The sequence below is a fragment of the Muscardinus avellanarius genome (assembly GCF_963383645.1).
Source record: "Muscardinus avellanarius genome assembly, chromosome: 6".
Taxonomy (NCBI): Eukaryota; Metazoa; Chordata; class Mammalia; order Rodentia; family Gliridae; genus Muscardinus; species Muscardinus avellanarius.
The window spans coordinates 4,488,439-4,560,527 of NC_137791.1; positions in this window are offsets into that span (position 1 = coordinate 4,488,439).

The window sequence follows — 72,089 nt, forward strand, 5'->3', positions numbered from 1 at the left end:
CTCTCTCCTCTCTTCTTCTCCTCTCTCCTATCACTCTCTCTCTCTCTCTTTCTCTCCCTCCCTCTCTCTCTCTCTCTCTCAAGAAAAGCCTTTCCTGACTGCATGTAGCCCAAGCTCTGGACCCTGGCCTACACTGAACTCATATAATCAAATACTAATCGAATATGCAATCATTTAGGTACCCTTGAAATTTTAAAGTTACTTCTCTCAAATATTTAAATCCAGTAGGAGATGGGACGTTAAATAACTATCACTAAATATACAAAAGCAATGTGTGATGTAAATGTGATGAAAGACATTTTAAAATTTGAATGACAAAAAATAACAAAAGCAAAGATGAAGAATGATATGCTAAAAACAAAAGCAAAATAAAAATAATTGAGGCAGGGAGATTCAAGGCATCCATATTGATAATTCTGTTGGGCTGGAATCGTGTATGAGGGAAAAAGTCACCGTAGCACTCTGGTTTTTAGATCGTAAAAGGCCTTGGGTGAAGAATGTAGACCTCCTTCTAGAAGAAAAGGTAGGTAAAAGATTCTGAGCAAGAAATGGGCAAAATAACATATATGATTTAAGTATGATTCTAGAAAAACAATGGCAATTGAGCCAGGAGTCATGGCACACAAGTGTAATCCCAGTACTTGGGAGGCTAAAGCAGGAGGATTGTAGCTTCCAGATTAGCCTCAGCAACTTAGTGAGACTCTGTTTCCAAACAACAAAAAGTAAAATAGGGCTGAGGGTGGAGGTCAGAAGTAGAAAGCTCATGGTTTCAGTCTCCGGTACTGCAAACACACAAAAATAGGAATGGACTTCGGTGAGTAAATACAAGATAATAGTATTAAAATATTTTATAATTTTGATAACATGGCGGATGAGGGTGAAGGCTACGTTCCAGGAGATTGGGAGTAATTCAAGTGATGAGTGAGGGGAAATTCCAAACCCAAATCCTAATACAGCAGAACACGCACGTGTTTAACGCATTTTCCATGCTCCCGACCTGCCTGTGGGCTCCCAGGAGGCAGGCTGTGTGCCTGGTTCCTGCTGATTTCACACTGCCTACAGTGTACTTGGAAAACAGTGGGTCAGCAATAGAAAGCAATTCAGTTAATTAATATAACTTATCTTGGGTCATCTTCCAGTGAAATATACCTAGGCCTCTATTCTCAAAATTGTATTAACTATGACCCAATTTTTTAGTTCTCAGTGAAATGATTCAGATTAATTAATCAATGTCAAAAACTGCTCTTTAATGTGCGCACAAGGCACTATTTTTCTATTTTAGGTACAATAGCATAAGGATATAGGTTTTGTCTTTTTTTTAATGGTTATTGGTTAGCCTGTCAGAAATGTACCATCTATTAGGTAAGGCAGATATCTATATTTAAGGTATTTTTTAAAGCCAAAATTTTAAAGATGAACTGTGTTAGTAAGAATTGGTAGGAGCACAGGGTTCTGTGAGGGTCTCCATGTCAGTTCTGCATAGCAAGTGTCCTCCACATTTTCCATAATACACTTCTAGAACACTGACCAAAGTTCAAATCTCCTCCCAAACTAAGCCTAAGAAGACCCAGATCTTCTGAACTGTTTTATTTTTTAAGTATCTTTTATTAAATCCTTTACAGCTAACCTTGAAATTTAAGGGGAGTTATAAAGATATTTCAGGGGAGTTATTAAGATATTTCAAAACTTAACCTTTTCAGCTGGATCTTTTACTCTTTGGTATGTCAACAAAAGATTGTAGCACATCTTGCCATCTTTTAGTCTCGACATCAAAAGTTGGCACTAGTTTTGCCCATGCAAGGACTTCTTTATGAAGTCTGGACTGTTTCTGTCCATTGTAACAGGACAGGGCGACTTCTAAGACCTCCCTAGATGTACGACTTCCCACCGTGCCCATGAACCTGCGATTCCAGGACTTATTCCTACCTCCATTCTTCATGTGTCAGTAGTGTGTCTCGATGCATCCGGCTCTGGGTATAGAGCTAGATGAATCGGAATCCCTGCCTCCAAGAAGCTTAGTGTTCCGGACATGCCAGTACTCCAGACATTTTTCCATGCAACTGTACAATCTGAAGAAAACACTGATATTCACCGCATCAACATGATATCAGTATTTCTCAAAACTAATCCGATTACACAAAAAACCAACTTCTTTGGAGATCCGTCCATTCTAAATAGATTTCCTGATGGCATGCAGCTCGGATAAGCTGTCTAAGAAGTTCTACTACTTTCTGGAACTACAATAAAGTGGTATTTTAACCACAAGAAAAAAATGGAACAAATAGCAAAGAGGAACTGGATGAAGATCATCTGTAATCCCTTTACTCTAATTCAAGAATTCAAGTGGCATGTAGTTGGTCACATAGAATTAAGGAAAAAGTAGGCATAGCTTAGGAGGTACGCAGAGTATGAGCAGATTCCAAGTTTCATGTTTGTTTGTTTTTGTGGTGCCATGGATGTAACCCAGGGGCATTCTACCTCCGAGCTGTATCCCCCGCCCTATTTTTTATCCTTTATTTTGAAATGGGGTCTCATCAAGTTGAAAAGGGCTTCACCAAGTAGCTAAGGTTGGCCTTGAACAGCAATCCTCCTGTTTCATCCTCCCAAATGCTGAGATTACAAGTATGTGCCACCACCCCTGGCTCCCAAGCTTCATCTTAAATATAAGCTGTATTAAAGGGGAGGGTGAGACAAGAAGATCACAGTTCACAGACAGCCTTGGCTACTGAGTGAGGCCCTTTGCAACTCAGTGAGACCCTGATACAAAATAAGGAATAAAAAATAAGGTTGGTGATGTTGCTTGGAGGTAGAATACCCGAGTTCCTGCCCTAGTAGCACCAAAAAGAAAAGTGACAAATAGAAAATTTATAAATTTTCTGCTGTATATGATACTGAATAATCTCAATAAAAGTCACTAGCTAAAAAATTATATACATTACCAGAATACACACACACACACACACACACACACACACACACACACACACATTCACACACTACCTGGGCTTTCAGAAAGAAAGAGACATAGAGTATGTGTCATAGTTCTGCATATATCTAACCTGTATTTTCCATAAGTAAATTGTGGGCAGAATTTCCCTGACAGTCCGCTTTACAATGTTACTGGACTTTTTCAAAAGAAACTTAGCAAGACGCTCCATACGGTGGACACACAGTGAAGCCATCTCATAGATTTTTATTTGTTGCTGTTTCCAAGATACAAATGGACCAGGGGTCTTACTAGAGAAGATTCTGAGTACATCTCTAGGGAACTATCTTCAGTTGTGCATGCATATCTGTGCCTTAGAAAATCCTTTCAAGGGGTTCAGCACTTGATAAGTCTAGAAATACAACCAGGCAAAAGCTCATTTCACTGAGACCTAAAACCTATTTCAAAATAGGTTTCGAAATAGAATGTGTGTGAATTCTGACTGCTCTCCAGTCATTTTAAACACATCCTCACAATCTAATCTGTAAATGACAACCTTTGAGATTTTGACAATTACATCCTTCTGTCATTACATATTTTGTCTTGGTTCACTCAAAGAGATGCTTGGATTCACGTTTGATTTCATTGGAAAGCATCCCGGGACTCTTAGATTATTTGCTAATATCTGGCAAAAGCCTGCAGTACTTCTACTTTTCCACTATTACAAGACATGTGACTGCCTCCACCCTCTATTCCTTATTCTATGGCCACAAGTTTGATTTCTGGTGCCTTACCATGTACAACACCAGCTACCGACAATCTGGTTTCCATTTTTCCTTTGAGTTTCTCTTAGACTTTGGTACTTTGTTTGCTTGATAACTATGGGAAGAAGAGTTTCTATATGGTAACTGAGATGCTAACGCTTCTGCTCAGGAAGAAAAGGTAAATTCAAAAGTGAGGACTGACAGAAATGGAGCACAGCATTCTTTTTTTTTTTTTTTTTTTTTAGTACTGGGCATGGAAGCCAGGGGCATTCTACCATTCTACCTCCAGGGTACACCCTCAGCCCTATTTTTAATCCCTTATTTTGAAACACGGTTTCACTAAGTTGTGGAGGGCTCACTAAGTAGCTGAGGCTACTACAAACCTGCAGTCCTTCAGACTCAGCCTCCTGACTCCTGGGATTACATGTATGTGCCACCACGCCGGGCTCCAACATTTTTGATGGTATATTCTCTTCTGACCAGGAGAATCTATAGCCAGGACTTAAATGATTGTGGAAGGAAGGAAGGAAGGAAGGAAGGAGTTGGGACATGAGACTACTGGTTTTAAGTCATTGCTATGTATAACTGCTATTTTATAATAGAAACATTCCTGGGTGAATTAAAATTAAATAATAATTCAAACCCAAAACTTTAAGAAAATTTACTATTACTATTAGTGAAAGAAAATGGCATCACTATTATCTCTCTAGTCTCTTTTGTAATCACTGAATCCTTTCTGTAGTCTAGAATTCAACTAAATGGATCCTGAAATGACAACTCTCTAAAAATTAAGCTATATAGTACAGTATTGACTTAGTTCTTGTTTTCTTTTACAAGGGCTTTTTGAATACATTAATGAACCAGTTCACAGAGTATTGTGGTACAAAATATGTAGATTATAAAATCTGAGAAAGTATTGTAGATGAATGCTGAAACTGTAAATAAACATCACACGGGGGGGGGGGTGAAAAAATATAGAATGAGAGAAAACGGAAAGTGTCATCAAAATCATATTTGAAGGCTTGCCTGGACCTGGGTTCAATCCCCAGCCCCCCCCCACACACACACATATACCAAAACTCATCCTTGACTATATTCATATTGAACATGCTTTGATGAATTCTAAGAGTCTTAGCTACAGAATAAAGATAAAATAAATTGACTTAACAAAAAGGATACATGAAGGAAAATGATCAAGAATTGATATATAAATAGTGCTCAATTATTTTTACTTTTATAAACAGCGCTTGCTCACATTTTGAAACAGGTGAAGTTTGTGTCATATAAAGAAATCTCTGCCCAACCTTATCCTGAGCACCCATAGTCATTACCTTATTTAATACAACTCCATAGAGTAATTTACTTTGTGTTTCTTCAAAGGAGTAAACTGATAAAAGTATGCCAAACTACAAATGTAGTAGCTTTTATTTTTTAAAGAAGTTTAATCTGGTGGCTTTCTTGATTAAGATATTAACATATGGTCATAAAGTAAATTTTAAAAGCCAAATACAGAATATAAACCTCTAAATTAAAAAAAATCACTTTCAAACAGTATATAACTTTAAAAAATACAGGGAGAATATCCCAGGGCATCTAATCTTATAAAGTTATAATAAATTAAATAATGTAAGTTTATTTTAAGAGCTAATACACTGTACAAGAAAGATTATAAAGACAGGAAATTAATATTAGCAAAAGTAAAAGGCATCTAGCAGCTGAATTAAAAATTTAGAGAAGAGAGTTTCCTAAACAAATACTATTGAGGAAATTGTGTATTTTAAAAAAATCATATTTGAAGTCAGACTGTTAAAAATTTATAACAAAATGACAGAAGAAATAGCCCCTAAACACTCTGTCCAGAATTCTTTTTCAAGTGTTCTTTTCCAAGAAAATATTTGAAGAGGATAGTAAAAACATTGTGATTTTTAACAGACTCTAAAATGTCATTTTCTTCTATGATTGCATTACATTTTTTTTCAAATCATTGATTTGCTGTAAAATTTTAGAAGGTAGCTTTCAAATTTGTTATTTTCCTATTTCTGGGACAAATAATGAAAGGACTTTATAGAAAGATAAATAAGGGTTTTAATTTATAATTTAGATTCATTTTAAATTTCTATAACTATAGTTAGTCATTATTTACCTTTAATATGAGGGCTCATTGGCTTTGCCCCTAAAACCCTGGAGCAGGCACTGCTATTACTGAACTGTGTTATCATTTCTAAAATTGCACTCAATTTTCTCTGCTTCTTTCTATCTCTGTATCTCTCACTTTTAATTCCTTTATTCATAAGTAATAATTGAAACCAATTTGAAAAGAATTATATCATATTATGTGACATAAAATATGTACCTCTTAAATTACCAAATTTAAAAATCAGAAGGAATCATATTTATAATTCACAGAGCAAATTGTACTTATATAATTTATATATGTATAATTATATAGATATAATTTAATTCAACCTCTTTGTTATACAGATAGGAAGACTGAGGCTCAAATAATTAAATCCATGGCTTAGTAATGCCCTTAGTGTTTATCATCTAAGTAAAAGATTTTTTTTACTCTTCCAACTACGTTTTCTCATGTTATACTCTTTAGGCAGTATATATGTGCTGTGAACATCTAAATTGATTACAGAAGAAAGAGCTTCATTAATTCTTCTGCCCTTTGCTTTATAACTCAATTGACTCAGATCTAAATAATGACCTAATACGAGTGTTCCTATGAAGATTTAATGAGTAGGTGAGAACGCCCTGCAGAGCCTAGACTCCTCAGGGACAAACATTTATGTCAGCTCTTTTTGCCTTAGGCCAAAGAGGTCCTGTAGAGTCCCTCAGGGGATAAGATGAGCAAATCAGAATGATCCTTTCAACAAAGGATTTTAAACCTACAGACCTATTCAAGATGCTTTTTGAAGTACAACTATGCACGTTTGATTCTTTGCATTTGGAGAAGATGGGAGGTGCCAAAACGAAGGAGGTAGATATTACTTCCAACTGACTCACACAGACGATAGCACGAGGCTGATGGCTTCACAGACCAGAACCTCCTTAGGAAAACTGAACGTCAGATGTCTGTACGTAACAATGGATCCCTACTGGACAGGAGAATCAAGATCTGAGTTCTTTAAAAAAAATGAAGAGATAGGAATGGTGATACCTGCTTGTAATTCCAGTAATTGGGAGGCTAGGACAGGAGGATGGCAGGTTCACAGCCAGCCTCAGCTATTTAATGAGGCTCCCCACAACTGAGTGAAACCCTGTTTCAAAAATAAAGAATAAAAAATATGGCTGGGGGCATATTTTGGAGGTAGAATGCCCCTGGGTTCAATCCTCAGTACTGCAGAAAAGAAAAAGAAATGAATAATTGTTAAAAAAAAAAAGGTCTAGATATTAAACTAGACACCAACAAACTGCTGTGTTTGTGAATCCTCTAGCCAGGATTCTCCTATAGATGTTCTATCCTGTAATACATAAGAATTCTGTGAGTATTAAGACTATCATTTAGATTAAGATTAAGATTATCATTTAAAGAGCTATTTTATCACACATACACCTTTAATCCTAGTGCTTGGGAGGCTGAGACGAGAAAATTACAGGTTCAAGGCCAGCCTCAGCAACTTAGCAAGACCCTATTTCAAAAATAAAAGATAAATTAGGGCTGGGGGTATAGCTCAGAGATGGAATGCCCTTGGGTTCATTTCCCATTAGCAAAAAAAAAAAAAAAAAGGTGGCTTAACTGTTTTTGCTTAGGAGAAGCTGGCCACATGCAGTTTCATGTCAAGAACATGATGTCCTGTGTTAGCTGTAATTCACTATACAAATGCCTGAGTTATTTAACTTATAAAGAGAAAACGTTTCTTTGGAAACAAAGTTTTAAAAGTTCTAGTCCATGACCAAGTTGACTAATTGTGTTTAGGCTGCTGGTAGGGAATGGAGAGGACAATGGCAGGGAACAGATGGTGGAGAAAAAACAGTCACCTCCTGCCCAGGGACAAGAGAGAGGAAGAGAAGGAGTCTGGGGTCTCACTATCCCCCAAAGGGTGCACCCCCAAAGATCTTATGGCCTCCCATTGGGTCCTACCCTTGAAGGTCCCACCATCCCCGGATGACACTAAGCTGGGATTGAGCCTTCAACGCATGCTCTTTGGGGGATGGTCCAGAAACCAGGGATGGCATCCCATCTTCTCCTCGCCTTTAGTCTAATTCCTTTGCTAATAATACAAGGTCTTGTCATTTGATCAAACTGGCAGGACAGTTCAGCCGATATCTTGTTAAATACCACCAGCTGCACCTTTCTTTATAAGGCTCTTTAGTGGAACAACTTATACTAAACACGGAGGCTTGGGACAAAATCCGTGGTGAGTTAACCCATGAAGATCCAATTTGTATGATTTTCCATGGAAACTTTTGCTTTAGGCACTGTACTGATTCATGACTTATCCTTTGTCATAAACCTCAAAAACTAGAAAGACACATGAGGTAACAGAGTCCATGTATTTAACAACAAAATAGAGCTTTGCTTTAGAAAAAAGGCAAATGAATCCAAATCCTATGATCTTCAGCATTTTTTTCTGGAGGTATTTTCTGGATAATAACAGGAGAAAGAACTTAAAAAGCACATGGGGTCTGATTGCATGTGCAAGGTAGAAATCAAAATTCAGAAAGTCAAGGTGACCAGAAAAAGTGAGACATAAAGAACGTAAGACTGGAGCAGAAAGGCGGACATGAGAACAGAGGTGCGGGGTCTGCAAAGGTCACTGCTAGCTCCTGCCTGAGGAAGAACCTGTTCCCTGTCCAGCCTGAGACAACCCAGGCAAGGAAAGTCCTCTGGGGATGTGTAAACAGAAGAGACAAGCAGACGTTCCAGTCCCCAACATCTGGTGTGTGGAAACTGTGTCAGACACACGGATGGCGCTGTCAACCAAGTCTAAAGCGTGGCACTTCAGAGTAGGCGTAAGCTTGCCCAAGAAAGACCACAGGTGCCCTGACACAGCTTAAAAGGGAGCCTCCCAAGAGTCAAGCTCATGGGAAAGTGCCATGAGCTTGCCAAACCAAATTCAAAAGTCTTCAAAGGAGGATCACAATCCCAGCTGTTTAACAAAGTACAGTCACAAAGTCCAATATGTATTAAAAAATAATAACTCAGTGTGAAGTGTCAGAAATAATCTACTATAAAAAGAACCAGGAAATAAATGAATAAAATGACAGTTGATTAATTATCAAAGACTTTTAAAAGCCATTATAATTAGGCTAGAAGATTCAGAAGAAATAATGAACATAAAAAAGTTAAAATGAAAGATTATACAGTAAAAAATTAAGTGAACCTTACAGATATGAATAAGACAATAGCTAAATAATTTGACTAGATGGAATAAACAGAAGATTTGATCGTTCAAAATAAAACATTATTCAATTTAAAGACATAGCAGTAGAAAATATTAAACCAAGAGTGAGGGAGAACAGAGGCTTATAAATGTTAAACACAAAAAGCATTGATAGGGGAGAAATTACAGAGTTTAGTACAAGTTACTAGATTCTAGGAAGGAGATTAGCAATAAATATAGAAAGGAACAGATGCTAACTTAGTTTCCAAACATAATGAGAATTCTAACCCAAAAGACAAATCACAAGAAAAACAAATACAAAGAAACCCACACTGACCATTATCATCTAATTTCTGAAAAAGAATTATAAAGAAAACTTTGAGAAAATTAAAGTAGATATACGATAGCTAGACAATGACTACTGAGAACCAAAAGGTATATGCACTGATTTCTCATGAAAGTGATGTAAGCCAAAAGATAAATGGAAAACCATATTTATAGGGCAAGAGAAAACTAAGTAAATTAATAAATAAGAATAAAAATAAAATGAACAAGGTTCACAAGCCTATAATTCTAAACACACTGAAAATGTGTTTCAAGACAGGATGGAATAACTTGCACATAATAGAGGCTGTGACTGTTCATTCCTATGGTGCCTTCAGAAAGTCACCGAAGAAAGTTATGCAGGTAGAAAGACACAAGCAAAGAAAAGAACCTAGGAGAGTGCCAGGTTGCTAAATGAAACTAGGTACAAACATTTCTCCTATTTTTAAAATCCCCTTTACTCAAGGTAAAGATAATAATAATGCACTGTGGGTTTCATAAAATAATTAAAAATAAAAGGCATGGTATATTATAATTTCTTATAATGAACCTACAGTGGTATGTTATTTGAAAGTTTTCTGTGAAAAGTTACAAATAAATAATATGAAGCAATAGTGAAAACGAAGAGGCCTAATTTAAGGGTATAAAGGGAATTCTGATTTGAAAAACTCAGTGTCAAAGAATGCAAATTAACATTAAAAACCAAAAGTGAGAGTGAAAATTTATAGGAAGATGATAAATACCAGAGTTTATATATATGGTAAATGTGCCTCCAAAAAAAGACAGACAATGGACTAAAACAATGGCTCAGGAAAATGTATAACACTTGCAAAAAATATTCTTAATGTCAAAATACACAGATGGCTTAAATGGAGAGGATGGAAAAAGAAAAATATAATTTGTATAATATATCTATATATATCTATCTATCTATATATATATATATATATATATATATATATAGTAAAACTATATGGACTGTTGATAGTAACTGGCCAAATATAATGAAAAATATTTTTTGTTTTTAATCAAAGAATGAAACATTCAAAAATATATATTTAGTTAAAGCACAAGATTCCAAAATACAGAAAGAAAAACTGAAAGAACTTAGAAACAGTCAAAAACACAGTTGTAGTTAAATCTTTGAACAATCAAGAGAGTAAATAGAAAGAATATTGAAAAAGAAAGAATAGAAACAACAATCACCCAATTTAGCCTATTAGAAAAGTGTAGAATACCTTTAAAAATTTGACAAATCATCCATCTCCTTTTAAAAACCATGAAGCATTAAATTTTGATTATAATTTGGCCTATAAAACAATTCTTAATATATTTTACCAGGACTGAAATTCAATATGGCAGTACTCTGACCACAGTGGAATTAAATTAGGAAACACTAGCACAAAAATGCCTGGAAAAATCCCCACATTCTGGAAAATAAACAACATTCTTACAAACAAACTCATGGGTCAAAGAAAAACTACAGGGAACATAGGAAATAACTTGAATTATGTGAAAATTAAGCATATACTGCCAAAATTTGTGGAAATCAGTTAAAGCCAAACTGAGACAGAATTTAATACCATTAAATGATTGTTTTACCATTCATCAATATAAATTGAACATTGAAGAAATATGGGCCCATTTTAAAAGAGCTAACATAAGAACAATTGGCATAGGAAAAAAAAAAAAGAATAGAAGGGGAAACGAAAGGGATCACAACCTTTCAAAGAAGTACTATCAGAAAAATTTCCAAACAAGAGGTCAGTACACAGGTATAGGAAACTTATAGAACCCCCTTTAGAAAAGATCAGAGAAAAGGTTCACCAAACCACTATAATAGTCAAACTGACCAATAAAGAAGTCAAGGAGAGAATCTTAAAGGAAACATAAACAAAAGACCAAATGACATTCAAAGGCAAACCAATTAGAATCACTCCAGACTTCCCAAACAAGGTCATGAGAGCCAGAAACACCTAGAGTAGCATATTCAAACTCTGAAAGAAAACAACTTGCAGCCCCAAAATTTCCTACCCAGCAAAACTATCTCTTAAATGAGATGGGAAATAAAAATTTTCCATGACAAACAGAAGCTGAAGGAATTTATGTCTTCCAAACCAGCATTAGAGAAAATACTAAATGAGATTAACTGCAAAGAAAAGAGTAATACACTCCAGAACCAAAGAAACAAGAATTTCCATCTAGCAAACAACTAGGCCAAGAAGAATACTACCTCAAACAGAAGTTAAATCTCAGTATGTTAGGAATTAAAAATAATCTCTCAATATTTACAATGAAAATAAATGGCCTCAACTTAGCTAAAAAAAAGGCATTAAGTGGAAAAATGAATTACAAAACAGAATCCATCTACCTGTTCCCTGCAAGAAACACACTTTATAAGTAAAGATAGTCACAAACCTAAGGTAAAAAGCTGGATGGAGCAAGGTAATCCACGCCAACAGAATTTGAAGACAAGCTAATTTTTTCTATTTTAAATACATTCTAACTTCCTGAAAATGCAAACTAGTGTAAAATTTTGAAGCACGAGTAAATAATATGTAAAAGTATTAGAATATCAGATTAATAAAACACAATCAATAAGCACATCTATAATGTCAATAATACACTTTTACTAAAGCATTTTCCAGAATTCTCTATATTACTTGAAAACAATATAAACTTCATATGGTTGCAAGGCTGGTCTCAGAGAAATTGATATCATGAAAAAATCCTGATGCTTGAGTGAAACTCAAAAAATATGTATCAACAGATTGGTGATTTATTCTATGACATAATATCTTTTGCTTTCATAAGAAAAATTAGTCATATTCGAGCAGTGTTTAATCCATTTAATTTTAACGAACGGATTGTTCAATGCACTGAAATTTAATTAGAACTTTGATGTTTAATAGCTGACTCTGGCTTATTAAGTACAAGGAGAAAGCTCACACAAGGCTTCCTAGTCATGATTTTAACTGTTCACTAGGTTGTGCTATGCAAAGGCACTCAATGGTTATCATTTTTATACTCCACTTCCTACATGAGAATTTGCAAAACACTTGTATCTTCCATAGACACCTGTCAGATTCACTACTATGTTTGTACTTACCTGCTGTGAACTAGTATATCCCAGACCAAGGGCACTCAAACAACATTCTGGAAACAGTCAAATAGCACAAAGCAAAAAGAAAATATTTGGGTATAATCTCCCCACCCCAACAAAGGAAGAATATTAGAAGATGCTTCTATGTAGGTTCCAAGAAATAGCAAAGGATGATTTACTCGGGAAAATTTCATGTTATGCAAGACATTGGTTTATTTTTAGAGCATAGAGTTTTAATTTAACTGTCATTACTGCACCCAGTAGCACTCCTCCATACAATTAATTTTAGATATGTACAAATTCTCATATTTTAGCTTTAAAGATACAACGATTTAAAACTTTCTGACCATAAATGAGTAATGATTTCCTTCCAAGTGAAGCTTGCCTTTTATAATATCAGGTCCAATTTAAAATAATATATCTAGCCGGGTGTGGTGGTACACGCCTGTAATCCGAGCATTCAGGAGGCTGAGACAGGAGGATCGTGGTTTGCAGACAGCCTCAGCTACTTAGTGAGGCCCTCTGCAACTCAGTGAGACCCAGTTTCAAAATAAAGAATAAAAAATAGGGCTGGGGGTGTAGCTCGGAGGTGAAATGCCTCTGGGTTCCATCCCCAGACCCCAAAATAAAAAATAAAATAATATATCCTAGAAACAAAATGTTTTATTTTTATGTAACAGAGATTCAGAGCATGCTGGAAGGTGTAATTCAACAACCATTCATGAACCATTCATAGTTCAACAATCCTGTTTGAGGCTACAAGTGGAAACTGAACTGCGATATCAGTGGGAGACTAACTGGGGAACAGTACTTTTAGTTTAGGTTAGAACTTTTTGACCCTTTTATAGTGCCAAGAATGCTTCAGTTACTTCAATATGCATCAAATTATAGAAAATTGTGCATTAGATCCAGCTATTTAAAAGAATAACATTTTGACTGATTTTTCTCAGGTTGCAATATATATCAAGCTGTGGTGTTCTTTCTTTAATCTCTATGCTATATCTTTGTGAAATATTTACCATCCCACTATAAATAGCCCGTGCTCATGTAACCATGTACATAGCTATGTGTCAAAACTTTTCTACAAACTTTATAAAAATCTATTTAATACAATTACATTTCAAATTTTCTTACATTGAAGAAGTTTAAGAATACGTGACTTATTCAAGTATACAGAGAAATATAAAAATTGCTAAAATAACTGAATACTAGCTAATTGAATAAATATTAAGAAAACAGCATAGCAATTGATGTAGTATTAAATGCTATAAGTTGATTAAAGTTTTAGAATTTACATTTGTGATTTTCTTTCTCTTCACTAACTGAAATGGATTATTTATTATTATTATTATTATTATTATTATTATTATCATTTTGGTGGTACTGGGGTTCCTGGAAACCCTTCTACCTCCAGGCTACACTCCCAGACCTATTTTATATTTTATTTGGAAACAGGGTCTCTTAAGCCAGCGAGGCTGGCTTCGAACCTGTGTGATCCTCCTGTCTCCGCCTCCCAAGCACGGGGATTACAAGCATGCGCCAACACATGGGGCTTTGAAAAGGATTATAATGGATTATTGAACATCTCCTATGTGTCGAGAACTTCTGAGTCTCTGAAGAAACTATAATCAATAAAAGAAAATAGTGCAGAGAAATTGTAAAAACATTGATAAGATCAGGCACGTGGCACAGGCCTCTAATCCCAATACTTGAAAGGCTGAGAAAAATTCAAGGCCAATCTCAACAATTTAGTGAGACCCTGTTTCAAAAGAAAGAAAAGAGCCGGGCGTGGTGGCGCACGCTTGTAATCCCCGCGCTCGGGAGGCGGAGACAGGAGGATCGCGCAGGTTCGAAGCCAGCGCGCTGGTTTAAGAGACCCTGTTTCCAAATAAAAATATTATAAAATAGGTGTCTGGGAGTGTAGCCCGGAGGTAGAAGGGCTTCCAGGAACCCCAGGACCACCAAAAAAAAAAAAAAAAAAAGAAAGAAAGAAAAGAAAGGAAAGGAAGGAAGAAATGGAGAGATGGAGAAAGAAAGAAAGAAAGAAAGAAAGAAAGAAAGAAAGAAAGAAAGAAAGAAAGAAAGAAAGAGAAATCGAGAAAGGCAGGCAGGCTGGCTGGCTGGGGGTGTAGCTCAGAAGTAGAATGGTCCTGAGGTCAATCCCCAGTAACAGAACACAAAACAAAAGATCAAAGCACAGAGGATGGGGATTTTCCATGGTGAGATATATAGATAGATAGATAGATAGATAGATAGATAGATAGATAGATATACATATATATACACATATATATTTACAAATCTAAACATTGATGCATCTATTGAATTTGCTAAGGATACAGGGTACCATGTGGGCTAGTGAAAACCAATCACACATTCACTAAGTGAAAGTGTCCATCAGTGTACACAGGTGGACTTGTTCTGCAGCCACCTTAACCTAGAAAAGCCCAACTTAACCTAGGAAAGGCTGTTGAAGAGGCTCAGACAGAACATATCTCATATCCCAAACTGAGAAAACAAGGCCAACACTGAGTACAGAAGAAATCATGGACATCAAGTTATAGATTTTTGGTTAGAGTTAGGAAAATTTTTGTTTGGTAGAATGTACTTACTTAGCATATAGAGAAATAATTTCTTTTTTTTTTTAGTTCATAGCAATTTATTTTTTTTCTCATTTTTTTATTTATTGGTGCACTGTATTCATACATCATAGTAGGATACATACTTTTGTAGACATACATGCACACTTTTCCCAGTCAGCCCCCACCCAATCCCCACCCCATTCTCTCCCTATCCCTCCCTCCCATGCTTGGCTTACTGGTTGACATCTAGTATTATGGCAATTTATCTAAAATTAAAAATGATAATCTCACATAACAGTTTCATTTGTCTGATACCAAGCTTTAGATGACTTAAAGATAACATTTCAATATTTCTTTTTGCTTTCTTTCTTACCAGAGAATATTTTTTTTCTATTTTTTAGGTGAAACTATCATATATTTATATATTTATTTTTCAGAAAAAAATCTATCCTAATATGGAATATGGAGTTTAGGTACCCAAAACGATTTTGAAAAAGAACAAAGCTAGAAGATATATATTTTCTGATTTCAAACCATATAAAGCTACAATAATTGAAACAGTGTAGTACTATTCTAAAGGCAGATATATAAACCATTGGAGTTAAATAAAAGCCTAGAGCTAAATTCTTCCCTAAATTGTCAAGTTATTTTTGACAAGGTTTCCACGAACATTTGGTGGTAGAAATGATAATCTTTTAACTAAATATTGTTAAAAAATAATAATTACATGGAAAAGAATAAAATTGGACCCTTACCTAATCCCATATACAAATATTAACTCAAAATAGATAATAGACCTAAATATAAATCTTAAGACTATAAACTTTTAGGAGAAAATCTGGGTCATAAAACCTCACAACATTGAAATTGGCAGTGATTTCTTGGTTATGATTTCAATGGCACAGGAAACAGAGGAGTATACAGACTCCCTAAAAAATAAAAAATATAAAATTGTATATCCAAAGACAATGTAAACAGAGTTAACAGTTACTAATAGAATGGGATAAAATATTTCCAATTGCTATATCTGAAGGTATATTAATATTCCAACTAGAAATCCTAAAAATTAACAACAATAAAGGCAAACAATACCATTTAGAGATAGGTAAAAGACTAACATAAATAATGAATCTCCACAGATAACCAATCTTAATTGTCTGTTGGATGGAAACTCTTGTTTCTCTGGTTCTGGTGTGTGTTACCTATTTCTTCTTTGTAGTTAATCTCTTTGAGTATTTTCTCTAGTGCTGGTTTTGAAGACATAAATTCCTTCAGTTTCTGTTTGTCATGGAAGCTTCTTATTTTTCCATCTAATTTGATAGAAAGTTTTGCTGGGTAGGAAATTTTTGGCTGGAAGTTGTTTTCTTTCAGAGTTTGGAATATGTTACTCCAAGCCCTTCTGGCTCTCATGACTTGGTTTGGGAAGTCTGGAGTGATTCTAATTGGTTTGCCTCTGAATGTCACTTGGCCCTTTGTTTTTGTTGCCTTTAAGATTCTCTGCTTGGCTTCCACATTGGTCATTTTGACAATTATGTGGCGTGGGGATCCTCTTCTCCGATCCTGTCTAAAGGGAGTTCTATAAGTTTCCTGGACCTTTGTATCAACCTCTTGCTCTATGTTTGGAAAATTTTCTGCTATTACTTCTTTGAAGAGATTGTTGAACCCTTTGGTTTCACTTTCTTTTCCCTCCTCTATTCCAATTATTCTTAGGTTAGCTCTCTTAAAATGGGCCCATATTTCTTCAATATCAGATTCCTGCTGTCGGATATTTTTTTCTAGATTAGAAACTATGAGTTCATTTTTGGATTGCTCATCTTCTAAGAGCGAGATTCTGTTCTCCATGTGGTCTAATCGGTTGTTTGTGCTTTGAATTGAGGCCTTTACTTCATTAATTGCATCCTTTATCTCTTTTTGGCTCTCTCTGAGTTCTTTTCGAAGCACCTCTATTATTTCTACAGTTATTTTCCTGATTTGATCTTCTAGAAATCTCTGATTTTGTGTTTTATCAGGTTCTGATGTTGTGGGGTTGTGGGCATTAATTGCTCCAGTATTATTCCTCTTTCCCATGATTTCCGATGTTTGTGCCTTCTCTGGGTTCTTCCCTTGGGTCACTATGACTTCCCTTAAGGTGTTCTGGATCTCGAGTCAGTAGTATCTCGGACCCCACTACTCCTTTACTGGGTTTTATCACAGAGTCTCTGACCCAGAGAGTCGATAGAGGCTGCTTTAGACTGTGGGGGGTGCCAGGTTGCACTTTCTCCTATGTTGTGATATCTCTGCCACCGCCCCTCCCCCACTGGGTCAAGTCCCAGGGAGTACAGTACTGGGATTTCTCCTCTGTGGCCCGCAATTTGACTCACTGTTCTTGAGTACGCAGATGTAGCTGTACTGGCCTCGCTGAATTCGCTGCTGCTGCCGCCGGTGGCAATATGGCGCCGCTGTTACGCCCTCGGCTATGGGGCTGGTGTTTTTCTTCTTGATTTTGATTTCTACTCTGAATCCCTGCAGCGTGTGCTGAGCTCGGCCACTGGGAGCTTTAGATGCTCTCTGCGCAGAGAAATCCCGCCTAGCTGTTCCGCAGTGGCTCACCTCGGCTTGCTGTAGCCGTCCCATGAATTCGCCGGTGCCTCTGGCAGTATGGCGCTGCTGCCGCGTCTGCCGCGTCCTCGGGCGTGAGGCCGGTTATCTCCTCTGTGGCTCTGTTCTCAGTCCGCTTTCTCTCTGGAGCCTGGTGATTTTTTGTTTCACTGGTGATGGTGTTTTCTGGCTATGAAAGGTGCTGATTTTGTGGTAATGGAGATTTGTTGTTAGCGGGGCTCTTAAGCCCCGCTTTTCTCGGTCGCCATCTTCCCGGAAGTCAGAGAAATAATTTCTAAGAAATTCAGTAAATATTTCAGAAATCTAGGAACCATTGTATATTGATTAAACATGTTTAATACTTTCTAAACGCAAAATGTAATTGAACTGTATATGTTTAATGTATATTTCAAGTCATTTAAAAATTGGGAGCTACCATTTTATGTTAAGACTAGGAAAATAAACCTACATTGATTAAATGCTTAACTAAGTTTGGACCAAGCTTGACGAAAACTCTCCAAACATTCATGAAAGATTTTACAATCTTCCATACATGTGGGACTGGTAGTAAAATATGACGGCAGATTTTTCAAATCGATTTCAAAAAAATAAAATCTGTTGGTATTCCATTTGAATCATTGACAATATGTGGTTCCTTTCTGTATTTCCAACGTCTTCTTCATAGACATGTGGCTACTCCATTACCCCCTACTGCTAAATGCATGCCCACCCCAATGTCCCTATCTCCCTCTCAATAAATACTTAGCATTTCTGGGAAATGAATTTAAGGAAGCTGAAGTTAGTTTCAGACACTTTTTTATCTCTCCCTTTTTCTTTGCCTTTTGTTAGTATCACCCTTTGTTAACACACAGATACTGGAACCTAAAGAACACTACATTCAGAATCAGAAACCCTACAGGATCCGACTATAGATAATTTTGTGACTCAAAGAAGTCACATTAGAGTCCCAGGGTTTCCATACTGTGTTTCATAAACAGGAAGATCTAAACTAGAAAGCAGGAAGGGCAAATCCTGAGTAGCAACTTCAATCATCAGGAAGTAGATATTTGGGAAAGATCTGAAAGAAATATGGCAGACCCGGGGCGATGTCACAGGCCCAAAATAGAGGTGCCAGAGACATGGGCTCAGGGGAGGTAGAGCAATGTGGTCATGAGTTATTCCCGTCCAGGAAAATTTTCTACGTTATTTCCAGTTCTATAGGCTTACGATTCACCTACTCTTCTCCTAAATTACTTCTATCATCAGAGGAAATAAATCAATTCTTATTCTCACAGCTGGGCACATTACTATCAAAGTATATTTTGAATGTTATAAGGGTAACTCTTGTATCCCTTCTTAAGTGGACTTTTAGTGATAATGTTTATATTTAAGTAGAAGAATACATTGCTCATAAAAATAAAATAACAGAGGAATAAAAGACTTGGACAAACTCTGTGTTCAAATGTTGCTTTCAATTTCCATAATAAACAGTTTCTTCCACACAACAGTTCAAACATGACATGACAAATCCTAAGTACTTTCAGTTTAAATAGTGGGTAGCTTTGATAAATAATACAAGTCAAATAGTGATACTGAAAATAACTCATTATGAGACATATTCCATATTTCACTAAATTCTTCATATTGCCTTGTTTCTATATAAGTATTAAGAGAAAATTATTTGGTAAGTTCAATAAATAAAGTCCTATGGTGTGGTGGCACATACTTGTAATTCTAGTACTGCAGAGGCTGAGACAGGAGAATTGTAGGTTTGCAGCTAGTCTCAGCAACTTAGTATGACTCTCAGCAACTTAGTGAGACCCTGTTTCTAAATTAAGAAAATAAAATAGGACTGGGGGTGTATCCCAGAGGTAGAAGGCCCCTGGGTTTTATCACTGGAAACAAACAAACAAAAACAAAGATTAACTCCATAAAAATAATACAAATAATAACATTATAAATGATTTAATATAAAAGTGGTGGGGCACTAGTGGTAGCTAATATTTATCTTTTGCTTTGTGCCATTATGTCAGAGATGTAACTATGAATCCATTTAGTCCTCAAAATAGTTATATCTGATTATAATTTGAGTTGAAGAGGGAGTAATTTGTCTATGTCTGTTCACTCGCTCACGGGTGAGTCCTGATTTAGACGCTGGCCTCTGAGCCAGGCTGGATGGTACACACCTGTAATCCCAGCTACTCAGAAGAATGATGAAGGAGGATCACAAGTGTGAGGCGGGCCCAGCCATCTTAGGAAGACCTTTTCTCAAAGTGAGAAGTAAAACGGGCTAAGGATGTACAGTGCCCCTGGCTTCAATGCCCAGTACCACAAAATAAATAATAAACAAACAAGCAAGCATAGGTATTCTGTCCTTATGATATCTTTAACTGGAAATTGTCATAGCAAAGCAAAAAAAAATTTCTATTCACAATTGATAAAAATATTTATTGGATTTCCAATGGAATAAACTGCAACACTGAGGAACTTGTGGATCTTAATCTATTCCTTTATCTAACAATATCTTCTGGGCACCTACAAGCACTAGGCACAAATACAGGTGCAACAAATGCGGTAATGAAGACAGGTACAAAGTTTCTCACTGCTCAGAATCTACAGTCCAGTCTGGTTATGGACACTGACTCAAACCAACACCTGTGCTATGCAGACAAGGTAGTCATCAGAAGAGCGCAGAGCCCAAGGGAGTCATCTGACTCAGAGCGAAGTACATGTCGTTATCCTTCAATCACACAAAAATTGCAGTATAAAAGCTGAGTATTAATGGATAGAGGAATGCACACATTCTAATGAAAAGCTTTCTCTTCGCAGCTGGTTAACACTTTCCATTTGCTACGCACATCAACATTCTAGACAAAAGCCACTGGGAGTTCGCTTAGCAAGGTATAAAGGAGAGGAAACCCGGAAAGAGAAATGGCAGATTAACGGTCGACACTGTTTTCTTTCTTTCTTTTTTTTCCCTTGGTGGTACTGGGGTTCCTGGAAGCCCTTCTACCTCTGGGCTACACTCCCAGACCTATTTTTACATTTTTATTTTAGGGTCTCCTAAGCCAGCGCGTGCGGCTGGCTTCGAACCTGCGCGATCCTCCTGTCTCTGCCTCCCAAGCGCGGGGATTATAAGCGTGCGCCACCATGCCCAGTGTGCACTGTTTTTAATTGTCTGCCCTCATTCACTATCTAACACAAGTGATAGTATCTTTATAAGGGTAAAGTTCTTACAGAGATGCTGAGTTCTTACCCTTTTATTCCCTTGAATTGTGTCAAAAATATGAATAAAATTGTCTTGTTGTACCATTGGATATACATGACTTCTCTGAACCATCTTTGGGTAGGACGATTTCTGTAAACACACACACCATCAAACAAGTTTCTGCTACTGTACTTAAGTAACATGGTTTAGAGAGTATTGGCCAGATAGTTCAATATTAAGAGTTTGGCAAACTTAGCCGGGTGTGGTGGCACACGCTTGCAATCCCTGCGCTTGGGAGGCAGAGACAGGAGGATTGCGCAGGTTCGAAGCCAGCCACGCGTGCTGGCTTAGGAGACCCTGTTTCCAAATAAAAAAAATGTAAAAATAGGTCTGGGAGTGTAGCCCGGAGGTAGAAGGGCTTCCAGGAACCCCAGTACCACCAAAAAAAAAAAAAAAAGAGTTTGGCAAACTTAGTTGTAATATTGTGGAACTTCTAAACCCTTACAAATATTGACTTAGCAACATCACATCACTCATAGTGCTGTAGAACACTCATGTGATCTCCAAAAAAATCGAAGTCCTCAAAATTTTCATTAATGAATACATTTACACAGTATAGACCCTAAAAATGTTGGTAAATAAAGTATGTTTTATGTATGATAGTTATAATATTTGAGTTATAAAAAGTACATAGAATGTATTAGACAATTTTGAACACATACTGCTTGGACCATTAATTCATTTTCTTTAACACCCTTTCATAATCACTCATGATGTGTCCTTCACTGGCATGGTGCTAATTTGCCATTTTAAGTGAGCCCAAACTAACCATCCTATCTATTTATTATTATTGTTATTATTATTATTATTGCTGCTATTTATTATTATTATTATTATTATTATTATTATTATTATTATTATTATTATTATTATTGCCTTTGGAAAAGTTGGAGATTACCTGAACATCTGCTTTTGTATAAAAGGTTTAGAATTCCACTGGCTGAATCTACTTACTGAGTCTACATCACAAAACAAAGGAAATTGCATGCTAGTTTACCAAGGCTCTTAGAGCCACAGAAAAAATATCTGGCCAGAGAGCGCACCAGCCCCAGGATTCTAAAGCACCCTCTCATTGCAGATGGGTCCACCAAATGCCTTGCTTTCTTTTACCTCACCAAGCCTGAGATCACCCTTGATGAGAGTCCCAGCTGCACAGAGGTACCCTGAGAGCTGACAGAGACCGACTGCAAATCTCCACTGAGCCTCCCAAGGTGGAACCATGCTTCTGCCAGGTCTCAGGATCCCAAGCTGATGGAGAAAACGCATACCGAAAGGAATTGAAGCGCCTTCATTCTAATTTCTTCCCTTTTTACTTCTTATTCCCTCATGTGGATTAAATTGTTACTATTGGAAGAGAAAATTCTTCTCCAGAAACATCCTCTCCTAAAAAGTTCAAGTCCCATTTCTCTTTCGTTTATCCACAAGGTTTTCACTCAATATCCACCACGGTCTCTGCCTGTGGGTTCAGCAAGCTGCTCCACTTGGCTGAGTTTGGATTCAGGATCACCAGGGGCTCCGTCCCCTGTACACTCAGCACCATGGAAAGCCCACCACACTGCTTCATCCTCAACATGTTGGCTTATTTATTTCAAGGGCACTATATTCCCTGGGAAGTTGTTCTTTCCAAAGTCAGTTTTAAGGTTAAGCAAATATTAGTGCATCAAGCCATATGTCCCAGGTAAAAGTCCTTTGTTGACTTCTTTCACGTGGGATACTCATACAACAATGTCATGAATCCTTAAGAAAAGTCACTCTGCACTTATAACAAGTTAATTCCCTTCGATGTGTCATTTGTCCATGTGCCAAAGAGAATGGAAGTCAAATATGCATTCCAAAAATGGTAATGGATGACAGCCAAACCTCAGATTGCTTATGCCCTTTGAAAATACTAACATGAGGACTGCAATCTCTGAATTTCTTACTTTCTGTTATACACACACAGAGACACAGACACACGCATCCATACACACAATGGTTTTTAAGCATTCATTCATGAAAACAGACAAGTTTCTGTCCATTATTAACTCCATTTGAAACTCTGTGGGACTTAATCACATATAACATGGAGTTAAGACTCTAATAAAAGTTTCTGAAGCTCTGAAACACCCATGAAGCAGTACTTTATTTGTACGTTTGTAGCTAAAACTGTTAGCTTGATTGTATTTCATATGAAGGAACAAAATATAGTTATTAATACAAGCAAATAAGTGAAGATCTTGAAAGAAAATGAGCCAAAACCTGATAAAAGGCTTATTGATCCACTGATTCAGGTAAATTCTTTTCTTATTAAATCTAGTCGAACAGATGACTTCAAAGTCTTAAGAGGCTTTTTATTGAATAAGTAATGTATTAATCCTTTTTTACTGTTGAGTTTTAGTCTCCCCCCAAAATGCACAACAGCCAGCAAGCAAACCCTGGGGAGCAGAGCTGCTTACCTGACTTATTACTCAAGGAGCCTAGGGTACAAATCTACACTAACCCTGGGTTATGCAATAGTGAACCCATGAGAATACAACAGGTGCTAGATAGGAGGTTAGTTCAGCTGAATCTTTCTACGATGTATACATAGATCAAAACATTGCCAACATTGCCTTGTGCCCCAGAAATATGTAGTATGATTTGTCGTTTAAAACTAAAACAAATTCCTCTGCTACCGGCATCAACCTTTCCTTTTATGTTTCTCTGACATCCCTTAGGCTAGGCCATGTTCCCACAACTTTGTCTTCCAGTAAGCAATGCTATATTGTGCCTAACAAAAATGAGAATCAAATTGATGAATCTGTTGACCTGCAAGTTTTCTCCCCAGTCAACCATGCAATTCTGTCCTATGCAGAAGGCATTAATCAATTATGGTTCCCACTAACTATACTTCTACTGTGTCACAACAACAACCAGAAAATAGTATTTATGTGCTCACATGAGTGCTGGATTATTTTGAGATTTTATATGGCCCTAAATGGGAGAATTCACATTTATGGCTAACTTTGCAAGTAGGAGCTGATTGTATTGAAACAACTCATGTACACCTTTGCAGCTTTTCTGTAGAAAGAGGCTGCAGACTCACATATTTTAGACTTTGGAAAATTTCAGAATCATTCCTTGTGCTCAAATGGTAGCCAGTACTTTTGTTTGTTTTACTCATCATCATCAAGAAAACATTGCTTTGCTTTCCAAAATACTTGGAATATGAGCTGCTGCAGAACTAAGGTTAAGGTTGAGGGCCACCTATTGGCACTAGGTCATTCTAACTGGGCTGGATGCTTAGAGTGTTAACCTGGACCTGTCCTTACCGGAGGAAATCTCTAAAACAGAGTCAACGCGAGGGGCCTTCTTCTGTGGAACTGCTACTCACTTGAGTTCTCATCATGGACTTACAGCTGCCCAAGGTGTCTACCCTCTGGAAATCTGTGATGAGATACGCAGGAAAAAAAAATATGCTGTTTTTCAGATTCCTCCCTTCTTCTCCAAATCTGTTCATTGTCTTTGGAGTTTGGACCCCAGGCAGGAATCCATTTCAGCACGTCCTATTGTTGAAGCTGATTGCTGCCTTTAAAGCTAACTGGATCCACAGTTGTTAAGGGCTGGTTTTCCAGGAAGGCCTCCCGTTTCCTCAGCCTGAACTGCAGACAATGGCCAGCAACCTCCTGTCTTAGAGTAAGCCCAGGTAGAGGAGGTCCTTGTGAAGCATGGATGCCTTTCCCGCCACTTCCCTTTCTCCTCTAAAGCCCAGACTTGTCTTCTCCCTTTAGCACACTACCCTATCAAGACACATTTTCACCGAAAGATCTGGTTAGCTCATCAAACGCTGATTTACAAAGCTCCGTGTATTGTCATTCCCGGGTGCATTTGAACGTTAACCCCAGACAAGGAGCCTTAAATCAAAACAATGGGTCTGTAATTAACTTTAGTAATTTACGGTCCCTGTGAGCAGGAGAGGGATGAACTTGGGAAGTATGTGGGTGAGCTCTTCTTTTCCCCTGAAACCGTATTTTATAGTCACTCCAGTGCTACCAGAAGAAGGACCGTTTTACACATCAAATTATCCACACCAATTTTGAACTCTGTTAGAGCTGAACAAGGCACTTGCTCAGGATCCTATAAGATGTAGTGAGAGACGTTGCAGAGTATTATATAACAGTCAAATCAGAGGGAATAGGGCCAGCTTTCCAACCTGGGTATCTGCTTGAAGCTTCGGGCTAAAAATTCACCCACTCCGCCTCTGCAAACCCTGGACAATTGTGCTTTTTGTTCAACAATTTCTCCCACTACTAAGAAACAGGAAGACTTTAAAAAGGTGACAGGTGGTAGCCGTTCCTAGGATGCTGCTGGCTGAAGAATCATAGATGGGCCCCTTCATACTGGTTGTGATGGAGAGGAACAGAGTCCAGCTGTGAACTGTGGGTGCGTCAATGAGTTTGTCTCTGGGATAGCTAGAAGAAGCCGCCACCCTGGCTGCCCTACAATCTGAAGACTGTAGTGTTCCTGTCTGCTAATCTCCTGTGACTGCGGTTGCTTCTGTAGGAGTCACAGTAAGCGACATTATTGTCTGTGGCAAAAAGTCACAGGGTGCCATATGTTAGGCAGAGATCTTGCAGAGTTTACTTTAAAAAAGTCAGCTTAACTACTCCATGTTTGAAGGTGTTCTTAATATTATCCCACAAAGCAATTTTATGGCTAAATTCTAAATATCTACAATAAGATGCCTTTAAGAATTTAGCTTTCTGAACATAGAAAGGGCTTTTTTATGTGAAAAGGTCTACATGCTCAGCTTTCTCCACTATATGATAGGGATATTGGTGATTTCACTAAACATATAGGGCGATTTAAAGATTAAATGACAAAATATAGCCAGGCGTGGTGGCGCACACCTGTAATCCCAGTACTTGGAAGGCTGAAACAGGAGGGTCTCAGGTTGGAGGACAGACTCAAATGTAAATCTGTGTCATTGGTTGAAGAAACTGCTCCAAATTTTCTCATGTTGAATGTTGAAACCATCCTGGACTTTGCATCTGGCACCATCATTTAATATGTCCATGTGACCCCCAAGTGCCGTCAGGCACACACTGTGTGTTATTTTATGATGTTTCACTTGGAATCACACTTTTTGGGTGCACATATTTTGCATGTGTTTTCTTTAGATTCTGTGAAAAGCTGGAGGAACCTGTTTCCAATTTCAAGACTGCTTATCACTAATCTAAAATGACTGTGGCGTTACCTATAGACCTACAGACAAGAATCGCCAAGCATTGGACCCACTGAATATGTGTCCGGAGCCTTTGTTCAGGCAGCTCTGTGCTCACACATTCCTGCGAGAAAGAGGGAAAAGGGCTATACCTATCTACAGCATGGAATAAAAAATTTAATGCAAACAAAGGTAAAAAATTAATGATGCTGGTGCTTTCAGCCAATTTGTGATCACTGAAAACACTGTTTCTTTAAACTTATAATTTTCTTTTTAGGATTATCTTTACCTGGAGTTTTCATTCAGGAGCAAATTTAATAGAAAGCCAAGCCATGCTTTTCCATTTGGGATAGTTCTCTTAATCGGGCATAAAGCATACTTTTCCTGGAAAACCTTCAAAGGGGTTTGAAAATAGTGCAGCTGTGAAGTAATTAAGGTATTTGGGAGTTTTCAATTCATGTGAATATAATCACAAATGTCATCAAGTTAGGGTACGTTTATGCTCAAAAGCAGCTTTGGGTATTCGGAAAGATTCCTCCCCAAATATAAATGAGGAGGATCTGTAACAATAATGGGAACTTTATTTCAATATGTTAATTCATCTAACCCTCCACAAAAAAATTATATAAATCTGTATAAATGAAGTTATACCTAAAGCAATTTATTATTTGGGTTAGTTTAATGTAATTGTCTCATGATTAAAGGTAATGTAAATTAATATTATTTTATAAAGCAATTTTATCTTTAAACTCACAAGGTCTAGAGTAAGATATCATTAACGTTTTGGCTTTCTACATGTAAAGAATGATTTGTAATAAAGATGTTCATAATATCATTATATAAGCTGCCTTATTTGAAAAAAAAATTTTAGAAAATAATTGTAGTCATCCAGGCCTTTTGGCATCTGCCTGTGACCCAGAACTTGGAAGGCAGAACAGGAGATTTGTGCTTTGAGGCCAATCTCAGAAACTTAGAGCTTGTTGAATGCCACAGATATGGGTTAAAGGTAGAATTCCCTAGGTTCAATCCCTAGCACCAAATAAAAAAGGAGTTGAAAATGTTACAGAGTATATACATTCACTAGAAACTAGAGTTGACAGAGTAATATACAATAGAAAGAAATAAGTTTGTCACATAAGAAAAACTGGAAACATGGTTTACAAACTTCACTTGAAATGATAAATACTTGTATTAATAATTCAGAAGTGACACACTCAAGTTCTATTTTTGCAATAAAACTATACTTTTGACAAAATAATTCCCCTCCCAAAATTCTTCCATAGCATTCTATTTCCCTTCAAAAAGCATTCTACAGCACCAGCTATTTTTCCTCATTCCTTGATCTTTCATCACATTAATTTCCTTTCAAAAGCCCCTTCATGCTTCAAGAATTCTTTCCTAGCTCTTTCTTCTGCTTGGAATATTTTCTCCACTTGAGCTGACTCCAATATCATTAAAGAACTACATTCTACTAAGTCAAATATTATTTAATATGTCTTTCCCCTGGAAGAACTAACTCAAAGAGGATAAGTTTACTCTAGTACAGATTTTTTGCACATGTCCTTAAAATTTACTTTTATATCTCTTTTGACAATTGCAATTAGCTATTTAGGTAAGTTATTCAATTTACTTCCACAATAGTAGAATACATGCACATGCACGCACGCATACATGTACACATATACACATACACACACATATACATGTGTGTGTATGTATATATCCTATGAGATAAACGAATATATTTATACTACCACATAGCATAGCAAAGATCTATCATACGGTAGGCACTCAATCATTGTTTCATTTGAATAAAAGTTATACCTGTGATAATGGTAATTTATATCACACAAACCCTCCCACAGGAAAAAAAAATGAGCAGTGGAAAAAATATACATATCACATGAATACACATACACACACACACACACACACACACACACGTGCACAAAGGCCAATGAGAAGAGAGAAACTATGGAGTATCACACAGGCTGGCAGAGGAGTGCCACATCTGTCTGCTTTCCAATGCTTACAACTATTCCCTTGAGGGAGGTTACAATCTCTACTTGAAAAGCTGAATCCTTGATAGGAGCCTGATCTACAGACTTAAGAAATCAATGGATTCATGAATTACATATAGAAAAGTTAAGAAGCACAGTAAACAATTCAATTTACAATAACCTCTTAAGCAAAGAATTTTTTAGGAATTAATCTTACAAAGAAAGTAAAAGATCTCCACAATGATAATCAGAAAACACTAAAGAAACAAATTGAAGATCTTAGAATATGGAAAGATCTCCCTTGCCCTTGGATTGGGTGAATAAATATTATCAAAATGGCCATTCTACCAAAAGTTACCAACCAGTGTCAACACAATTCCTATCAAACTACCAATGGTATTCTCCATAGACCTAGATAAATTAGTCCTAAATTTTATATGGAGAAACCAAAGACACAGAATAGCCAAAGCATTCCTCAGCAATAAAAGCCATGCAGGAGGCACCACAATTCCTGACTTCAAATTTTACTACATAGCCCTGGTTATTTAAACAGCATGGTACTGAGACAAAACAGATACATCGACTAATGTAACAGAATAGAAAATACAAAAACAAATCCACACGCTTATACCCAGTTTGTAGTGAGAAAGGAAGAAGTGAGACATGAGGGGGACCAGGAGCACCCACTTACTGTTCAGCATGGAAAGTTAGAGTAGACAAAGCAACAATGGAGCCTAAGAGTTTGGAAGTGACAGGGTGGAAAACTCAGAAGACTTGGGCACCACCATAGCAAGTGGATGAGCACCAGGTTTCTTGAAGGAAGAATGAGAGATGGTGAAGTAGATAGTTGAATTAGCCCACCTGGAGATGATAAACAGAGCCTTTAAAAAATTAATCTTATTATTTATTTATTTATTTATTTTGGTAATAGAGGTGGAACCCAAAGGTATTCTAGCTGCAAACATATCCTCATCCTTATTTTTTTTTATTTAAAAAAATGTCTCACTAAATTGCTGAGGCTAGCCTAGAACCTGTGATTCTCCTATCACAGCCTTCCAAGTACAAGGGTAACAGATGTGTGACCCATGCCTGGCATAGCCTTTATAAGATGTATATGTGTGTGTGCATTCTTCTTAAATAAAAATTTTAAGTAATATATACAACAAGAATTATATATAATCACGGAAACCATGTAATGTTTCGATAGATGCATACTTCGGGCAATGTTTAAATCAGGTAAATAGACCTACCTCTTGAAGCATTTTTCATTTCTTTATGATGAAAATGTTCAAAATTCTTTCTCTGGACTTTAGAAATATGCAATATGTCTTTGTTACCTACAGTCACACTGCAGTGAACACCAGAATTCCTGACTCCTACCTACTTACCTACTTACAACTTGGTATCTCTCATCAATCTCTCAAATAACTGGAGACATCAATGAAAGAGTTTATGCATAATGAACAAAAACTGAACCTGTTGTGATGAGTGATGGACTCTGATAGTCTATCACATTTTAAAAAAAATGTATATTGGCATGTATTTATATATACTTTTTTAAAATGGGATTATCTCAATCATATTTAAACGCAGTCTGAATCCATCCCAAAATCATTTCATGGGACTCACAAGAAAAACAGTACAGCGTGGACATTCTTGAATAGGAGTGGCAGCCAGTTGGATTACCACGTAATCATTTAATGATTTAATGATCATAACACTTATAAACCAGCACATTTCTATTTATATACAATTTTCAAACGATGAATGAAGCATATCAGTTGAGTACCCTAAAGGAGCCCATAAAATAAGATTTAAATGTATGAATAATTCTATTTAAAAATTTTTAATAAAAGAGAACCAGAATGTTACTAGAAAAAAAGGACTGATGGAGAAAAAAATAAAATAACAGCAAGAATATAACTCAATTTGACGTAATTAACAGTGAAAACGATCAAGGTTTCAGGGATTTTTCACAATGCCTTCAAAATGGATATTTATAGAAGATCACCTTGATGCTCAAAACCACAGACTCCTGACTAAGCACCAACAGCTCTAGTCCTCAGAAGCAACACGGAGGCAAATTCCTTAACATGCTCAGCTCTCCACTGGTTTACTGTTCCTAACATGGTGATGGTTCTAGTCTGCATCCCAGGTAAATTCCTGACCAGAGGGTTAAATTGATCACCATATGCCTGGCTTTGGGCCTCGGCACTACCATCTACTTTTTGTAGAACCAAAGGTGTCTATGAGACTCCATGCCTACGTTCTGTTCTTCCAGCTGTGAAATGAGGACAGTAACAATACGAATGTCGTGAGGGTTACACAAATATCCGCTCATGTGGCTCAGACTGGCAGCCTTCACCAATCCCATGCCTCCTTGCTCGGCTCTGAGGCTGCATCACCCACTTTCTTCTCGGTGGAGTCTGGGAAACACCGCTGGATCCTGCCGGAGGAGTGTGATTGAAGTGATGTGTACCCCTTCCAAGTCGGTTCGCAGAAGTGATCATACAATCTTTGTTCTCTTGGTCCTCCAGAGTTGGAGAGCAGCAACACCCTTGATCACCATGTGATCTTCCTGAACACTCTCAGTGGTGCCATGGATGAGAAACATGCCTTTGTGGTCTTAAAGCCACGTAGATCCAGGGGTGCTTTTTATGACACTAGCAATAATTTCCTTGATTATTACCATAACTCTTAGAGCAGTGGCTAGTTACCACATAGTGTTCAGTACCTAGCAGCATTTAAACACTGGTAGACCTCCAGAGAGGAAAGTATCAGAAAACATGTAAGATGGAAATGACATTTTAAATAGCCCCTGTAGGATTTCTAAACTCTGAAAACAAAATTTGACTTGAAAAACAAGCAGTGAAAATAGAATTGTGTGTGTGTTGTGTGTGTGTGTGTGTGTGTGTGTGTGTGTGTGTATTCCTAGGGATTGAACCCAGGAACATCCGACCCCCAGTTACAGCTCCAATCATATTTTTTAAAATATATTTATATTGTTGCATTGTAGTTATACATCTTAATGGAATAAAGAAACTTGTGGAGATATACATGCACACATCACCCAATTAGCCCTTATCCAATCCCCATCCAGTTTCCTCCCCATTCCTCCTTCCCATGCTTTAGTGATTGACTTTGATATGTTTGTTTAAGTCCATCATGTGCTTTAAAGAGTTTCCCTCTCCCCCTCCCATCCCTTTAGATAGGTCACCGTAATTGCTCCTCTATAGGGTCGCTTCTTCATCTAGAGTTCTTCCTATTACCCATTTCTCCCTAGTTTTTGCATATTAGGGAAAGCATCTGATTTTTTATTTTTTGGTGACATTTCCCTGTAGATGCCATAATTTTGTTCTCCTTTATGGCTGAGTAAAATTCCATTGTGTACAAATCCCATAGTTTTGCAATCCACTCATCTGTTGATGGACACCTTGGCTGGTTCCAGAGTGTGGGAATATTCTTTATTTTTAAACAGGGTCTCACTAAGTTGTGGAGGACCTCCTTAAGCAGCTGAGGCTGCCAGCAAACCTGAGATCCTGGGATTAAAGGGTGCGCCACCACACCTGGCTGAAATTGCTTGTGAATGTCTACTATCTGTAGCAGATTATGCTTACCAAAATGGAGCTCCAATCATATTTAGAAAAGCTTAGAAGCTAGAATTGTCCTATAAGTGATTGCATTTGATTCTCTGCAGGATGTGATATCAGCTATCGTGTGGACTATCCGTCCATCATTACCAATTCAACCACATGTTTTCTCTTCCTGCAGGTAGAAACAATATGGTTTCCATATATCTTTATAAGCACTGTATGTTATATTAAATACATGTGTAAGCTATATATATATTTCATATATATAAATATATATGAAAATAAATTATGAAAAATTGACTTGTTTGTATAATATTTAAAGAATACACTTTCTAGTAGATATTTAAAAATAAAAACTATTTCTTTTGTTATCAGGCAGCATCTGTCAATGTATCATATAAATTTTAAATAAACATCCTGAGTAGAAATGTTCAACTAGCTACACAAATACTTATATATTTTCCATATGGAAAGAAGTTATCTATATTACTACTATTTTATTGCTCATTGCAGAGGATTATGTGAAGCAGATTGTGTTGAACTCTTTTATTTCCTTTACAAAACCAAACCTGGGCTTTTTTTTCCCCCTACAGAAACAGCATATAGATTTAACACATTCACTGAACCCTATGACAGACTTGGACTTTTTTTTTTAAACCAGACCCAACAACTGTGGGTGTCTTTTAATCGCTTGCTGACTACAGGGTGTGCGTTAACATGAGGCATACAGAAGCCATAAAGGAAATCACCCCCAGGTGTCCGTAGCCTTCATGTTCAGATATCTATTTCCCCATATCCTTTCCCAAAGTAGGGGTACATGAAAACCTCTGGTCTTCATGTGTTTCTGTTCTTATTCATAGAAGCCCCTCAACCAGTAAAAGAATCTTAACGAGGATGTTGAGGTAACCACCCGTTTCCTCACTGAAAGTGTCTCTCCTGGTTTTCTAAGTATTTCCATTCCCCTTTAGATCTTTTCTTCTTAGCTGAACACATTAGAAGTATTCTAAGCACACATGCACAAATATGCTTCAAAGTCTCCAAGTGAAGTAAATGTTTAATGGCATTCCATTATATTTTTTGAAAATCTAAAACTAATGATAACAATGATAGAAGCGAACCTCAGGTCTAGAGCTGGAGTTCTGTAAAGTCCCATTAAATATCTGTCTTGTGCACTGTATAAAATTCTTAGTATTATTCATTTAAATTTATTTCTTACTGAGTATGTGTTCTTTGTATTTGGGGAGCATATTGGGAACAAAACCCACAAATTTGCAAAACAGATATCCGATTTTCAAAATTGAATTAAAAATTAAATTTAAAATAATGAATCGGAGATTAATGTTTTGGTTAATAATCAGTGATCAATAATATTTTGATAAATGATAACAAACATGTAAATATACACATATATTTTCCTATTTGGGAAGAGGAAATTTGAGAGTACACTATGATTCTTGAAATTCCGAGACTAAAATTGGCAAACAGGAAGGTATTATAGATGTAGTCAGAACAGCGGGTGCAGATGAACACAGAAGCAAATCAGAATGAACCTAAGAATCCTGAAACCAGGATGGAACGGTTAGAATACACAATGGGTATGGTCTGTAAAATGTGAGATAGATAGCCTGAAGGTTGTACATGGCTCATGGGCATTCACATTTATACAGAAAGTCTTTCTCCCAAATTATACATATCCATCCTCATTTTACATGAAACAAAAGAAACAAACAAAAACACACCAGTATTTCTTTGCAGAGAGCCTATTCCAGAAAAAAAAATAGAATAAGAAAACCCTTCTATTTCATGAAATACTCTATGGAGGAAATACTGGATTAGACAAGATCTGAGAACTAGCATCCATTCTTGAGAATGAGTGAGAAAGGTAACCAATATATTTTTAAATGTTTCTGTTTTGTGCCCTCTCTGTACTTATCTGGTGTCACAGTAGCACAGAGTCATCTGTGTGAAGTGCTCTGTGCTCCTTATCAGTGAGTTATGATCAGTGTCCCCACTTTCCCTACTTAGACGCCACTGATGAGGTCTACCTGCAGAAAACCGCAGAGCTGAGGCACTCCTGGTCCTCAGCGGACTCCTACTTTGTACCCAAACCTGTACAAAGAAATATGGCCCCGGAGCCTCCACCCCCACAAGTATTTTATGTATTAACTTAGGCTCTGTAAAACAAAGTGGCCTTGGTTAAAACAGTATTTTAAAAATTCAGTATTATATCTAGAGGTGTATACTAGATTAGGTTCATTTTATAGTGAAAAAAATAACTGAGGTCTATTATGGCTGCTGTTAAGCACCGTTATGCTTCTGGGAAAGACACTGAAGTGTCTTCTCCGATGCCGGCTTCATAAACCTTTCCAGACTGGGTGTTTTCCGTTCCTCAGCTGTCTCCTGTTAAGAGTGGAGACAAAACTCAGGATGCAGTCTCTCTGGCATTCTACAGGACAAGCCTAGTGAGACACAGTCACAGAAACTACAGAGTGAGCTTTGACAAAAGCAGTAGTGACTCGGGAATCTCTCAGAAGACAAATCTGAAACAGAAGATGTTATACCTTATAAGTAGCATTTATTTTATCCCGTTATATAGGGCCTCAGACCTTAGAGAATCTGTAAAGGGCTTTACAACAGATGTACTGTGAAACAGGCACTGTTAAGGAGTTTGGGGAGAGGAAAAAGCATTAACTCCAAATAGAGGGAGAATCATAATGCTGAAGGAACACACATGCTCATGTGTAGAACGTTTTTCTACATATGAGAAAACTGTCTAGGTGCTATAGCGTGGCGTGTTCAAAGTCACGGGAGGATAGCAGAGACTGCCACAGAACCAAGTATCTCAGCCGACTTCATGCTCTTTACTATGCCTGGAGGCTCCATTTTGTCACGAACACTAACATAATTTTTAAAAGTATCTACAAGTTGGCCAATTTGAGTGATGTGTGATAACATATAAGCATGTACCTAGGTCCTATAAAGTGTGTTATGAAGTACATGCTTGCTTCCAATGGGCAGACCCCACGGTGGGGTGCACAGACGGAGGGACACTGTACCTTCAGTTGGCGTCATTTCCATAACAGAGGACCACCATCTCGGAAACTTCCAAACAAATACTTTTATTTCTTTAGTAATACAAAAGCAATCCAAAATTTAGAATGCTAGTATTAAAGCAGGGAGTCAGAAAAAATATGGCAGAGCTCTTTGAGCCAAGTCATTTCAGGTTAGGTATAAAAAATGTAAAATTGGTATAAAAATGTAAAAATATGGTCAGGAAAATGTAAGTGACTTGCACAGGATCACCCAGCGAATATACATGATATACGTACAATGAATATTCCTTGTGAAGTTTGCAGATCTCTTGGGTCCTAATCCAATGACTATTCTTCCATGAAGTTGCTTTTTGTTTTCCCATAAAGAAACCAAATCATAAGAACAAAACTGAATACGATTGTTCACATACAATTTACCTAATTCTATATCAATCGTCTAACTGAAGATAATTAAATTGTACAGACATCTGACCTTTGAAGCTTCACACAACATGACATCTCTGTGTGTTTCCTTACATTTTCTAGTCTTGGCATTCTTTTATGCCACTCAGCAACCCTGTCAGACCTCTCACTACACGTGACATTTTAGGAATGGAAAGAACATACAACCACAGAAACACAGTCACATAAACTTAAGGGACTGGAGTTAAACACACGCACGCACACACACACACACACACACACACACACACACACACGGGCGGGCATGCACGCTTTGATTTTTGAGAATAGAACTGATTTTCTCCAAATTTGTTAAGTCAGTTAATCTCTCCCTCATAATTAGATGATAATTATTAGATGATAATATTAAGTGATAATTAGATGATTGACTTTGATGAATCAATTAATCTCTCTGAAATAAAATTTGTTAAGAAAAGATCATGTCTGGTTGGATTTCTGTTGTAGTTGGTATCTAGAAGAGTGTTTGGCTCAAAGTCATTTACTTAAAAGTCAAATTATTTAATAGATGAATAAAATTATAGTACATAAAGTTATTAATCCACAAGAAAATTAGTCAAAAAAGAGGGAGAGGGGTTCATTTATGTTACCTTTTCTAAATGTATTGAGAGAAACAAAATATATAATAACAATTATGTAATTTTCTCCTTCTAAATCAGATGGGCAAATGTTCTTCATATTGCATCAACTGTCCTGGAAATCTACAGAGAATTAGCAAATCTGAGAAGCTCCACATTGACAGTAATTATGAGAGAAAAATAATTTCTCCAAACTCACTTTACCACACAATATTTTTCTTTCCATCTTCCCTAAAACTGGCATGAGACACCACTTGTGCTGTGGAAATTGTATTTGGTAGAGGATATGGGAAGAGCCAATGAATAAAAACAAATGTCACATACTTAAAATTATACAACTGTCAAAAACCATGACTTAAATTTGTAAAGATTATTTTAAGCTGCTTTGAATTATCTCTATTTTCTACAAAAAAAAAAAAAAACACAGAGATTGTTAATCATAGCTAACCAAGCATCATAGACAAAGTTGTGAAAGCCTGTGCCATGTAAAAAAAACATCTCAACTTGAAATTTCAGGAAAAGATTCAGTGAAACAACCGAAGGTGCATTTGTGAATTCTGGATTAAATTCAAGGGTTAGCCTACTATTAAGGCAATGGCAAAACACACCTAAACAGAAGTTAGTAAATAAAATTTGAAGTGACTCATGGCAAAAATTGTATTTCAGGAAGAATTTCACGTAGGCAAGGATCTGATTCAAATCCTAACTAATTATAAGATTTAAAACTTACAATTCAAGCTTTATATTCTTAATGAGCCAAATTTTCCCTTTTCTATAACTGTTCTAAATCCAATTTTAATTATTAACTACAAAGAATTGTTTTCAATGATACTAGGCATACACCTTGGTTATTAAGTATCTAAGAAAGAAAAAGTGTATATCAAATAGACTTACTGTTCATAAAGAAATTCAATAAAGTATAGGCTCTTAACTCTTGAAGGGTGAATGCAGTATAAAGTCAAAAAAATAATCTTAAATATGATAATGATACTATTATATCTTCCTTAAAAGCAATTATTTCTAATATAATTTTGTTGGTACAGTGTAATTATACATCAAATGAGGTTTTAAGTAATAGGAACATATATGCATAAGTACCTAATATGTTTTCCTGCGGGCCTCTCCACTCCCTCCCCTTCCTAGAACACGTTATTGAGGTTGGTACAGATAATTTTGTATACGTACATAGCATTATTTGAATTGTTTTCTTGATGGAGGAGGGAAAGCAATTTTTATGCCACAAGACAATCTTTAAAAAAAAAAAAAAAAAAAAAAAAATATATATATATATATATATATATATATATATATATATATATATATATATGTATGTATTTTGGTGGTGCTGGGGTTCCTGGAAACCCTTCTACCTCCGGGCTATACTCCCAAACCTATTTTTATACTTTTTTATTTGGAAACAGAATCTCTTAACCCAGCACAGCTGGCTTCGAACCTGTGCGATCCTCCTGTCTCTGCCTCCCAAGCACTGGGATTACAAGCGTGCGCCACCATACTTGGCTAGCTTTATATTTTTAAAATTTTATTTATATGTGGAATATATTAAAAATGGTATACATTTAGCCTGTGCTTGGTGCCCTCTCCCCTCCCCGTTGTTTCCCTTCCCCCTTCCAACAATGAATGTCCAGCTGACCATGCTATATTCATACTTTTACACATATTCGGATGTAGCTCCTCCATTAATCAACCTCAGCCTTCTTCCTCTCCTCTCCTTCTATTCTAGCTTTGCTAAGGTTTCCCCTCCATTATCTGGAGTCCCTCTGGTATCCCCAGTGCTCCCTAGTTTGAGCATATTAGAGAAAACATATGTCCCTTCTCTTTCTGTGCTTGGCTGATCTCAATTATTTTTTAATTATGTGTTTGCCTAAATCAGACAAGTTCTAAATAAAATGACTGATTTAGTACTTACTACCTTCTGGGTTTCAAAGAAGAAAAGATACAAAGATTATAAAGAATTGAACATATTGTTTAATAAATGAGTAAACAGATTAGAATGTAAGATGAGACAGAATCGTTTTTTTAAATAGTATGCGAACTGAGAGGGGAGAGGCACCGACTTGGACCAGGGGTCAGAGGAGCTATGTGTGCACTGACATTTGAAATGAATATTAGAAGGGTGATGTTCCAGGAAAGTAGGAAGTCCAAAGTAGAGAAATAACAGAAGAAAATTTAATAGAAGAAAAATAGCAGAAGGAATATTGCTCCAGGAAATATGGAAGTCTAAGTTTCATGGCAAATATGGACAGTGAATGTATGTTTCTGGGGGAAGGACCATAACTCTGGGACGGGATGCCAGGGAATGAAGCTGCCAGTACAGATTGAAGTCACGTGCAAGAGAACCCTCGATGCCCTGCTAAGATGCACTAAATCGAGAAGCTAAGGACACACTACTTATAACCAGCTAAGTGTCCTTCTTAGATGTTCAGTTTCAGAGGCATGGGAAGTTCGTGTAGGTTTATACTACTTTTCAAATGTTTTCTGAAATCTTTTCTTTCTCTGGGCATCACGCAAAACCCATGGTATACAGGAAGGCATAAATTCTGCATACCTCCTGTTCATTTCAAACACCAGAAACATCTCACCACATTCTGAATAGTGACTACACTTTTACCTTTTATAAAATATCATAACATTGAAACTCTTCCTGAAAACACATACCATGCCATCAAAGCTTAATACTTTGATGTTAACAGTTAGTAGCTTGAGAAACGAAAAAGATAATGACTTTTTTCTAGAAAAATCAAAATTTTCTGTACCTATTTATCTTATATTGTAAAATCCTGAGTTCTGGGGTCAGAAATTTGGCCCCCAAATTATTTAAAGATCTTAGAAAACTCTAATTTTAATTCCTCTGGAAATTTTCTTTCTTAGCCACAATTATCTAGAATCTTGGATTTTTTATTTTAACTACTGCCAGATCTCTAATTGATTCTTTCATGGTACATTAAATTTTATAAAATCTTTGGGGCTAGATCTGGTGGGAATCTTATGAAATGTCTTTATATGTATCACATTACTTTTTCACCACTCTATCTTAAGTTATTTTCCTTTAAGTTTGGGCAGGGACACTGAGTTTTTTGAAACTTGGGGACAATTGAATAAATCAGGCATCTTAACAACAGCACTGTGCTAAAACTATACTTCTGTTCGGGAAAAATTACTATTTAGCTAAATAGCACAGAATATAGGTCTTCTACCTCAGAATCCTTTCTATAATTAGACACTCATACATTCACTTATTTTAATAATACAGATTAAATTAAAGGCAAAAACAACCTACAAATTTTTAATGAAATCTTATAAAGCACCCTAAAAGTATCATGTGATCACTGACAGTGAGATATAGGTTCTATTTGATAAGGTGTCTGATACTATGTACATCATGTAGATAAAAAGTGGTATTAATTATAATGTAAAATTACATAATGGGACATGCTTATTTTGAACTAGTATTTTATATTGAACATTTTAAAGGGAAAATGAAAACTTTGAAGTACTTAAAACTAAGTGTTTTTTTACTTTTACCCTTGGGCATTGACTATAATTGATGACTTGGGTTCTCTGAGATAATTTGAAAACCTGCAGTGCCACCTTTTCAAATGTACACTTCTTTGGTTGTTTTTCAGCATATTTTCTTCTTTCTATTAGTGAGAAGATAACTAGAGGTGATCTTTCTAAGTCTCAAATATTCAAACTTAACTGTGCACTCCTTCCTTTTGATGACTGATTGTCCTACTATCATGCCACACTTCGGGAAACTGTAGCTGCCGCCCTGTCAGTGACGGAGTGCACCCTCCGTAGCAGCGAGCTCTCTAAATGACTACATACTGATATCACACCGAGACTTAGGAGGCTTACACATCCTTTACTTCATTTGCCGAGGTTCTGCTTTGTGTTTTGAAGGTCCTTTCACTCCTGTCACTGAGGTTGGAGAATGTCAACTCTAAGTTTCCATCCAGCAAGACAGTCCTCTAGCTGGCCTTAGACTGACCCAATTCTCTTCATTTGTCTTGCTTTAAGTTTTCAAGATTAACTGGAAAGTGCTTGGGAGGTGACATACCCTCCCGGGGGAGGGATAGACTAGCCAGACAGCATAGATGCTGGTCCAGGACAGTTTTACAAACACAGTGCCTTTAATGCTTTAGCCCAGAAATTCATGTGTCCTGAGGTATAAATTCTACTGCAGGTGCCTTTCAGGGTGCTGTAGCCTCAGAATAAGTGAGGTATGCTCAGATGAGACTGGAATTGAGGAAACTAGGATTTATACTTCCATATCTTACTTATGTGACAAGCCAATTCTTTTACACATATGTGTTGTTTCGATTCTTTTTTTAAACCCCAATATCAACCTACATCTTTTTTCATTTACTACCATGTTTATTTATTTTTATACACATTGGCACATTGTAATTATACATCATAGTGAGATCCAAAGTGATGCACACATGCCTGTGACGGGTCCAGCCCGTCAGTGGTGGGGCTGAACAGGAAAGTGAGTGCCTGCAATCTAAACAGAAACACATGAGCCAGGAATCGTGTCAAGCAGAATCTCATTTATTTCTCTCAGGCAACCCAATTTAAAGCAAAAAACCGCAAGGGGGATTTCCAACAGGAAACTATGCTAACCTATCATGCTAAAGGTCACTCTTGCATGTGCAAAGCACGTAACTTGCAGCCAATCATTATCCAATGCACGAGGGGTTCACGAGCACGGAAGCATTATTTGAGCCAATAAGGCTCAACATTACCTAAGTGGGCTAGCGGGGGCAAGGAGAGTAGTTACGTCCTCCATATCCGCTGGGCGCTACATGTTGCAGATTCATTCATCGAAAGTTTTCGTAGTTCTGTCAGGCGGTTGTGCACATCCCAACGCGCTCGTCGCTACTTGTAGCTGATTCATTGGAAGTTTTGTCAGGTGGTTGAGCAGACCCCAACATGTGTGCTTACATCATTTTGTGTGTTTCATTTTGTATTATATCCCGTCCCTCTCTCCTCTCTTCCTGTACATGTAAGTGAGATCCGTGGCAATACCTTCAAAGATGAACATAATCTTACTGAGCTGTTTCCTTTCTCTACCTTCCTCTTCTCCCTCCCTTCCCTTTTTCAATCCCCTTCCACTCTTGGACTTCATGTACCTGAAGTCTCTTGTTTTCTGTTTTCTCTCTAACCTTTTGTTTTCTGAGACTGGCTGATCTTAGCATAATATTTTCTAGTTCCATCCATTTTCCTAAAAATGACATTATCTTGTTTTTTTATGGCTAAGTAGAATCCTGGAGTATCCATAGAGCAAATTTTTTGTATATATCCATCTGTTGATGAACACCTAGGTTGGTTCCATAATTTGGCCATGGTGAATTGTGCTGTGATAAACTTGGGTATGCAGTATCAGCGTCGGTTACTATATTATTCTGAATAATTCTTCAAGAAAAACACCAAGAAGTGATATGATTGGGTCTTATGATCATTCCTGCTCTTTTGAGGAGTCCTCAAACTAATCCCATTGTGGTTGTACTAATTGCAGTCCCACCAATGATAGTGTATAAGGATCCCCATTTCCCCACAACCTCACCAGCATTTATTATCATTTGTATTCTTTATAATTGCCATTCTACCTAGAGTTAGATGGAATCTGAGAGTGGTTCTGATTTGTATTTCCCTGATTGCTGATGTCGAGCATTTATTCATTCATATTTGATGGCCATTTGCATTTATTCTTTTAAGAAGTGTCTATTCAGTTCAACTGCCCTTTTATTATTTTTATTTCATTTTTATTGGTACATTGTAATCATACATCATCATGAAGTTCAGATTAATAGATGCATTAATGCACACAGAGCTCAATGAATCCTCCCCAAATCACCACCCTCCTTTCTCCTGCCCACCTCCCTGTGCATGATATTGCAATTGGGATTGGTAAATTTGTGTATGTATATAGTGAAGGTTTTTGTGTTCTTTCTATATTCTCCATATTAGTCCCTTCTCAGAGGAGTATCTGGCAAAGATTTTATATATTTCTTAATTTATCTTTTCCATCAAGATTGACTTTAAGAGTTGGTTGATAATACTAATTCTACATGTTTAAATTGTGCTTGTTAATTAGTCAGATGATCTAATATTCTTAAATGATACTGAAAAGTCAAAATAAATAAAAAACTATGGAATGGATAAATTTTAGTGGTACAAGCAGTACATACTTTAAAAGTATGTTGCATATATTTTTCTATCTTCAGACTGTATCTAGGCAAGTTCTTGTTAAAATATTTCCAATGCACTAATCCTCTTTCTTATCACCTTTAATTTCACAACTCTTATCAAACTTTATGTCTTAGATCACCAACTAAGACACCGCCAAGCAGCCAGAACTAGTCACACAATCAAATGATCTCAACATATTCTTTGATATCAAATATATTGCCATACCATTCCATGCTAAGGAGGGAGAGCTGGAAAAAACATAAAATTCTATGCCAATTCAAGTAGTTTGTAACTTAGTTTGTTTCCAAATATTCTCAAAAGAGTCTACAATTGTTAATATAGTCCCTGAATGATCCCTTCAAATTACAGATTTTAAGTTGCAGCAGGATCCCTTACAAAAATGTGTCCTAACAATAAACTATAACAAGGCAGGAAACACAGTGTGCTGCTTTGGAGATGTTAATGCAGTTATGTTTCTTTATCTCTGATTATGACACAATCCAGAAGTATCAAGCACTATAAATATTGCCAACTTTTTAGATGCTATGCCCTAGTGCAAAGAAAATGTATTTTCCATACAAAACCACTGCATTCAGATACACTACCGAGCCATATTTCCAGATAGCCTTTACCAGCACTCTACTTTGGCTCTGCATTAAAACAAAATTTACTTAAAGGCTCCACAAATAATAGCTCTCCAGTGTCCAATTATTACTCACAATTCAAGGAAATGTCTACTTATGGAAAGGCAAAGGGCCAATCATGAGTTTAAGTAATAGCCTTTGAAAACTCAGTTCTACATTTTGATACTTTTCCTATAAAAACATGCAGTAGTACACTATTCATGGGTAAAAAAGTCATACCATGATGTACAGAAATGTAAGTCAGAACCATATGTTTTACAAATAAATATCAATGTCAGTAGTTATGTACATACATATATACAAACATGTAAATACACACGTATAATACATTCTTGGGAAATTTGTAAAAATAAGGCTATGTACCAGATTTTGGTCTCTACAAATGGTGAACTAGCTTGAATTACTGCCTCTGTCTTTAAAAAGTAATCATAGAGAAATGTTGATAACTCAAACCAAGAAGGTGACAGGGATTTGAAAACCTGAATACAACTTGAAAATGAATTTTAGATTCCTACATGTGTGCACTCAATAACATAGCCCCCCAAAATGCCAGAGACAATAAAAAAAATCATAAAATACACAATCTAAGACACTTAATAAACCACCCTCATTAAATGGCAGAGCAAGCAGGAAACAAATTATTAGGTATAGAGAATAGTTAAATAACATAATTTACATGCTTGACTTATATAAGAACCCTATATTAAACAGTATGTGTTCTTTTCAAATGCATATAAGATATACAACATAATTGAGTATATGCCAAGTGAACACCAAAAAAATTATATATTTTAGTCACAAGAAAATGTTTTGTAAGCACCAAGTAAATCAACTAGAAACAAAAAACAGACCAAACTAAACAAGAAAGCTCAGACAACCCTGCACATTAAAAAAAAGAATCAAGGCAGTTCTTGTGGGGTGCTTTAGATTACTGATATCTTGCTCTGTTTTTAGCTGTATCCCACACATTTTGATTTATTACATTTTATTCCATTCAATTAGATATATAACATACATGTATATTTTTAAAATTTATCTTATTTTGAGGTACTAGGGATGGAACACAGGGGCATTATACCTTCAAACTACATCCCCAGCCCTATTTTTATTCTTTATTTTGAAACAGTCTGACTTGCAAAGGGCCTCAGTAAGTAGTAGCTGAGGTTGTCCTTACGATGATGCTTCATGTTTAACCCTGTGTTCGTTCAATAAATGTGTCTAATCTCCAAATATCAAGAATTGTTCAGATGATATTTCAGATCTTTATTTCTAATTTAAAGCACTTATCATCTGTGGACATTCTGTTTTATGCTTTTCATTCTTTTAAAGCTTACGTTAATTTTGTGGCCCATAATGTGATCTACATTGATGAAAGTTGTAGGTATATTTAAGAATAATGAATGCCCTGTTGTTGTGGGACATAGAATCCTATCATTGCTAACTGGTCAGTTAGGTGATAGTATTGTTCAAGTCTTATATATGGTTGTTCTGTTCTATACATTTGTTTTATCAATTAGTGAAAGAAAATAGGGTGTTGAAATCTCCAAATATATATATATATATATATATATATATATATATATTTGTTTGTTTGTTTGTTTTGTTTTAATCCTTTGTGTCTTTATATAAAGGTATCACCACCAATCTCACTAACCATGTATAGGGAAAGAAAAGGGAATAGTGGAGTGGGATGTGGAGACACAACAAAGCCTGTGTACATGGATATTTGTACCACTATCAACCTCACAATTATGTATATTTGCAATGTACCAATAAAAGCATTAAAAATAAATACAACTGATTGATAAAAGAAGATTTTTTTCCCATCAGTGTACTTTGAAGCGCCACTGGTAGATACAAATCACCTAAGACATGTTCTGCTTAGAAATTTGACCCTGATATCATTATATAATGACCATATTTAGCCCAGATAATATTCTTTGCTCTAACATTTACCTGAGAGTAGTATAGGCACTGTAGCTTTCCTTTGGTTAAAGATTTTGCACTGTCTTAGACTGCCCACGCTTCTGTGACAAAATGCCAAAGGCTAATTAATGTCTTAAGCACAGAAATCAGTTCTCGTAATTCTGAAGGTGCCATAGGTGTCAACATGGCTGTATTCCATTGAGGGCTTTTATTTATTTTTTTACTTTCTTTTAAATTTTATTTTATATATTTTGGTTGGTTATTTCATTGGATATATTATTTTTACCGGTATTATAGTCTCACGTGATAATGTAGATCATGTTGATAATGCATATATTCATACAGTACTTGGTGCCCACCCCTTCCCATTTCCCTCCCTCCCAATACCAAGTGTCCAGGTTAGCAATGTTTTATTCACATGGGCACACACAGTTGCAGGTCGCATTTTCATGAATGAACCTCAGCCTTCTTTCTCCATTACCCTTCCTCCCTGGTTCAACTGAGAACCTCCTCCATTATCTAGAGTCCCAAATACTCCCTAACTCAAGCATATTAGAGAAAACATATGTCCTTTCTATTTCTATGCTTAACTAATCTCACTTATCATAATGTTCTCCAGGTCTTTCCATCTTCTTAAAAATGACATAAAGCCGGGCATAGTGGTGCAAGTTTGTAATTCCAGCATTCAGGAAGCTCAAACCAGAGGATTCAGAGGATTGTGGTTCATGGAGAGCCTCGGCTACTTAGCAAAGCCTTTCTCAGCTCAGTGGAACCCTGTTTCAAAAAATAAAAAAGGCTAAAAATAGGGCTGGGAGTATAGCTCGAAACTACAATGCCCCTGGGTTCCATCCCCAGTACCACAAAAAAAAAAAAAAGAATGACACAATTTTGTTCTTCTTTATCACTGAGTAGAATTCCATTGTGTGTATTTTCCATAATTTTATAATCCACTCATCTGTTGATGAACACCCCGGTTGGTTCCATAGTTTGACTATTGTGAATTGTGCTGCTATGAATATGGGTATGCATATGTTACTGTAGTTCTAGGATTTCAACCCCTTCAGAAGGATACCCAGTTGTGGTATAGCTGAATCATATGGTGGATCCATTCCTAGTTTTCTAAGGAATCTCCACACTGATCTCCAGAGTAGCTGAACTAGTTTGCACTCCCACCAACAGTGTAGAAGAGTTCCTATTTCCCCACACTCTCGCCAACATTTGTTGTTATTTGACTTCTTTATGTTGCCACTCTGATTGGGGTTAGATGGAATCTCAGTATAGTTTTGATTTGCATCTCCCTGATGGTTAATGATGTTGAACATTTATCTTTATAACCAATCTAAAAATTTCTATCTTTCAGTGAGTCACAGTAATATCATTAATATTTAATATGATTATTATCATTTACATTTGTGTCAGGTAACATTCTCACTGCTATTACTAAAGCAATTGATCACACAACTTAGTCCTGGAGGCTGGAACCAAGCAAGGGGATTCAAAGAGAAGCACAGCACCCAAGGTCGTACCCCAGGAACCCACCTTCTCCAGTCTCAACTTACTGCCCGAGGTGACCACCCAGGCAGTGGCAAACTCATTACAACAGAGTTATCTACTGGTGAGATGATAGCCCTCTTGACTTGACTGCATCAACTCTGAACCTTAATACATGAGCTCTTCAGGGGACATTCAATACCTAACCTTAACAACAGCAAATGTCATTGTTGATATGGTTGGATAAAATGTGGCATCTTTATAGTTATTTTCAATTCATATGTTTTATTTCTTTTTGTTATTTTTATTCCAAATGTTTTATTTTATTTTTTCTGTTTTTCTTCTAGATTAATAGAGCCAAGTTTTTGAGTCCTTTTTATTGCTTCTAATGGTTGATAAATTATTTTAAAGAAAATATAGTAGGTGATTTTAACTTACAGAATATTTAATTCATTAGAGTATACCTCTAAATAATATTTACATTATTTTGTATGTAGTGAAAAGACCTAAGGAAATCTTAATCTTCCACTGTACATCATGCCTCTAGTAGTAAATTGCCTCCAATTTATTTGAAAAGTCTTTATTTTTTTTAATTTCTGCAAGGTATTTTTCCTCAGCATGGAATTCATGTATTTTTTTTTTTAGAACTTTATAGATGTTACTTTGTTGCCTCAATGGTAGCCTATTTTTGCAGGGATTGGAATCAAATATTTTAATAACATATGAATCATCAATGTGCCAATACCTGAATAATTAGTTGATGACATATGAATCCTAGCTCACTATATAGAGAAAATCAAACTAAATTTTCCATCCTAAGGCATATAAAAGGTACATTGTAAAAAATCAATTATTTACGTGAAAGATAAAGATAAATCTATAAAGTTAACAGAGGTTAATAAAATTTAACAAAGATTAATTATTTATCTAATGAAAAGGACTTCGTCAAAAAATGGACATGATGAGCCAGGTGTGGTGGCGCACGCTTGTAATCCCCGCACTTGGGAGGCAGATAGGAGGATCGCGCAGGTTCGAAGCCAGCCGTGCTGGTTTAAGAGACCCTGTTTCCAAAAATAAAAATGTATAAAATAGGTCTGAGAGTGTAGCCCGGAGGTAGAAGGGCTTCCAGTAACCCCAGTACCACCAAAAAAAAAAGTGAATTTTCTCCCTCCTGACTTTCCCATTTCCCATATTCTGCCCTATATTCAGTAACCCCAGTAACACGAAAAAAATGGACATGATAAACAAAGTTAATGATCATTTTATTCCTTACTAAAAAAATTTCAAGTTCTAAATTTAACAAAAGTCTAATTTCTAGAAGATACAAGAATAATAGAATATATTATTATATTATATATTAATTATATATTATATATATTATATATTTTATATATAATTATATATTATATATTATATTAATATATTAATATATTATAATAATAGAATAATTAGAAGGTAATACACTTTATTATGCATAATAAAGTGATATCAAAACAAAACAAGAAAAAACAATGGTCAAAAGAAGTGAACTTGCATTTCAGAAAAGACTCAGAAGTCCTTTGTGACAAAGATTATACCAATTTGTACTTATTCTAGTGGCAAATATTAGAGAAACTAGATAAATCAATTATTTTGCTGAGGAAAGGAGGATGCAAGAAGTCTCACACATTGATTGTTAGTGTGTTTTAATTGACTCAAATCTTCTGAAGAGTAATATGAAAAAAGTACACCAAATTCTACATGTATGTATACTGTGATGAAAACTATCATCTCTCGCTTGTATATCCCAGAGCAGTTCTCACACAAGCATGGGGAAATCTATAACCATTCATCATAGTGTTGTTTTTAGTAGCAGTGACTTGGATGCAAACCAGGTGTTCATTGTTGGGAGAAACGGACAATAAAACAGAGCCCATGCACGCTCTGTGATCCTGTGGAACAACACACTCGAGACACGAGATGTGAACACTTCATGCAACGCAGTGCTGAGTGGTAAGAAAACCAGAATGAGTTTATAACACCACGTATGTAAATTAACATTGCATGCACATAAAACAAAAATATGCACGTTAACTCTGCATAGTCAATGTATCAGAATGATTACTTATGGTGAGACAGGCTTGTAAGTGAAGAAGGGTTAGAAGTAAAAATTAAGGAAACAAATAGAAAAAGGGTGCATTAAAAGTGGGAGAAAACTGAAGTCTGGCATAAGCCTCTAATGATAGTGTCCCCAAAACTTAGGATTATGAGTAACTAATGCTTCCTCCCAATTAATAAATTAGATGAACTCATAAATATTTAAATAGACATGGAAATAAATTGCAGTGGGACCAATACATGAATTGGTATGTAGGTAGGCAGATAAACAGATAAAATGTACAGAGAGGAATGGTAGCTAGATGGATATATAATAACCAGAGGGATAAAGAGACAATAAAGAAAGGAAGATAAAGATGAAACAAAATCTTTCTTGAATGAAATACTCATATTAAAAGAATTGGAAATACTGATAAATTGAGTCAGTTTAATAACATTCTTTACAATGTAATACCTTCTTACATATACTCCTAATATATAATATATATATACACATACATACACATACACACACCTATACATATATGGTACTATCATCTAATTATCATCTAATAACTCTTCCAAAGTATCAGGAATATTTTAATATGTTTGTTCAATAAGAAAGTGAATTTTCGGCCGGGCGTGGTGGCGCACGCTTGTAATCCCCGCGCTTGGGAGGCAGAGACAGGAGGATCGCGCAGGTTCGAAGCCAGCCGCACAGGCTGTTTTAGGAGACCCTGTTTCCAAATAAAAATGTAAAAATAGGTCTGGGAGTGTAGCCCGGAGGTAGAAGGGCTTCCAGGAACCCCAGTACCACCAAAAAAGAAAAGTGAATTTTCTCCCTCCTGACTTTCCCATTTCCCATATTCTGCCCTATATTCAACACAGTAAATCCGGGACAGCTGGCTGCAACTTGTATCTACAAAGTGCTAGCTTAAACTTCTCCAGAGACAAAGACCAGTTTTTTCCAAGAAAATCATGGGTTTTGTAAACACAAGAAAATACATAAATAATCCAACAACTGAATAATCCAACAACTGAAATCAATGTATGTTGTCTGATATTTTCAAAAGCTCAGTAAACCTGAAATACTATGTTATTTCATCATTAGCACACTGTTTAAAACTGATTTATTTATCAAGGTAGGAAATAATACTGATAGGAAGTTACTTTTCTCTTGTACTGACTTTAATATTTTTACCTTGTCAGTGTAATATAAACAAGTTATAAAACATAATTACTAAGAGAACCTCTTACATTTTTACCATGTTTCTATATAATTTCAGAGGACCGATGTGGAAAATTCAATCCAAGAAGGAAATTCCTTTTCTTCTAATACCAAAGCCCCAAATTTACCCAAAGTATCCTTGGATTATTCTGACGAGATTATTTTAACAATGACTACTCCAATCAATGCCCCTTTCATTTGTTGCGATGTACTCTGTGCCTGTCAGTTTTGTAGTGTACGTGCACATGCGCAGATCAGAACGGTCCAACTCGAGCCGCGTGCCTGTTTTGCTAAATGAGAATCTTCAGTGGTTTATTTAATCTTGAGTCATCACAAGGCCTCAGAAAGAGTGAGGTAATATATTCTACTTTCACTAGCTCAGCTTCTTTTATTTTTTTTTTCCCATAGGGGGAAATAAAGAGGCAGAAGGTCTTAGATGATAACCGTGAAGCAGCAGGCTAACAGAGGAGGCAGGCTGTCTGTACACGTGAATGTACAATCAATCCTATCTGTCCAGGTCACTGCCGGCATTGAACGAGACAGGGGCCCGGAGCTTGTACAACAAATTCACATTTTACTTGGTCCAAGTGGGGAGCATAGGGGTAGCCATTGTGACCAACGTTACATGAGAAATCTTTAGTATTTTAATAATCTTTCCACTGTGCACAGGCACTTCCCTGGGCCAGCTGACAGGCTTTCAATGGTCATGTCACCTCCTGTCAAATCTCTTTCACACTGTGAAAGACAGGCCGGCATCCTGCCTTCTCGCATCCTCCTCCCAGGGCCCTTCCCACACCTTCATTCTTGATGAAAGCTACTCTAAGGCCTTTCCTAGTCAAGGGACGGTGCTTTCAGGGAACACACACTGAGCTGTATATGCATTTGATCAAAAACATAGAATGTGCACAAAAGCAGCCACGTCGGAAAAAGAAAAGGACAGCTGCGTAAAGATGTCACACTACAAAAGAACTGGCTGTTAATGCTTTGCCTAACTAGAGGGCTAAGTTAAACACAGCGCAATTAATTCTGTCCTCTCCTCTTCCCTATCCCCCTCTACTTATGCATAGTAAGTTAATTAGCGTGCATCCTTTTCCAAAATCCTAGTTTTACTTCATTTTCCTGATGGCCCTGCTTATGTATCTGCCAACATAGGAAAAAAGTTCATTACAGCTATTGTATTTTTCAAAATATCTTCCCAGATCTTTTTCTAAAAGTATGTCAGCATTCGCCCCCCCATGGTTTGGCCTCCACAGCACTTAGCTCTGAGCGGCTGGGGCTTGGCTACTCTTCACGAGAGCCTACTTCTGAGTAGTGTTCTTGTCGGTTTGCATGTCATGTTAGGATACTGTTCATCATGTATACAGAAACCTTCACGTCAAAGTTAAAATATATACAAAGCCAGCTTTAGACAAACTCAGTAGAAGCAACCCAACCAGCACAGGATTCCACAAGGATAACCTACAGTGAGTTCTCTAAATCCAAAAGGATCTTGGACTTTTCTTCCTCCTGGTAAAAAGAATTCTAACTCACTGGCCCTTGGCCTTGGAAGTATAGGCGAACAGTCTATAAGACGATGGGTTGGGCTCAATAGAGAAGGGAAATGGGTAAACCTGGAGAACATTATGTCAAGTGAGATTACTAAGCCACAAAAGCAAAAAATCAGATGCTCTCTCCAATATGTGGAAAGCTAGGGAGTTCATCCTAGGGTCATAGGAAGGAGGAGAATGGGTGGGGAAGGGCTGGAGAAGTACTCTTCTAAGAAGAAAATTAATATGCAAGAGTATTTTCAGCAGTGAAGCCGAGGAATCTGAATGCACAGAGTTCTATGACATTTGAAAATAAAGAATAATTTTCCGTGAAACACTGGCAGCCAAATTATCATTATTAAAGATAACCATCTGTCAATATATCATCTATCACTAAAATCACTACTAACTGAGCCACTGCTAGTTGGGAATTATCAAATTAATGGGAAATATAGCTCAACATAAGAAAAATGCTTGACATTTTATATTGTGATGCTATTCAAACGATTAGCTTATTTCTCTTAATGGTTTGGAGATGCACTGATGTGAGTAGTTGGAGTTTCTATTTTTCTACAATTTTGTTCATGAAGATTTGATGGCAAGCCGAGCGTGGGGGCACAAGTTTGTAATCCCAGTACTTAGGAGGCTGAGACCAAAGGATCTCAGGTTCACTGCCAGCCTCAGCTACGGAGTGAAACCCTGTTTTAAAATAAAAGAATAAAAAAAAATAGTTCTGGACATATAGCTCAGAGGTAGAATTCCCCCAGGTTCAATCCCCATTACCACAAAAAATAAATAAGTAAATAAATAAATAAATAATAAATAAATAATATGATTTGTTGGCATGCCCAGTGAGCCAATAAGTAACACCCAGGTCATCATGTTTGCTATATTCTTACTATCTTAATATATATTAATGGACATCTGAATCAAAAACATTGTGAAAACATTCTAATAAAAACATTTAGGTAGTTAATTTTTATTGGTGAGATAGTAATTTTATGACAATTATTGTTTCTGTGATACTTGGGAAGCATTGATTTTTCTTCTTTAATTCAGTTTTTGTAGGTACTATTCTTTTTTCTAGGTATATATAATAGAAATTATCTCTATTATCTATTTATCTCAGTATTTAATGTAAGAATAGGTAGAAAATTGGGTAGATCAATATTAGATTACAATCCTAGTCCTTTTTCCCTCTTCTTTGTAATTAAAGAAAACGTATCCGGAGGGGTTTCAAGATGGCAGATAGGAGAGATGAAAATCCTGGGAGCTCTGCAAGAAAATTTACCTAAGGAAATTCCCCACGCTTGTAATTCTAGCATTCGGGAAGCCGAGACAGGAGGATCGCGGTTCTCTGCCAGCCTCAGCTACTTGGTGAGGTCCTGTGCAACTCAGTAAAACCCTATTTCAAAATAAAGAATAAAAAATAGGGCTGGTGGTGTAGGTCAGGGGTAGAATGCCCCTGGGTTCCATCCCAGTCCCTTAAAAAAGAAAAAGAAAAAAATTTCCCCGATCCTTTCTGAGGTAAGAGAGCAAAGAACAAAACACCTAACAACCACAGAATTATAAGAACCCAAGTTAACAATCTCCAATCCCCAGAACCACGTTTTTTCAATAAATAGAGCAGCCAATAGCAAAGGGCTGATATCTCTGGATCCCCGAGGTCAATACAGAGCTCTCTACAACCACAAATTCGGCACACCAGCCTCTGCAATTACAGCCTATGCTATTGTGCTACCCCCACCCTGCAGATTCATTGCCAGCTGCCTGGCAGACTGCGTGGGCCTAGACACGACAGGACCCAGCTCCTTCCCATCATCGGGGCAGCACCAGAAAAGACACTCAGACCTGAAAATCACCAAAAAGCAACTAGACCTATACACATTTAAAGAGCATTCCATTCAACAACCGTCTAGTACACATTCTTCTCAGCTGTTTGTGGAAGTTTCTCCAAAATAGACCATATTCTAGGACAAAAAAGAACATATCAGCAATTGTGTGTGTGTGTGTGTGTGTGTGTGTGTGTGTGTGTGTGTGTGTGTGTGTATGGAACCCAGAGGCATTCGACCTCTGAGCTACACCTCCTGCCCTATTTTTTATTCTTTATTTTGAAACAGGGTTTCACTAAGTAGTGGAGGGCTTCACTAAGTAGCTGGGGCTGTCCCCGAACTGCGATCCTCCAGTCTCAGCCTCCCAAATGCTGGGATTACAAGCGTGCGCCACCACGCCCAGCTAATTTTTTGTAAGATATAATTTTTTGCATTCTTACAGATCAGAACACAGTAGAGAGCAACGGCAGGCAGATCCAGAGAAAACAAACACATGCTGAGGGAATGGTGGACTGCTAAATGAAGACTGGATCAAAGGGCAAATACAGGGAAAATTAAAAATTTCTAGAATCAAATAAAAATCGACTTACATTTGAAAAGTCTATAGGATACCCTGAGCATGGTGTTAAAAGGGAAAGTATAGCTCACTGAGTGTCCACATAAAAAAATACAATGTCCCAAGTAAAGAATATAGTATAATACACCTCAAGGCCATTGAAAAACAGGAAAAATCAGAGTACAAAACCAGCAGAAGGCAGTAAATAATCTGAATATGAGCAGAAATGGATGAAATAGAAAATAAAAAAGAATTCTGAATATCATTAAGAAAAAAATTGTTTAAAACGATAGATAAGATTGATGAATCTTTAGCCAACCTAAATTAAGAAGAGAGAAGAGGCAAAATTTTACGATAAAAGACGTAAAAAGGAGATGTCACCACCAATAATGTAGAAATCTAGAAAATTTTTAGAAACTATTTCAAAAACTTATATACCAATAAATTTGAAATCCTAGAAAATAATTGACAAATTTCTAGACACCTGCAATTTACTAAGTAGATCTAATAGAGCAAAGAAAACCTAAACAGACCAGTTGGAAGCAGAGATACAGAAACAGCAATAAAGTCTTCAAGCAAAGGAAACTCCATACAGATATATTCCCAGCTCTGACTTGTATAAGGTCTTTATGTAAAAATTAAGACGAATGCTCTTCAAATTAGTCCATGAAACAGAAAAAGAGCAACACTACCAACCTCATTCAATAGAGCCAACATCATCTTAACACCAAAGCCAAGCCGGCCCCCCTCACCTCCAATGCTGTATTATAAAATCACCATATTTCTTACACAGCTCTTAGATGCAGACTAGGGAATGCATTACATTGTTTTATTAATGAGTCAGCCCTATTGCCTAGCTCATCGACTCTGCGGTTAGCCCAGAAAGGACGGGAAATATTCCATCTACCTTTCAAGTTCCAGCAAATCCCTTAGTAACAGGAGTGCAGGGTACATGTGCAAGAACTACTAAATGAATGGAGAGGTTAATGACTCAAGGGCTTCTAATTCTTTTAAACTTAGTTGGTGGTTCAAAATTTATCATTTCAAATTAGTTAAATTATAATTAATTAGACTGGCTAATTAATTAGACTAGATAATAGTATTTCAAAAATGATAACTAGGATAAATGATAATGTCTGTATAAATAAATTTATTCTTTGATTCTAATAAGGAAAGCTATTATTTTCTTATGAAAAAAAGCTATTACTTATCATATTTTTATTATGAAGGTAAAAAATTGGACTTATGCCCAATCAAAAAAGAAAGAAAAAAAGCCAGATGTGGAGGGACTTGCTCGTAACCTCAGCATTCGGGAGGCTGAGACAGGAGGATCACAGTTCGAGGACAGCCTCAGCTCCTTAGTGAGGCCGTTTGCAACTCAGCGAGAATCTGTTTCAAAAAAATTAATAATAAAAAATAGGGCTGGGGGTTTAGTTTGGAGATAGAATGCCCCTGAGTTCCATCCCCAGTACTGAAAAAAAGAGAAGAAAGAAAGAAAGAAAGAAAGAAAGAAAGAAAGAAAGAAAGAAAGATATAAACATACAAATTGATATTCTCTACTCGTTTCATGTTTTTCTAAGGAAACTACTGTTCACAGTTCAGTACACAAGATCCCAAAGATATATGCTATCTTCCTATGGAACTGATTAAGATAGTTTTTTTTGCTGGCTGTGGTAGTGCATGCCTATAATCCCAGTACTTGGAGGCTGAGACAGGAAGATTACAGTTTTGAGGCCAGCCTCAGCAATTTAGTGAGACTCTCAGTAACTAAAAAAAAATAATAATAATAATAATAATAGGGCTGGGGTGTAGCTCAGAGGTAGAATGCCCCTGAGTTTAGGTTTGAGGGATTTATGTTTTGCTTTTATTATATCGTACTTCTCATTCTAGAGTTCACCTATACCTAAAAATATCCTGTCCTTTTTGAATGTGTTTTATGAAGAAGTACATTTACTTCAAACAACATTTGTCCAAGAGGTAGGCTGCTGTTTTCAATTTTTGTTTTAAGATAAATGTTATAAACAATGCTTCAAGAAAACATTTGCAACCTGCTTTCATTTCCAATGAATCAATTTCTAGCAGCACATTTGACCCACCGAGGAATGCATGTACGATAACATTTTAATAGTTACTGACATCATAGCAATTTACATTCTCACTACGACTGTGTGGCTGTTACCGTACAGTTCCTCAATGCATCGAAATCCGTGGGGGGAGCAGGTTGTTTGTTGAGGGGAAGTAGTTCTCATTTTATAATTTTTTATTCTACAAGAGATTTTTACAAAATTAGTGCAAAGAGCTGGGCGTGGTGGCGCACGCTTGTAATCCCCGCGCTTGGGAGGCAGAGACAGGAGGATCGCGCAGGTTCGAAGCCAGCTGCGCGCACTGGCTTAAGAGACCCTGTTTCCAGATAAAAATGTAAAAATAGGTCTGGGAGTGTAGCCCAGAGGTAGCAGGGCTTCCAGGAACCCCAGTACCACCAAAAAAAAAAAAAATTAGTGCAAAGAGAGCACAGATATTTATCATCTGTGTAACCCTCAGTTTTCCCTAATATCGAGTAAAATACATCCTATATGAATACGGTACACCTCCAATCATTGGACCAATATGGATATATCATTCTTAGCTGAAGCACACTTCATTGTGAATTTGTCTCTAATTTTCTAGCGTGCTTTTCATAGTTCATGGCCTTTTCTCATCGTATCTTCTTTGCTCTCCCTGGGCTCTGAAAATTTCTCAGGCTCCTTGAGATGACTTCACACGGACTCATAATATCCCATATAGAAGAATTCCAGATAGCTCTGTAAACACCCTTCCCTCCACTAAGGGGAGCCCTGCAGCCTGGGCTGTGCCTAGTGACCTTCTTTCAAAAAGTATTATGACAATTCCATTGTGTGTATTTCCCATAGTTTTGCTATCCATTCATCTGTTGATGGTGATCTGGGTTGGTTCCATATTTTTGCTATTACAAATTGTGCTGCTATGAACATAGGTATGCATATGTTGCTGTATTTCTCTGAATTCAACCCCTTTGGAAAGATACCCAGGAGTGGTATAGCTGGATCATATGGTGGATCTATTCCCAGCTTTCTTAGGAATCTCCACACAGATCTCCATAGTGGTTGGACTAGTTTGCACTCCCACCAACAGTGTAAAAGAGTTCCTCTTTCCCCACATCCTCGCCAGCATTTGTTGTTGTTTGATTTCTTTATGCTTACCACTCTGACTGGGGTTAGATGGAAGCTCAGTGTAGTTTTGATTTGCGTCTCCCTGATGGCCAGTGATGAAGAACATCTTTTCATGTATCTATTGGCCCTTTGTATCTCTTCTTTTGTGAAGTGTCTATTTAGTTCATTTGCCCATTTCTTGATTGGGTTGTTTGTTTTGGATAGCAAAACTATGGGAAATACACACAATGGAATTCTATTCAGCCATAAAGAAGAACAAAATTATATCATTTGAAAGAAGATGGAAAGCCCTGGAGAACATTATGTTAAGTGAGATCAGCCAAGCACAGAAGAAGAAGATACATATGTTTCCTCTAATATGCCCAAACTAGGAAACACAAAGAATACCAGAGGGACTCCAGATATTGAAGGGGAAATACTAGCTAAGTTTGGATGGTAAGATAGGAGAGGAGGAAGGCCGGTCTTGATTAATAAGGGTCTACACCTGAACATGTGTAAAATTATGAATAAGACATGGTTAACCTGGACAACCATTGGTGGGGGGGGAAATGGGGGCGGGGGGGAGGGCACCAAATATAGTGTAAATGTATACTATTTATGTTCAATAAAAAATTGTTATTAAAAAAAATAAAAATAAAAAAAATTTAAAAAAAGTATTATGAGAAAGAGAAAGGGGACTGCGTCCTACAGTGGACAAATTTGACAGCTATTACCTCAAGCTATGTGATCACACCCAAGTAAGTGAAGAGACGTAAGTCACTTTGTGTGCGCGTGTGGTCCTGGTACTGAGCTGAGGGGTTTCCTTCCGTTGACCATCACCTCCAGCCTTCTTTATTTTATAATATTCTATTTTATTTTTTTGAAACAAGTTCTCACAAGTTGCCAAGGCTGGCCTGGAACTTGCAATACTCCCAAGTACTGGGATTCCAAGTATGCACCACTGACCCCAGCTAATGAGTCCTACTGGTATATGATAGTGAGCGCTCTTCTATCCTGCGATGAGAAGGGCCGCCATCCTCTGTAAGCTCCCTCCCTCAGCACAATCCTAAGGAAAACAGTGTCAGTCAAATCACACGAGAGACCATCTGCAAACACCTGAGCAGTAATCCTCAAAATGACACTTTCCCTAAAGTTGACTATTCTTATAAATTAAAAACGCAATTGTTTCACTAACTAGATGTAGTCGTAAATCAGATTTCCTTTTAATGGTGGCCGTGATGTTTGGAACTCTTTCTTCTAAACTTCAAACTTTGTTTTGCTCATCTATCTAGATATTTGCAGTCTGAACTAAGTACTGGAATGCAAAATACTTGGTTTAGAATCGTGCATACACATTAAAAATCTCATGAACAGATCTTTTCCATTTTAAGCATTCAAAGTCACATACAGGACAACAAATGGAAGGCACTTTGCCAAGGCCCGGGGCCTCGGGCAATATTAATGCTTGGTGCAATCTTTTGAATGATGCCAGTGTGTGGTGACCTGTTTTCAATTCACTTTACGACCAGAGACCCCATAATGTAATGACAGGCCACTGGGAATATCTGTGGCCCTGCGCTAAGGTTTGAAAAGCCCTTTTTTTTTTATTCTCAATCTCTTCCAACTTGCTAGGCAACTGGCGTTTTTCCTTTGTGTCTTTGATAAAATATTCCCTTATTTAAGGAGTATTGTAAAATTAGCAAAATATTTTCTATAAAATACTTGGAGATCCTGAGCAAAATATTGGGGGTTGCGGTGGGTGGGGGTAAACGGAGAACTTTAGTATGACTAAAGACACCAACGGCGTCCCCTGAAATGCTCGTAACTTCTCCATGACACACTTTGTACAGGTTAAACATGAATCTGTAATTTTTTGTAAGTTTGTGGAATTTGGCTTGATCATTTAGTGTTTGTGGTCCAGTGTTAGTGCTGAATGTGTTTTCTTTGAATGCTTTTGACATTTTCGTGTTTTGTGGGAAAGATATAAAAGTGGAAACCACGTGGCTTTTCTAGGTCACTGAGATTCTGTCACATACAATAATAGAAAGATGGACAAACAGATCAAACAAATGTGATGATGTGTAGCCAACTGACTTCTCTTCAGAAATACGAGAAAATGTTTACTGATAGCTGAATGTGCTTGAAATGAGGGCTATATGTCTCAGAAATTTGCCAACACTAAAAAATGTTGAGGCACATCCAGTAAAATATTGAGTGAGGTTTACCTTGAGACTACGCATGTATAAAGTTAGATATTAATGGCATTGTAACAATTTTGAAAACCTCAGGCACAGTAGCACATCAGTAAAAATGTGATAGAAATAGATTGGCAAGAAATAGTGTAACAAATTGCTTGGGGCACATAAGTGTGGTGCTGTGACTATTTCACTTGTCCATCATGTGTTAAAATGGTATTTAGTGCCTTGCTTGGTGTTTTACATACAGTTACTAACATATCAGCATTTCAAAGCCTGTTACAAACATAGATATTTTTACACCACACCAAAATCTCATTTTATCACAGGTTATTATCCAAAAACAGTGAAAAAAGTCAACATCGTCATCACCCTCCTCTTACAATCACTGTTTATGTGGATACAATGAAGAGATTTCAAAAAATCTTATCAGCCACTGCAAATAATCATGGTCTCAGAATATATGGCAGTCTTTTCAATATTAAGAATATCATGCTGTGAGGAGTGAGCTCTATGCTAAGACTTGTGAATTCAAGAGGACAGTAACAAACGTTATCATGAAATGCTCCTAAGAACTTCGGTTCTCACATTTATAGTTTCCAAGAGTTACAGGTGGCTGGATTTCACTAGAACTTAATTGAAAACCTCTTAATTGGGTAAGCATTGTGTCAAGAAGAAAAACAGAAAACAAACAGAAACCCTAATGATTGAACATGCTTCCAGAGGAGAATTGGAAGTGAGGAAAGACTTTTTTCATATGTTTACAAAAGAGAAGTTAAAAATTATCTCCTTTAACTTAATGAAACGTCAGCAATGGTTTTGCAGTTTCGGTAGAAAACACATCTTGCATAGAGGCTTCTTTTTATTTACTTGGTTTGAGGAAAGGCCAAAGAAAACCTAGAAGCAGAAAATTAAATAAGTGACTTTGTGGGTTTTGTTTTTTTTACTTTTATGTTTTGAGTGTAATTTGACAAAAAGAGATACCAGAAAGCAAAATTCATGGGCTACCTAAAAAGAAATATTTATTTAGCAATTATGTTAATTTTAAAGCAACAGTTTTAAAGAGGAATACAAATGTGTAAGATAAGACAACTCACATATTCACATATTACCAAATTTGGGCAATTACGCAATAGTTAACAGTATGTGTATATTTTTCTGCAGACCCAAGTTTTTGACTCATTTAAGTAAATGCCTAACAGTACACTTGGTGGATCATATGGTAAAGCTATCTTAAGTTCTGTAAAAAAAAGGAAAACTGCCAACCTGTCTTCAAACGTGGATCTGCCACTGACATTCTCATTATCAATGCACCAGACCTCTCGTTACTATACCTCCTCCTCAGCCCTGGTATTTCCAGTATTTTACATGGTACCTGTCCTAATAGGTGTGTAGCAGTTTCCCCAAGTGGTTTGAACTTCCAAGTCCCTAATGACATACAATGTTGACCATTTTATCTGTATATATTCTTTTTTCCTTAAGGTGTCTATATCATGCACCCTAAAATTTGGTTTTTTGCTTTTATGTTTTGGGGTCTTAAGAGGTATTTAAGTCTTTCTTCAGATGTGTTTCCTTGTACTCTCTTCTAATCTTGTACTTGTTTTTTTCATTATCCTAAGGGTGTATTTTGCAGAAGTGGGCAAATATTGTCAACATGCCCTTTCTTCCAGGCTTGATCTGTAGAGCCGATGTGATTCAAATCAAAATTCAAGCAAGTTACCTGTGGATAATGGGTTCCTAAGTTTATCTGGAGAATAAAAGTAACAAAATAGCCAACACAAGGTTGAAGGAAACGAGCAAAGTCCAAGAACTGACGCTGCCAAACTCAAGACTTACAATAACACTACAGTAATTCCGGTAGTAAGATATCTGTGAAAAATTGGCCCTGGGATTAGCTGGACAGACTAGAGAACCCAAAACAGACCTACGTGCCTAGAACGCCCTATGTACCTAGGTTAACTTATCTCTGACAAGGGAGATAAACCAAGCTAACAGAGTAAAGATGATCTTTCCAACAAATGGTATTGGAACAAATAGACCTCACATATTTATTTATTTACTTACTATTTATTTGTGGTACTAATGGTTGAACCCTTCAGCATTCTACCTCCTAACTACACTCTCAGCCCTATTTTTTATTCTTTATCTTGAAACAGGGTCTCACTGACTGGCAAAGGGCCTCACTAAGTAGCTGAGGCTGCCTGAGAACTACGCAAACTACGATCCTCCTGTTTCAACCTTCCAAATGCTGGGATTACAAGTGTGCGCCACCATGCCTGGCTTAAACATCGCATTTTTATTTTCATTTTTTAAATTTTTATTGAGATCATATTGAAAACTACATACATTCAGACTGTGCTTGGTGCCCTCTCGTTCCTCACTTTCCCTCCACCCCAACAAAGAATGTCCAGGTTAACCCTGCTACATTTATACTTTTACACATATTCAGATATAGCTCCTCCATTAGTCAGCCTCAGCCTTCTTCCTCTCCTCCCTTTCCTTTCTGGCTTTGCTGAGGTTTCTCCTCCATTATCTGGAGTCCCTCTGGTATCCCTAATACTCCCTAGTTTGGGCATTTAGAGAAAACATAAGTCCCTTCTCTTTCTGTGCTTGGCTGATCTCACTTAACATAATGTTCTCCAGGTCTTTCTGTCTTCTTGCAAATGACATGATTTTGTTCTTCTTTATATCTGAGTAGAATTCCATTGTGTGTATTTCCCATAATTTTGCAATCCATTCATCTGTGGATGGAGACCTAGGTCGGTTCCATATTGTGACTATTACAAACTGTGCTGCTATGAACATGGGTATGCAAACGTTAATGTAGTTCTCTGATTTCAACCCCTTTGGAAAGATACCCAGAAGTGGTATAGCTGGATCATATGGTGGATCTATTCCTACAACAACAGCACACAGACCAGTGGAACAGAATATACGATACAGAAACAAACCCACACACCTACAGTCAATTGATCTTTCACAAAGGGGCCAAACTCATACCTGGAAAAAAGACAGCCTTTTCAACAACTGGTGCTGGAAGAACTAACTATTCATTTGTAAAAAGATGGAACTAAATCCTTACCTCTCACAATGTACAGGAATCACCTCAAGATGGATCAAAGACTTAGAAACAGACCAGAGACTGTGACGTTATTAGAGGCAGGCATAGGTTCAACACTTCAACATATAGGCACAGGCAGTAACTTTCTCAAGAAGACCTCCAAAGCACAGGAAATTAAAGAATTAGCACATGGGATCACATCAAACTAAAACATTTCTCCTCATCAAAGGAAACCACCAAGAACCCAAAGAGAAAGCCTACAGAATGGGAAAAGATCTTTACCAGCTGCCACTCTGATAGAGGACTAATATTCAGAATATAGAAAGAGCTCAAAAGACTCCACACTAGTAAAATAAATAACCCAATCAAGAAACGGACATCACATTTTTAAAAGATGAATCTAGGATTAGGCTTTATATCCTTCAAAAATATGCTTCAAAATGGATCAGGCTTTAATGTAAAATGTGAAAGATATGAAACTACTAAAATACAACTAGAAAAAAAAATCTCTAAATGACGTTGAATAGTAGCACCATTTTTTTAGCTACAACAAAAACATGGCCTATAAAATCCAATAAGCTGGATTCATTAAAATTAAAAAATACAATGTCCTTTGTGAAACAGAAGTTAAGAAAATGAAACAAATCACTGGAAGAAAATATTAACAAAGTACACACATTATCCAGGGATATTACCCTGAGTATAAGAATAAAATATAAAACTTAATAATACAATGAACAATCATTAAAATCTGGCAAAATATCTAAAAAGATACCGCAGCAAAGAAGATATAGAGACAACAAGTCAGCATACAAAAAGATGCTCAACATCAGATGTCAGCAGAGAATTGTGAATTAAACACTTCTGCACACATATCAAATGGCGAAACCCAAGACACTGGCAATCAATTCAAGGTGTTGACAAGGACTCAGAGCTACAGAAGCCATCATTTCTTGAAGGTGAGAATGTAAAGTGTAGATGATATAATTACGTAGAAACGCAGGTGCCTTCTTGCTAGATTAAACATATGTTTACCATAAGATCCATCAATCCCACTCTTTGATATCTGCACAAGTGAATGGACAACCGAGGCATGCATACATCTGCTTCTTGTTCTCAAAACACATTCCTCACTTTTAAGGGGAGAACACTCTCCTTCCCCTTGGCAGTTTTTCCTTCAACTTAGCTTTGCTTAGTGCACTTCACCTAATTTTTAGGACTTGGTGAGGTCTGGGTTGACTTCCTGGGCCTGGTGGCCTGGTTTCATCCCTTAGGGAGTATGGAGAGAGTGTTCCTTAATCTGTGAATCCACTATGGAAAAAGTCCCCTGGATCCCAAATGTTTTTTTAAAACAGGAACTATTACCTTTATGATGATGTCTGCCAGCTTTGAAAACTTACTTGAGTTCAATTACTGCCTGATCCCCCCTTTTAAGTAAGACCAAGTCCTTGATATGTTATCAATCAGCTCATATATTGACATTGACTTTTGCCAATTGATGCGCTGTATCTTTGTGAGAGTGCATTTGATTTGTATGTGGGCAGAGATCTTCCCATCTAAAATACTTCTCAATGACCTCCCAACAACTGTGACCATCAGCTTTTATGTCAAAATCCCAGATTGCTAAATGCCACCCCGAGATATTTTCTTCAGAGACAATACGCTGAAATAAAATTTTCTAGAAATATGTATACTGTGGACTCCATAATATAAATTCAAAAAGCATAGTCAAAACTTTCTGATAAAAAAATACTTTTGTAAACTTACTATTTCAAATGCTCTTGAGTACTCAACACATAAATCTCTGCAGTATTCTTCTCCTTGAGAGAGGGTTTTCCTACTACCATGCCTGTTTCTCTTGGAGTGACTCCTAGTTCCGGATCTAATTCCAGTGACAGTTCTGTGATATCATGTAGGGTGTCTAGCTCATTTTTATACTGTTTGTTGACTGAAGCATGCCAAGCAATCAAAACCTTGAAAGGTAGTCCTCAAAATACCACATACCCATTATGCACTATAAATTCTGAAAAATTATACAGGTATGGTTTCTTTCCAGAAAAAAAAAAAAACCAAGAAAAGCAATCTAATTAAGAGTGAATCCCAAAATCCCAAACACAGACAGAGCCTGAAAGGCATCAAAACTCTTCTTTCCTGTACATACTGGGTTGCCTTTCATGTATAAATGGAAGTCTTGTGATGATCTTTTTTTTTTTTTTTCTGTGTTTGGTCTACCTCCTTCATGTGTCAAGGTCAAACCCAAGGAGATTTGAGACAAGCTCTATTCTAGGAAAGTAATAATGGATATATGCAACAGGTTAAAGGTCACAGTACTTAAGTCTTCAAAGGAGAAAGCCAAGGACAGACACTTCTCTCCACTATATTGAAAGTCTTTGCTCATTCACAAATGTACAAAAGCAGAGAGGATTAAGCACAGAAAAGCCAGTGCTGCCACTGTTATTAGAGCATGGATAATCTGTTAAAAGAATTACAATCTATTGTCCCACCAATTTTAATCACTATTTAAAAAACGAATGTAAGGCACGCTGCTTATCATATTAAGGAAATTTAAATAAATTTATAAGCACATAGCCTGCACATATATAATTATGTAGAGCGCCAAGAAAAACATGTAAAGACTTGAAGAAAATTGGTTAAGATTACTCTGTATATTACCTCACACTTTAATTTTGACTTTTGAAACAGATACTCTAGATATTTTGAACCAATAGCCATTCTGAAAATAAAATCAGGCTAATGTGAAAGAGCATCTATGGATAAGACAGTAAAAAGGACAAGAGATTCATCTAGACAGTTTTTAACTACACAAAGATCAAGGAGGTGAAGCTCAAAGATCTGTCTAGGGCTTATGCCACTTTCCTTCCTGAGAAATTTGTTCTTTCCAAAAAAGGGTCCAGGAAAGTGTGGTCAGTTTCCAGCAGACTCATAGAACTGGGCAGTCAGACACGGGGAAGCTCCCAAGAAGGGCCATCCCTGGTCACCTCAAGCTTTCAGTTAAGATGCAAGAGGGCAGCAGATCACTCGGCTATTCTAGATCATGTCTTCTGAGACCACTTCATTTGTGGTACTGGGGATGGAACCCAGGGGCCTTCTACCTCCAAGATACACCTCCAGTCCTATTTTATTCTTTTATTTTGAAACAGGGTCTTACTAAGTTTCAGAGGGCCTCACCAAGTGGCTGAGGGTGGCCTCGAACCTGTGACCCTCCTGTCTCAGCCTCCCAAGGGATTACAAGCGTGCGCCACCACCTCTGGCTTCTGAGACCACTCTTTATCAAGCCCAGCTGTGATGGTTGGCTTGGTGCTTGGTTAGGCAGTTCCCACACCAAGCACTATCACTCTTCTGCTCACTAGATCTAAGTCAGGAGCACTCACCTGGGTTACACACATACTCGTGGGCAACCTGATGTTGCCATGGTACTCCTCAAGACCAACGGGACACTGAGCGCCAGTGGGTAAAGGCTCAGTTCTTTGTCCCTTTAAGTGAGCTTTGGGGAGCTATTCTAGACAGCTCTTTGGAAGCCCAAGTGCATGTGAGGTCCTTTGTCCGCACGGAAGCAGACTTGGTAATGCACCCTCATATTATCTTTGCCTCCTTCCTTTCCTTAATCTCCTGTCTTTCTCTTTTCTGCTTCCTAAGATAACATTCCAAGTTATTTGGGTCCTGACTTACTCACTGGAAAAGGCATAGAAGGAAGTTTCTAGAAGTATATTACTCAATGGTCAGAAAGCAACCGGGTAACCACATCCTAAAATTGAAATTTGACCACTATCTCTCACCCTGTACAAAAACCAGCTCGAAAGAGTCAAAGTCCCTTACCTAAAACCAAAGCCTCCGAAACTACTAGAAGAAATAATACTACAGGAACACTTCAAGACATTGGCACAGACAGTGAAGTTTTGGATAGGACCCCAGAAGCATAGGAAACAGACACAAAACTTGGCAAATGGGATTCCTGAAAAGCTTTAGCACAGCAAAAGAAAAAAGTAACAGAATGAAAAGAACTTGAAGAACAGGACAAAATATTTGCCAGCTATTCATCTGACAAAGGGTTAATATGCAGAATACATAAAGAGCTTGAAAAGCATAAGAGGGACACACTGACTATTCCAATTAAAACTGGCCAGAGGATCTAAAGAGACATGCCTCACAGGAAGAAATTCAGATGGCCAATAAATATATTAAAATGTTCTACATCATTAGCTATCAGAGAATGCAAATCAGAAGCACAGTGAGATCCATTTTACTTTATTTCAAATGGCTATTATTTTATTTTATTTTATTTTATTTTATTTATTTATTTTGGTGGTACTGGGGTTCCTGGAAACCCTTCTACCTCCAGGCTACCCTCCCAGACCCATTTTTATACTTTTTTATTTGGAAACAGGGTCTCTTAAGCCAGCGAGGCTGGCTTCGAACCTGCGCGATCCTCCTGTCTCTGCCTCCCAAGCACAGGATTACAAGCGTGTGCCACCATGCCTGGCCAAATGGCTATTATTTTAAATAAACAATGATAAACACTTGTAAGAATGTGGAAATTTATTTTTATAAGAACGTAAATTAGTACAGTTTCTATGCAGACCTGTGTAGAGTTTCCTCAAAAAGCTAAAAGTAGAACTACCATATGATCCAGCTAGCCCACTCCTAGATATATAGCCAGAGGAGATTAAATCAGCAAGCCAAAGAGATATCTGCATGCCCATGTTTATTGCAGCACTTATCACAATAACTAAGATACAGAACTATTTATATGTGCCTATGAACAGAAAAATGGATCAAGAGAATGTGATATAAAATACACAGTAGAGTCTTAATCACCCCTAAAGAAAAATAAGACCTGTCATTAGTACCCAAGTGGATCAAAGTGGGGGATATTATGTTAAGTGAAGTCAGCCAGATATAAAACAGACAAATACTGCATGTGATCTTTCACATGCGGAAGCTTATGAAAGGACTCTGGAATAGTAGATAAGTCTTGGTATAACTACCAAAAGCAAGGTGAACTAAGAAAAATGATGGATAAAGTTGCATCCAGAGGGTAGAGACATGCAGAAATCCATGGTGACTGAAATTAGGTTAAACTGATAGTTGAGAGTAAGGATACAGCTAACAAAAGATGTTACATTGAATAATAAACAAAGATGAAGATCTAATAAGATGAAAGTTTGGACCAGAGGCAACTTTGAAAAAGTGAGATCACTTATCCCGTCTCCAGATCTGAGACCCAACTCCATCAAAAGAATTGGATGCTAACTCCCTTCGAAAAACACTACAGTGCTAAAGTTCTTTCCCAAATGAAACTGAGGCTATTTAACCAATGTAAGGAGAAATATCAAAGAGATATAAAGCACAATTATTTAAACTAGTGCTTCTATATTTTCTTTTTCTTTTTTTTTTATTGGTGCACTGTATTCATACATCATAGTAGGATACATACTTTTGTAGACATACATGCACACTTTTCCCAGTCAGCCCCCACCCAATCCCCACCCGTTCTCTCCCTATCCCTCCCTCCCATGCTTGGCTTAGTAGTTGACATCTAGTATTATGGCAATTTTATCTAAAATTAAAAATGATAATCTCACATAACAGTTTCATTTGTCTGATACCAAGCTTTTGATGACTTAAAGATAACATTTCAATATTTCTTTTTGCTTTCTTTCTTACCAGAGAATATTTTTTTCTATTTTTTAGGTGAAACTATCATATATTTATATATTTATTTTTCAGAAAAAAATCTATCCTAATTGTTTCTACATGTTGGCTTATGTCCAATAGTTTTACTTCATGCACTTATTAATTTTAATATCTGTTAATGTATTTGATTCTTCCAAATCTTTACACTTTTTATTTTTCTGTCCTTACTGTGTTGAGTAGGCAGCCTAATAAAATGTCAGAAATATCTGTTGGGCTAGTGAGACCTTCCACAACTTAGTGAGATACTGGTCCAAAATAAAGAATAAAAAATAAGTTTGGGGGTTCAGCTCAGCGGTGAAATGTCCCAGAGTTCAGTCCCCAGTACCAAAAAAAAAAAAAAAAAAAAATGTGGTGGGAGTGGATATTCTTATCTCTTTTGTATATTTTATTAGGTTTGGAAAGAATATATATAAAATAAGCCATTATATTATTAAGTACTGCTGTTTTAAAACTTTTTCATGACAAGTAAAAGAAATAAAAGATTGTTTATTGGGGAAAAAACCAAAATGACTGCTCGCGAGATGGGCTGTCTCTCTGCTTTCGTCCAAAGCGTAGATGCGTAGACGATTTGTCTAGCAGACACGTGCTCAGGCCGAGGTTGCAGGGACTTTTATGCACAAGAACAAGGAGATAGGGCTGTGGCTATTCTTATTTGCACAGAAGCTAAATATAACAGAATCTTTTGCCGGCATATTTTTGCCAGGGTTGATTTGAATGATAAATATGAGAGTAAAGATGTTTCCAATATGATCCCAAGGCTTTTTACTCTCCCCATTAAAACTGAATTAGATCATTAGACATGTACCCAAGAATGCATAATGACTTTTTCTTTCTTACCCTGTTTGCATTCTAAAAGAAAAGTCCTATTGAATAAAAAATTAGTGTTTCTCTTAACAAGACTAGACATGTTTGTTATCCAAAAATGATAAAACAGACTCAGTTTGAGAGAGAAAACATAGCTACAATGTAAATATAACTAATAAATGAGTAAAATGGTACCGAGGTGGAGTCTATTAGCTTTCTTTGTTAGAACTGTTTGAGATGACTGTCCACACAAATTGAGTCTAGAGTTCCAGACCCAAAGAACTAATATGGGATGCTTCTAACTCCAGCATCTGTGACTCAGATAAAGCAGAGGATGTTGGGCCAACAATGGGCTCAAATTCAATGATTTTATAAGTCAAAACTTGATTATTTTCATTCTTATTTTGATCATTTTTCTAGGAAATCTAAAAGATATCCATTAGCTTTCATGAAATTATTAAGACTTAGCTCTTCCGGATGTAATGTGCAATAGTATTTTTCATAAAAAGGAGAGTGAAATTAAGAGAATTTACTATGAAGATGAGAATTTTTCTGAGAAAATAATACTCATAATTAGTGGATCTCAATAGGTGAGATCAATGTATGTTTTTTAACATTTCATTCTTTGTAAGGAATCAAAATCTTGTAAGGCTGACATATTTTAAGAGTATAAACTGCTTTATACATTCTAGAAAACTACAGACATCATATTTCATGCTAAAATTTTCTCTAATAATTTAATTCATTTATTATTTTTATTAGTTGTTTGCCCTTTGGAATACCACTTGGTTTTTTTTCTGTTTGGGGATTTTGTTTTTCTTTTTTTTTCTTCATAAATATTCCACATACTACTTCAAAATAAGAAAACCTAGAGGAGGAAAAGATACAGTGCAATCATAGCTCTGTTCCAAAGTAGTTACCAACAGTGTCATTGAGTGTTTCTGGAATTTTAAAGCTGTATTTTAGAATTCCCTTGTGAATCTTTTAAGCAACTAAAGCTCTATCTACTCTTATTTGTTTATTCTCTAAATCTTTCAGATCCTAAAATAATATATTATTTTAATATAATAATTGGTTTGGTTGGAATAGGCAGCTGCATCAGAATTGTGCCATTTCTTTTATAGCTTATCTCAGTTTTTGAATATTAAAGAGTTTACCATATCGTTTCCCCAGCTATAAGTCTGCATTTTAAAATATTAGCAAATGTGGAATATGGACCATATTTCATCTTCCAGCTCCCAGTTCTCTTGGCTAGCTCTCTGTGGGAGAGAGGGTTAAGATTTCTAAGAGAGTTCTGAATTTGGTTAGGCTCAGTATTTTAAAGTTCACAAAAAGAGGACCATAAACTACTTAACAGTTATTAGTTATAGGCCCTACAACCAGAAAAGAATGTGGTTTAAATTTTATTTTTAAGATATTTAATGATGATGTCTATCTTAGTGGAATTTTGGAAGACAAATATGTTCATTATATATTAGGCTCTGTTCTACTTGTGCTTCTAATCTTGAAAACAACTCTAGCTGATTAGTAATGTTATCACACATTTAACTGGTAAGAAAACTAAAGGTATAGAAAGGTTTTAGCTAGTAAATGTATAGCTAGGACTCACATGTAGGCAAATCATTCCAGGACTCATAGTAATAACCATCCCTAATCACATTACATTCTATGCAAATAAAATTGCTATCGTTTCTAAGATTTCCTTGGATATTCTAATAAAAAGAAAACTCAGTATTTTCTGTCAAAGCATGAGTCATTTCTTTTAATTATCTCTTTATATTGCATAATCCCAGATAGAAAAGTATGTGTTTCCCTGTATCGACACAGTAGGAACTACAGTAAGGAGAATTTATTTAACCACATTATATTCAAAAGAGAGTGAAGCATTCATGGGCCAAGAATTTTTCTTCCTATAATTTGGTTGATACTAGCTTGCAAGCTGCCTGGTCCATTGAAGGAGTATCAGCAAATAGTGCACAGAGAACAGAAACTATTTTGGCAGATGTTCAGTGGTGTTCATGAGTTCCTGCAAACACCCACAAATTTTCCCTTGAGTCTCAGCTAATTTTCACTTCACAGATCTGCGAAATATTTTAAAATAAAAGAAGCATGTCAGGAAATCTTACGTTGTCTGGTTCCTTCCGTCATAGCTTCTAGTGTTTTATCTCTTACCGTTGTTTTGCCATATTTTCTGTGCAAGGAATATGTTTGCATTCAATCTATTCAGAATTTCCTCATGAAAAAACACATCAGACAAGAAAATGAAAGGTATTTCTGGGCACATATACCTATTGCATCATTTCGTTTTCCCACTAACATTTTACTATGCGTATTTCATCATCCATCTTTTAAAGGCTCTATTCATCTATCAAACTTATTTAATGCATTTAAGGTAAGCCAAAGATATCTATAGTTTGCTCCTATTATTTCAGCATACATATTATTAACTGCAGTTACTACTGCTTAGCGTTTTTCTTTTACATAAAATTTTCATACAATAAATGGAGAAATCGAATTGTACACACACTGAGTTTCGATAACGCCTACATCTGCCTTTCAAACTTCTATTAAGATAGACATAATCACCATCACTTTAAATTAAATATTTTAAAGTAGTTTTTAAACCATATTCCTTTCTATCTGGCTGTAAGACCTATAATGAATAACTTTAGAAAGTCTATGATCTTCTTTGGTGAGCTTTAGAACACGTGGCCTAACTAAATTGAAAGTTCTATGAATTGTACTGTGTCTCCCACGGAAAGCTAGCCAAGGGCACATTAGGCCGAAATGTACCACTCTCAGGAAGTTTTCAGGTCACAACACAGGGAAGGAGAATCCAAAATGAACCTAGTGATCCCACATATTGTAGGAAAAGAGAGATCCGTAGAGAAAACAGCCACATAACCAGGATTTATGTGGAAAGAGGGGACAAGGAATTATGTCCTTGTAGAGACAGGGAGCACCCCAGAAATCCACTGAGGGTTCTCCCCAGGTATCTGGCTGAGCACTCATCTGGACGTGCTTAAGTGAACACTAACCAAGGATGGGAAAAGACCACTGAGAAATATAAGCCGAATGCTTCTAGAAGTTCAGACAGAGTACTGGATAACTTGTACGCCCACTAGACAAAATGGTAAACTCTCCCAACACAAGAAACAAGAGAACACAAGTAGTGTTTTCAGAAGGGCATCGCCTTAGTCCAGCTAAAGTAGCCGCTGACTGGAAGCTGCTCTAAGCTCATCTTAATAAAGCTGTAAGTCATGATTGGCGATACTAATCCCAGATGATTTAGCCGCATTTCAGAAAAAGTGACACTAATTAAATAAATAAAATCTACCACCCAATGCCCTCAATTTACAATGTTTGGCATGCAGTTAAATCTTGGATTTGTGTAAAGCAACTAGCCTAAAGGAGGGGAAACAACCAACAGAAACCAAGCTACAAATGACAGCCATGATGGAACCAAGTGGTTCCATCAGCTATTATAAATATGTTAATCATAAGTATATATCATATAAATATATATAATCAGCTATTATAAATATGTTAATATGCCTAAGAAGGTTAAAGAATTACAAACCTGATGAGAAAAGAAACCAGATAGGTAAAAAGCACTCAAATAAAATATAGAGATAGAATACAATATCTTACAGAAAAAGATATTACCAGAGCAAATTAGACATTGCAGAAGATATGACCCACCGTAACAACTATTCAAAAAAATGTTTAGCCTGGAGTGGTGGCGCACACTTAAAATCCCAGCATTTGGGGGGCTGAGACCAGAGGATTGCGGTCATGAACAGCCTCAGCTACTTAGTGAGGCCTTCCGCAACTTTAGTGAGACCCTGTTTCAAAATAAAGAATAAAAAAAATAGGGCAGGGGCTGTAGCTCAGAGTTCATATCCTGGGTTCCATC